Genomic DNA, 68,613 nt, shown 5'->3' on the forward strand with positions numbered 1-68,613 from the left:
ATTTCAATGATATTCAAAAAAAAATATCTCTTAATTTTTCAAAACCTGTATCTGAATCATCATAATTAGGATCTCAAATCAACTGTTGTTTATCTTGAAAACGATAAATGAGAGAAATTAATATACATTTAATCTGTCTGATGACACAGCAGACTTGCTTATCATTTATATGCTGTATAATCATTTAAAGAATATTTTTCAGTAACACTTCAAAGAAAATTCAATTACAAAAGGCGTAGTAATGTTATTCTCACATTTTCATCAGATTTAGCTACATCAAGTGCTAAGAGACCCTGTATCACGCAAACGCTCTATTTCTAGTAAAAACTAATTAAGACCACAAGTATCATTTCAAATCAATGTGATAGCTTAGTATAAAATAACATTCACATTAAACTCAAAGCATTGTCCTAATTGTACCATTTTAACAGAAAATTGGTTCAATAACTATTTCTTGGTAACAACATTTTTATTGGTTAAAGTTGTTATATCTGTTCAATTATAAGTGCTTGTGTCTACAGCACAAATGTATTGCATAATCAGCAATAAACTGCTCCCCCTTTATAAGCTTACGTGTCTACAACACAAATGTATCATGTAAATACGTAAATGTGGAGTGATACTAGTATATGAAATTCAGCAACGTTCTACATCACAAGGAGGTAACATCTAAAATCTGTTCCTATTGTATCCTACAGTTACACCAAAACCATTGCAACAAAAATATTTAACTATAAACAAGCATTACAGGACCTTGATTTACAACAATACCTGAAAAAAATCTGACATGTGACTGTTCTCACTCGCCTTACAATTACAGCCCCACTGGCCATGTTATTACTGGGGATCTAAACATAATTCAACATGAAAATCTCCGAAAGGTGATTTCTCATGGTCCTAAGTTTAGAGAACCCCAACACATCAATTGGAACCATAACTTCAAAATAATTATGGATTCCATTGAGGACTACGCCAGAGCATGGGCTAAACGACAAGAAGTTCAACTGGACACTTTGTTAGAATGGGTCAAAACAATCAGGTCTCTGATAAAACGTCGCATTCATAAGTTGAAAAACTGTGTAAATGATCGACCAAAGTCCGTTTTCAGAGACAAAGAGGCTGTAGAATGTCTATCATCTCTTCAAGATAAGTATGTTGTTGTCCCTGCGGACAAGGATTCAAATAATATTGTCTTTATATGTAAATCGTATTACTACGAGTGTCTTGTAAAAGAATTAGGAATAAATGAGCACTCAGGTAATACCACATACAAAAACATCATTTGAAAAGGATAAGATTTTGGCGAATCATAAGTCCTTCATGGCTTCAATGAACATTGCATTGAACAACAAATCGGAGGACTTACCTAGTTTGTATTGGATACCTAAACTTCACAAAATTCCGTACAAACAACGGTACATTGCAGGCTCATCTGCATGTTCCACTAAAGAATTGTCCATCAGATTGACTAAAATTCTGTCCGCAGTGAAAGAGGGTCTTCAGAAATACTGTGAAACTGTTTATTCGCGTAGTGGTATTAACCATATGTGGATTCTTAAAAACTCTAAAGAACTCCTGGATAATTTTAAATCTCGGTCTTTTTCTGAAATTAGCTCTATCAAAACTTTTGATTTTTCAACCTTGTATACCACCATTCCCCATGTGAAATTGAAAAACCGTCTAAAAGAAATGGTCCACAATGATTTTCATCATAAAAATGGTAGAATACGCTATAAATTTATTACGCTGGGATACCACAAGGCATATTTTGTTAATAGTGAACAAAAGGGTAAAACATGCTACACAGAGGAACAAGTGATCAGTATGCTGGAGTTTCTTATTGACAACATATTTGTTGAATTTGGAGGCAGACTTTTTCAACAAATTGTCGGCATTCCTATGTGAACGAACTGCGCGCCTCTCCTTGCTGATCTCTTCTTATTTTTATATGAATCGGAGTTCCTTCAGACACTTGTCAAAAACAAGAAGATCAAAGAAGCCAGGTTATTTAATTTCACTTTCAGATCGATATATTGATGATGTTCTTTCCATTAACATTAATGGTACCAATTTTTCTGCACCAGATGCGCATTTCGACAACACATGTCTCTTCAGTGATGCTCGTGGCCAAAATATGTAAAATCCAAAGCTTATATATAAAAGATGAAGAGCTATAAGTTCCAAAAAGTATAGACAAATCCGTGAAAGGAATCAGAGCTTTGCATGAGGGAGATACATTCCTTAATTTTTAATAATTTTTAATATTTTGTAACAGCAAATTTAATAACACAAACAAATCCGTATTTTCATACCAGTACCGGAGTACTAGCTCCTGGGCTGGTGATACCCTCGGGACTTACAGTCCACCAGCAGAGGCATCAACCCAGTGGTAGTAATAACATTAACGGTACCAATTTTTCTGCACCACATGTGCATTTCGACAATACATGTCATATATGACAAACGAGACGATTTTAATTTTGAAATTAACAATTTCCCCCACCTTAGTAGCAATATACCAACTTCACCTGCATATGGAATATACATTTCCCAACTTATTCGGTATTCAAGAGCTTGCAGCTCCTACTCAGACTTTGTAAAACGTCACCAGTGTCTAAGCAGAAAGTTTGATGAACCAGGGGTATGTCAAAGAACGTCTCGTCCTTTTTCTAAAAAAAGTTCATCGGAAGGTACCAAGAACTTGTTGATTTTATTTATTATTATTGCTTTTACTGTTAAGTCTGTTTTTGTTATATCTATTTTACATGACTGTATTTATGTATCCCTTCATACTTTGAACTACAAAATTATTTTATGTCTACCTGTGCGAATTTCAAACGCGCAATTTTACACCAGTACTTAAAACCTTCCATCCTTTATGGGTGCATTTTACGTAGATAAATAAAATCGTATAATATAAGCATAATGAGGATGTTAATTTTGATGTATGCCTTATTGTGCTTTTTCGTTACATTTTTTTTTATAGTGATTAAGATGATAACACAATGTTGACTGCTGTACCTCTATTTTTGACATTTTAACCTATGGTGTCTGTTTGTTTTGTTCACGCATCGGTGACAACATAAGGGAATTTGATGCGGATGTCATACAAGTGAGAGGTTTGGCTAGCTATAAAACCAGGTTGAATTCACCATTTTCTACATAAGAAAATGACTGTACCAAGTCAAGAATATGACAGTTATTATCCATTCGTTTGATGTGTTTGAGCTTTTGATTTTGCCATTTGATTATGACTTATATCTAGAAATTGACTATGAGGGTCGGTTGAAAACAAAACTTTACGACAAAACAGATGATTTCAGCTTCCAAATTGTGTGAATTTTCATTTTTAAACCAAGAGTTCCAAATGGTGAAGTTGAAATCATCACTTTGTAAATTTTACGGACGCCATCACGAGACGTTTGACCGGTATGGAATATCCGTTTCATAGATGATATCGGATATGTTCCTTAAGTCATATAACTACAATCCCGTTCCCTTTTCACGAATGTGACCTACTGAATTAGACTATTTACCCCTATTTGTGACATTTTTACCTATTGTTTTTGTTGTTCTGTTCACACATCGTTGTCAATATAATGGAATTTGATGCGACCGTCATAGAAGTGAGAAGTTTAGCTAGCTTTAAAACCAGGTTCAATCCACCATTTTCTACATAAGAAAATGCCTGTACTAAGTCAGGAATATGTCTATTCGTTTGATGTGTTTGAACTTTTGATTTTGCCATTTGATTGGGGACTTTCCTTTTTGGAATTTTCCTTGGAGTTCAGTATTTTTGGGATTTTACTTTTTTATATATAATTTATGCATTCGGTTTACTGTTACTCAATATTTAAACTTAGAGTACTGTTTTCTTTTTGACTGTTGATCGTCCCTTCGTCGTTATTTTGTTTTGCTATGCTGATCAATGATTTTTTTATTTATGGTTTTCAATTGCATCCATGGTATTTTCTCTCGGCTGTCAATACAGATTTCAAAAGAGACATATAATCCCGAACATTCTTTTTCTTCTTAAACGGACGCATCGTAACATTCCTAATCTTTTCTTTCTTAATGATCTAATGCGCTTAGTACCTAAGATTAAATCTTTCTTAACCAAAATCTCAGGATTAAGGTTTAAGTGCAATAATGTCTTAAACCGATTTCACACCTCAGTCTGATTCGTCGAAAACAATACGAAACCGCAATGCAGATATGTATATTGTTTCCCTATATTGCATACAGTAAATTACATTTCACGTCTTGGATCAAGTTTAAACACCCCCAAAAAGTACCTATATAACAAGGAAGATGCTCTTTCCATAGAATTCTGTAAGGAAACTTTAGTTGATATATCCTTGTCTTATTCATATATGAACAAAGAGAATTATCAATATGTAGTAGTTTGAAAGATCTTTTGAATTATAAAATCAGACAGAATAATAATGCATTAGTTTACAAACCAGTAATTTGTATGGCCATGTTACTAGTAAATGTTTTGATGGTTTTATTTCAAATGTTACAGAATTGAAGTAGAGTAATTATTTCAATAAAAATTCAACGGCAGTAAAATTAATGCATTATGCAGCTTTTCTACTCGTATGTACTATAATGCATGATATCTTCTAAAATAAAACTACATTTTAAAGCCATCTGTTCTCGTGCTCCGGTTTTTAAATACATAGTCTTTGCCTTTATCTTAGACATTGTTGCAATATTTCTCTGATAGTTGTATATTCATTAAAATATAAATTGTCACGAAATATTTATAGAGAATAAATTATTGACGTAGTGGTCTTAACAGTTTTCAGACATTTCAGAACTCCATCCCGATTTAATATAAAACAAATCAAAATCAAAAAAATCAAATGAAACAGTTATAAAGTGTCCATGTCAAATTAAAGAAAATATCTCAGTTGAATTTAAAAAAAGCAAGTTTATGATTCTAGCTCTACCTCTAAAAGCTAGTTTTCTTCATGAAAACATTTTAATACACTAGAATGTCCCTGTATTTTGGATGAATAAAATGTTTACAAGACAATTTCAACTTTAAAAATGTATGTGTGAAACCATTCCAATGGCAACAGCAGTTCCATATCAAACTCTTATTATGTATGCATAGACATCTGAGTGCATGTCCTGATATGGCCTCTTATAACAATACGTCAAAAAGTTATATACGGAATTTGATACCGAATATTTGGCAAGATTTTCAATCTATATATGAATTCAAATTCAAAATATTTACTGTAACGAAACGATCAACCCAAAAAATGTTTAGAATATACAATACAAATTGTTTTGATATTGTATATCAATAGTTTTAATAACTGTTATGACAAAATAAATTTCAATTGTATTGTTGATATAAGTACACATATACTGAGTGCTTATAGAAACGCACCCTACATTCAATTATGTGCTATCTATAAAAAAAAATATCGAACCGACTTCTGTGAAAAATGAACAATCCGATTATCGTTCTAAGGCCTTTTAAATATGCATACAGAACATTTCAGTAATTTTCAGAATATCAATATATTAATATAGACTTATTTTGAGAGAGGGACAAATACGTCATTCATCATAAATACCTTGTCCTTTCCGATTTTAACGTTGTTTATTCATTTACATTTTCCTATATCACACTTTGGATAACAATTAGTGGTTTTATGTTACAGCAGATTCCAACGAGTATGAAGCTACATGTAGATTCTTTTGTTAGCTTCCTTTCTAGCTCAACCATGAAGTCATTATTAGGTAAGGTACACAAGCCTTTGGATGGAGTCAATAGTTAAACAGAGAACCAATGACAACTAGTGACAGAATATAAACATGTAAAACTAGTTTTACAAGTTAGTTTAAAAAAAGTTTTCAATCTAAATTTTGAATTTATTGATAATTATAAGCTAATTCACAGGCATGTTGTACATGTAAGTGTGTTTGATTTGCCAATTTTATTTCAATCAATTACTCAGTTCATTTATAAATCCTGTGTATGTACTTTTCAATGGTACAATCACGACGTAAATATTTTAGGTTTATGACCTCTTCTGTAGCCTTTGAGATACGAACTGTTCAAACTGCAATAGTATAAAAAGAGCAAAGATAATGAATAATAGAGATGGGCTATTTTGTACATATACAATGGGGAAACTTCGAGCAAGCATTATTATTTATAGTTTAATTGCATTTAAAAATTAAACGGGATTTTGTGGCAAATAAACCAAGATTTTTGTAGAAAATCCACAGATATTTTTGTTATAAAATTTTAGGCATAGATTACTCACTTGATTACAAGGGTAAATGCTACATGGATTTTCTATAAAAGTCTCATTTGTAATAGCATTGAATCAACACAAGGGTACATCCTCCTTGAACAAAACATAAACCGTAACTCCGCTTCTAATTTATTGTAAAACAAAGATTTTTTAATTCAATCAGACTATAGGAAATGAAATTTAATTTGAAAAGTTGTTTCGGTAAACCTGTTTGTATGATCTTGTATGAAACATACATATTATAAACAGGCCATTGATATGAGTGTTTTCATTGGATGATGAATTTGTGCTATACTCCTACCAATTTTAAGGTAATATTGAGTTCATGGTTGAGCTAGCAAGGAAGCTAACCAAAAAAATTACTCGTTGGAATCTGCTGTAACCCCATAAAACTTCTCGTTATAAGTTTCTGAATTTAAAAAAGTCGAATAAACCGTTACAGTCAGGACATTACTTCGTCAGAATTATCTCCCCATTACGCCAGTTCATTTTCACAATCGTAGAAATGGAAGCCTTTGTAGGGATGACGCGCTACCAATTTTGCTCATTGAAACCGATTAATTTATCCACATTGCACCATTACGATCCTTATATTTCAGTTGTATTTTAAAAGACAAATGTATCGACTATCTAATGAGCATATTCAGTTAATGATCTTGTCTGCATTGATTCAACTTAAAACTATTGTCTGATCGGTTGTCGGGTGGTTTTTTTTTCGAAAATTGATAAACATTTAAAAAAATTCTAATTAAAAATTTCGTTGAAGGGCAGACTAGATTTTTTTAGTGTATAAAGACTATAACCCTAGTTTTCACACACACAAAAATATATTTTTTCAAAGATATGCATTTTCATCATCCAACTAGAAAGACTTTCGTCAAGTACTTTCAGTAAAAAAATAGCTATTCGAACACACCTTCTCTGTTTTTGTGACTCATTAGATAGGTATTTCACTTGACCCATATATTTCATCTTTTAGTACTGTTATTTTTTTGTGTTATAAAGTCAATCTGAAGCTTTGATATATAAAAATAATAGAATTTGAAGCGAGACGATGTATGAAATAATCTTACTTTGTACGATATCAAGACAAAATATTCAACTCAAACACGCCCTAACATAAAAAGGTGCACTCGAATTTCTCTTTTCGATATAATTGTTATCCATTTTTTGGAATTTTTTCTTGGGTCACATAATGGAAGGGCAGACACGAAAATTTTTAAACTAATAGATTGATATGTTTTCCTTCCGTGGTAATTTTTTCAAAAAAATCGGAGGTTATGCATTTTCTTCATCCAACTTGAAAGATACCCATGTCGTCGACTTGAAATCTAATGGTTCTGCTTAACTATGTACTAGATAAATTGAAAACTTATGCAAATGGTGTTTTTAAAATAAAACACCTCGTAATTGAGAAGAAAATTGTAATTTTGTTTGTTTCTATTAACTTTCAAAAATTTTGTCACTATAGTAAACAATACAGTACATATTTATCGCCTTCTCTAACAAAGAGCTTCGATTTTTTTGTTCTATTTCAACCGGGTCTCCGACTGGTTAAGATAACCTGAAGCCAAAGATAACTGAATTGTAAGAACTTTAAGCAATTGTATTAAAAAAGACCAAAATAAGTGGAAAATAAGTGTTGTGTTTCTATAAACACTCAGTATATTTGATTATACATATTCAAATATCATTCTATAATATATCCAACCTATCTAATTATTCATTACATACACTTATTTCTTCAATATTGTTAAGTCGTAGTCAATACAAATTTGTAATTCTTAGTAGACCTACGTGTGTGTTGTAACCATACAATGAAGAAGTCATGATCAAATGAAAAGTTCAAGTCCGGAATATTACAGTCGTTTTCCATTTGTTTGGTGTGTTTGAGCTTTTGATTTTGATATTTGTTAAAGTACTTTTCTTTCGCTTTGAATTTTCTTAGAAGACGTTTTGATAGTTGTTCGGCAGTATATGGATGATTTTTTTTATTGCGTGCAATTGATTGAAAAATTGACATTGATAACTCTAACGTGACGTCATTGCCTTTTACTTTTCACTACTATTTATTTAAAAATTGAATGCTTCTTTTTGTAAATTTTTTGGCGTGTAAAAGCGTTGACCGAAGCTCACAGTCAAAGGCTTTTACAACCCTTTATATTATTAGAGAGAGAGAAAACGTACGACGAAGTCATATACCCAAACGAATAACCCATGTTCCAGATTGTCTGACGTGGCACAGGTTAACGTGCAGAGACCCTCTCTCTTTTTTCCTCAATATTTGTGTTTCTCTTAATTGATCATTCTGTTGTGTTGTTCTCCTTCTACGAAAAAGAGGCGAGGTCGTTTCAATAACTTCTGTCAGTCAGCGTCGCGTAACAGAGACGACATAACAACTATATCGGAGTTTTGTTCTGTTTTACAAACAGCGACGAATTTTATTACCCCTTAGTGAAGTTACCTATAAAAAAAACAACTTCAATACAAAATGGGGCTTCAACAAAAGACTTTGACGAAAAAAGAATCATCAAGGTTTCCCACAAGGCAGTGTTTTGTGAAATCTTTTGAACGGAGCACTAGTTCAAATGCCATTAAAATGTCTAACGAGAAAACTCCCTAAGGCGTCATTCTTATATGAACATTTTTACTATAAAGTATACTTAGGCTATTTAACATTTTTATTAAATTGTATATCTTAAATGCCTTATCTACATAATGAATAACATAAGAATACATATGATTTATATATTATATTTAAAAAAAATAGGACATATACGTTAATATTCAAATAGCTATGATATGATGATATAAAAGATGCGTGTTGAATTTCCTTACTCTATATGCTTGCTGAAATAAACTAAATTCAGATAATTCGTTCTTTGGCTATTCAAGTTGATAAATAATAGTTGCTAACAGCTACGTCATTTAGTCTCTAGTGGAGAGTTGTCTCATTGGCAATCACACAAAATATACTTATTTTTAAATCAACCAACTTCTTAAAAAATTATAAATATTTCGTTAAGTGTATCGATTTACTAAAATGTCCGTCTATTCAAAACAAACTATGATTTGATAATGGATAAACTTTAATAATGATATTTTTGGAACCGAATTACTGGAGCGACTAATCAGTTCTTAATGACGTATCGTAACAATCCTCCTAAGTTTTGAAATTTAATATGTGGGTTTATATTTGTATTGACAATTGCATAGGAACATGCAGTTATTCTATTTTAAAGGAGAACAATGGCTTAGGTTCCTTAATAAGGCAAAGTCTAATTAAGATTTTAGTTTGGATTATTGGTATCATTAAATCTCTTTTAAATCAACATAATGTTTATGTGTTACATATTTGTTTTTCGTTAATTTTTTTACATAAATAAGGCCGTTAGTTTTCTCGTTTGAATTGTTTTACATTGTCTTATCGGGGCCTTTTATAGCTGACTATGCGGTATGTGCTTTGTTCATTGTTGAAGGCCGTACGGTGACCTATAGTTGTTAATGTCTGTGTCATTTTGGTCTTTTATGGATAGTTATCTCATTGGCAATCATATCACATCTTATTTTTATATAAACTATTAAGTACAAAAAGTCCATTTGAAACTTAAATCAAACATAGATATATAACAATGCGACTTATATTCTATGCTTTTTGAAAATGCAGTGCAGTTGCTCAGCACTTATGCCTTAGTTTAACCTTATGTGGATTTGTTCATATATATATATATAAGGTTCCTTATCCAAAACCATCTAAATTTTATTTTGCCTCGGAAGGATTTCAATGTTAAAATGAATTTTATATTTGTGAGGTCTTATAATGTTTTTGTATCAATGCTCAGTATTAGACTGTATCATGAAGTTGTAAAAAATTGACAGAAGTATGCGGAGCATAAGACTGTGTGCTTGCATCATCTATTTTTGTTCAGCAGGTCACAAAACACTGATAACTTGTACAAAAATTATGTACAAATTATAATTTGTACAACATTACAACTTGTACACAACATATATATATATTATATTTAGGTGGTTTTTGCTAAGGTATTTTTTGTTATGTAGCTCTTTAACTTTAAACATTACTAGAACACACCCGCGAAATCGCGGGGAAGTAGAGCGTACGTAAACTGAAAAAAAAATATACTGACTGGAGAATTTCAGGAGAGATATCAAAAGTCAAAGGTACTTAGGGACTGGGCACATTTTTTGCCCTCCCCCTATTTTCCAAATACCGATTTTTATACCTTCTGTTTTTCTGTAATGTATGAACATGCATATATACTTTAATTACTATACAGAGAATTTCAGGAGAGGTATCAAAAGTCAAAGATACTTAGGGACTGGGCACATTTTTTTGCCCTCCCCCTATTTTCCAAATACCGATTTTTATACCTTCTGTTTATCTGTACTCTATGAACATGCATTTATACTTTAATTACTATACAGAGAGAGGTATCAAAAGTCAAAGGTACTTACATATAACTCGTCTAAACATCAACCCAACAATGTTAGATCTGCAAATTTGCTTTCGCTTTCGCAAATTTTTGGTGAACGCCATGAATAATAGTAAAGAGTCACCCCCCCCCCCCCCCCCACAAGATAACCATTGGAATTTATTAGTAAATTATAACAAATACAGTTATTCATAGTAAATGTATGTATACAGAAATATATCCGCAGTGACCGCCGTTGATAGTAAACCATACATAGGCGGATCCCAAGGGAGGGGGGGGGGGGGGCGTTGAAAATTTTTTGTTGATTGAATGGGGAATCACTGAAGCATGAGAGGAACGCCCAACCCCTTTTAGGTCAGTCAGTGCCCCCCTCCCTTATGAAAAGTTCTGAATCGGCCACTGTAAACTAATTGATAGTAAATAGCAAATTTTATTCATTTTCGTTTTCCTCCCAAAATAACCCAAACTGAAACACGTTAAGCAAATATGATAAATGCTAGAACTCAAAATGATAGCAGAAAGCAAATTTATATACTTTATTCATAGTCTTTGTATGTTCAAGGTACAGAAAAGGAATTTATAGTAAATTATAACAAATACAGTTATTCATAGTAAATGTATGTAAGTATGTACAGAAATATATCCGCAGTGACCGCCGTTGATTATAAACCATAGGTGGATCCCATTGGGGGCCTGGAGGTCCTGCCCCCGTTTTCGTTTGAAAAACATTGTTGATTATATGGGGAATCACTGAAGCATGAGAGGAACGCCCCCCCCCCCCCCTTTTAGGTCAGTCAGTGCCCCCCTCCCTTATGAAAAGTTCTGGATCCGCCACTGTAAACTAATTGATAGTAAATAGCAAATATTATTCATTTTCGTTTTCCTCCCACAATAACCCAAACTGAAACACGTTAAGCAAGGATGATACATGCTAGAACTCAAAATGACAGCAGAAAGCAAATTTATATACTTTATTCATAGTCTTTGTATGTTCAAAGTACAGAAAAATACAAACCGGAAGTCTAATCTGACTTAAAGTTTTGTCCAATGACGGGAAAATACCCGGACGCATTCTTTTTCGTTTTTATCCCAAAATAACCCCAACTGAATGATCATAAGAATGGATGACAAATGCGACTATACATGTTATCTATAGGACACAGAGGCATGATGATTAATTTATTGTGGAAGGAGGAGAAGCGACACCCAAAATGAGGTCTTCTCGTTTAATAGTATAGATACACACCATGGGGTGATGCATAGTCTTTCAAAAACGAATTACATCCGCAAAAATACAAAAGAAGTGACTGTTTTGGTCTTTTCTACATAGAAAGTGTGCACCGATTTTCACGATGCGTTGAATGCTACCTTGTCTTCCTGTAGTTTTTGGAATGTTGCTGTATGATACTCTCCGTTGATTTTATGTTGTACATTAAAATGATTTCATGACATCAATGATAAAATACAATACTATAGTGAGTATTATTAATACGCAAAGAAAATATGGTTTGTGGCGCAAATGGAAGATTTTTTTGGGGATGCAAATGAAAGATCTATTGGTATCAAAGAAATGCCACTTGACGTTATTACTGCATGTAATATTTCTTTCAGACGATGTTGATTTGCTTGCACATTGTATTTACAGTTCCGTTTTTTTGGTTTTTGATCATACCGATAATATAGGTTTCAGTGGGTTTTATTTTCTGTACACATTTTCAATTTTCAATGAACGTTTTCTAGTTAGAGGATGGGTGACTGCGATCCTAAAAGAGTAGTGTAATTACGCCAAATGATCATTTTCTTGTACTAAATCAGGAACCTCGTCAATGGCTGATATAGGTTTAATTTTTACCTTTTTTGTTTTAAAACTTAACTTCTGTTTTTATTTAAAAAGTAGCAATGGGACTATTGAATTGGTGTGGCATAGTTATAAAGGGAGTTAATCAACTAAAACACCACTGGTTGGCGGGTATATGTAGAAATATGATCAGATATGGTCTTCTGCCACTCGCAAGTAATCCCACAACATGCATAAAATTGAGAAAGGAAATGGGGAATGTGTCAAAACGACAACAACCCGACCATAGAGCAGACAATAATATCTATTTGGAATGGAAACGTTAAATCTAATGCCTTGTTTAGGAAGACTGTCACTATGTGCTCGGTTAATTAATCCTTGCAACAACTCTTTGGGAGTTCTTAATTGGTTTGTTGTAAGATCTAAAGTGTGGACCTGGCCATCCTCAAACTACTGTAGGAGTGGAAATGTAACTATCCCAACCAATTTTAAAAAATCTATCGTTAATCATTTTATTATTTTTTGTCTCTAACATGCAGACCCAAAAGTGTGACTGGGGAATAGAAATATGGTTACTTGATATTCTTCCGACCGCTAGTAAACACGCTTGCCAAAGTGGGGCGTCCGTTTGGCTGTGCGGGATGTACCAAGTTTGCAGCCACGTCCGGTCAGGATGGGGACGTTTAATTCGATGCCTCGTTTTAAGAGAGTGTCACGCTCTTTGCACGTTCAGAACCCTTGCAACAACTCTTTGAAGGGTCCATATGTGATCTGTTGCAGGGCAAAATGTTTGTCCCTATTCAATATACCCTCATTTTCCTGTGGCAGTCCAAATTTCCCCGACCATCATCTCTATTACAAGACCTACGTATTGTATTTATTGTTAACTTATTCTTGTCCTGAACATGCATGCAATATTTGCCACTGGACGTTTAGCAACATTGGCGGATCCAAGGGGAGGGGGGGGGGTTCCGGGGGTTGGAACCCCCCTTTTTTGGGGGACGATCAATGCATTTGAACGGGAGCATATAGTTGGACCCCCCCCCTTTTACTCTGGGTTGGGAACCCCCCTTTTTTAAAATGGCTGGCCCCGCCCCTGAGCAACCAACAATCAGTCAATCAATCGAACATACAGGAAATATTTGCCCGGACGTTAAACAAACAATATTCAATAAATCAAAGGATTGATACCTTAACAGCTAAGTCTCGATATCTCTGTCAATGATTTTCAAAATAATTTACGACTAGCGGGCGACAAATGATACCAGCTAGCCTAATGACGCAAGCTGCTGTTAGATGTGTATCGAACAGATTTGATGTTTTAAGAAACGATAGTGAAATTTTGTATGTGAATGTCATGCTGCTCATTTAGAACTCTAAATTGGAAAAACAAACCATTCGTCTTCATAATTCTACATATTTATAATGTGTTCTGGCATTGAAATCAGAAATGTTCCAAGCTTTATAAACCGGTGCAATCCAGTTCCCCAGTCATGCAGGCTTACAAAAATCGTCTGCGCATTCAATCAATAGTCTTCTTCCGTAACAGACATTGATTTTTGTGTGTGTATTGTTGTTTGAATTCGTCGAAATATAGTGTATTTTTTATGAAAATTTTACATTCATAGTGTTAAAAAAATAATATATTGAATCAGTGGACCGTGTAAAAAAGCGTGTCCATGTTTTTCTACCTGCTAAATAATAGCCAATAGCGTTAACTGTCTCATTATCATTTATTAAATGTACATGAGAACACGGATTGCTTGTTAAGGAGCGTTTTTTTCATTCATATTTAATGTGTCTCGATAAATAAAACATTTAAACGTCAGAGCCGGCTTTTATTTATTCAGCAGTACTAGTTCTATAGCAACAGACGACTAATTACAAACATACTGGGAGCGGTAAGTGTATTTTTAAGTTTATATAATTATGTTAATATCAGCGTGATTAGTAGTTTTGATCATTTCTTTAGCAGTTTCTGTTCTTTTTTCTTATTTAGATTAAAATATGTCGCCGTGTCTTTATCAATAAATCAGGTTAAAATTTAACAAAATTGTATGAAGTCAGTTTCTTCCTTGTAAGCTAGTTGAATAGGAAACCCCACTTCCCCATGTGTTTTGTGTTATTTAGCGTTGAAGGTTAAAATGAAGATACCGGCGAAATCAATCGATGTAAAAATGGGTTTTACAATGTGTATCAGGGCCAGATTGCGGAAGCTCCATGCTTAATTAAAAAAAAGCATTATATGATTTTCACAATTTTTTTTCATTTTTTTTTTTCATTTAAAAAAAAAAAATATAACTTTATTTTCTGTTCATATTTTGATCATAAAACAATAAAGTTTTCCACCACCTTCCCTATTCAGAAACAAGATTATATGGGCTTTTTCCTTGTGAATAATAACTTTTACCTTCTCTTTGTTCACCGCCACGTGTGTTTGTTTGTGTTTCTCTTCGGTGAATTTGTGATTGTTTATCGGGGTTTCTTTAAAGTTAAAATGTGTATTTAATTTGATTACCACTGTATCACATCTCATTTTCTTCGTGGTATTGACAGGGCTTGTATATTTGCACTATGGGCTGATATGGCTCGATCGGGCTATACAAATTATCTCCCTTTGACAAATTTTATTAAATTTCAAATGTTCGATAGTTATCCGGAAATGCAATCTAAAACTTTACAGTCATTTTAAAAAGAAATTTGTAAATTGAAAAACTTTTGGCACGGTAAAATTTTTAAAAAGTATGGCAAAATTGTTTTCAGCTGTTCTTCTTAAGGTAGCACAATACAAAGATTTTTTTACTTCCAATCCCCAACCTTTAAAATGCTGTAACTTTCTTAAAACTGCATATAAATTAATAAAAGAGGTATATATACATAGATAAAAGAATAATCTTTTAAATGAATGCAACATTATTGTTATGCAATCATTATTTAATCAATCATTATGCAATTAATGGCAAAATCTTGGTCAGTTCACTTGAATGAATTTAGCTCTTTCATCTCTATAGCTACACATGAAATTTTAACGTTATCTTAAGCAACACAGCAGGAGCTTCAAAAGGGTGTCTCAAATTATCGCTATCGTATTCCATTCTCTCATAAATTTGTAATTAGTGTAAACATCCTTACCACATAAAAGTAGATAATGTATGATTAGGTGTAAAATTTGATCTATACGTTCTATCCAAAATCTGAGACACCCTTTTGTAGATAATGACTCAAGGAACAACATATAATAAAATCAACCTTCTCGGGGGATCCATGAAGAAGCTAATTTCAATTGAAAGTGGAAATTTGTTGTAAAATTTTGTAGACACAATTATCATTATGATTGATTACATAATTGTTGTATAATACTAACATTGCATTAATTTGAAAGAGTAATCTGTTAGCTATCCATAGATACCACTATTATAATTTTTCAAGCATTATAACGAAAGTTACAGCATTTTAAAACTGGGGAACTGGAGGTTTAAAATCTTTGTATTGTGCTACCTTAAAGCATGAAGTACTAGTGTGTATTGCACAGTGCACTTTCAAATAAAAAGTGAGAATTATCAATAAAAAAAGAATCGTCAAGATGAAAAAAAAACATTTAAAAGTGAGAAACAAAAACATCCTGAAAAATTTGATTGAGCTTATTAAGACAGATCGAGATATACAAGTTCAAACTGAAGATACAGAGAACTTGATTGATGGAACCACGAAGCATGCTGCAGTGAACATGTAGTCAATATATCATAATATGATACCTTTTTCTACCGGTTCACAATTGTTAAATGTTTAAAACTTTTGAAAATTATTGCCTGAAGTTTTAACCGCGATTACATTTGTAAGTCGATTTCTTCAAGAATATTTGTTCGAGTACTGGAAATGTATTGATTGAGTGATTGTTGTTTAAACGTCCAATGTAAAAGAAATGTATTGAGTAGTTATACTAGACTTTGACTCGATAATCGCTTCAGATGGCCTCACAAAGTAATGGTTCTATGAGGGGGTTGGTCAAGGTTTGGTCAGCAACTGGACTGATATCAACAAAGTAGAAAAGTACCTATAATAATTCAATGTCGGAATGAAATTAACAAGTTATGATTAGGCAAAAAAGAAAAAAAAAACAGCATAAATTGCTGTTATCTCCTGGTATGCAAATGATGAAAGTAGTTAGGCAAAATGATTTATATTTTCTAATTCTATAGAAAAATATTCTAATCTTTATCGGTACTTTACCGAAAATGTTTTGACACTTAACTGCGCTTCACAATCCATACAATGTGTTCGGGTAGGCACGAACTTTTTTTTATATAAAATAAGATTAGGTGGGTGTCAAAAAAAACACAATATAGTTTATAGAGGAATACTTAGAAGCAATAATGTGATAAAGTATCAGAAATAACTTAAGTTCTTTTTAAAAATTGATTTGGTAAAGGTAAATTACAGGTGAAAATGGACTAAATATTATTCTATTTTATTTTGTGGTATAACCTACTTCTCTTATTTCGTAATGCACTAGGGGGATTTCATTAATCTCGTCTTTGGAATTATAGTTTGGCAACCCTTTTGTGTACTATCAATCGGGAGATTTATTGTATTGTTCAGATTATATCGCGCCAGATTTATATTCGAACTGTTTTTGTTGATTCGCGTTGACCGACATAGCTTCACCGTAAATAGTAATTTAATCATTAATTTGGGTTTTAAAGTCGTTAATATTTCTAAAATACGAATAGATACTATTTCTACCTGGACACCGAGTAATATATATTGTATATGTGCATGGAGTGTTAACATTGTGAAATCATGGATCAAGGTTTTTAATTCAACGAATGCTTTATACATACACTGACAAATTGCCGACCGTGTCATTTTCTTCCCATAAATGCACACAAAGAGTTAAATTATATATTATCAAAATGCAACACAAGGAAATAAAAGAGTCCAAGGCAATTGTTTAAATAGAAAAATATAATCAAAATAAACGAGTATTCGGGAAGTTATTGAATCAAATCAATATAGTTTATTTAAAGAGGTACTACAGACGACTGTTATCGTACTTGTGTACCGGCTTACAGCAGTTCCCCTAGAAACTTGTTGTTAACAATGCCAACGTATCTGTTCCAATTGGAACACACATTCTAATTTCGGGGCCTTTTACAGCTGACTATGCGGTATGGGCTTTGCTCATTGTTGAAGGCCACACGGTGACCTATAGTTGTTTATTTGTGTTTCATTTTGGTCTCTTGTGCAGTGTTGTCTTATTGGCAATCATACTGCATCTTTTTTTTTTTAATTTTATATATATACAACTTATTCCGTTGTGAACAAATACGGTTATATTTGTTCCATTGGAAATTATATTTCAGAGTATGTATCCCATTAATTTGTAACTTAAATAATTAAAGAACTTCTATTTCACGACTTGATAATTATTTAAAGATATCATCATGGTTGTGCATTAGCAATTAAACACAAGACTACGCTTATCTGCTCGTGTCACATATACGAACTTTTTAAAAATTATTTATGAAAAATTGAAATGTTCATTATTTTTTTATTTTATATCAGCATGATCATGCGTTAGCCATTATAGTCATAGTCTATCTTTGAATAACATTAGACAAACATGTGAATATTTATTTATAAAAGTTGATTTAACATACGTCAATACACATGTTTCTCATTGAAACATCTGCGTTTTATTGATTGAAACTATCATGATTCAGTTGCCCTTTCACACCTAGCTTGAAGTGACCTATTTCATTTAATATTTTGGCACGACCTCTGGCTCTGTGTTAGAAATGCTTGACACGTAGTTGACAGCATACGTTCACTAAAGTGCAATTTAGGGAATTGAAAAAAAAACGGAAATTAAAATTATTTAAAGCGGCGAGAGGTTGTAAAAAGAGTACAATTAGTTAAGACAGTGGACGAATCACGTCATCAATAACCATGGGAATGCCTAGAATCTTGGGCTTCCTCCGCAGAAACCTTGATCGTTGTAAGTCGTGTGTCTTGGCCCACGCCTTTTGCACACTGCTCCATCAGTAGATCGATCGAGTACGCCTCTTGACTCAAGATTCAAGATTTTATTCATAACCTCAGACACATACAGGTGTACAAGAGTACTTAAACTTGAACAGGTACAGTGCTTAGCGGTTTGTGTGTGCTTAATTATGCAGTACATGTCACTGGATTATTTAAGCAGCGAGTTCTCGACTAACTACTTCGCTCTGTTCATAGATTGATTGTAGCATCATCATATACAAGCGGATTCTAGATTATGGATTATAGAAAGAAACTGATCACCTTACAAAAATGACGTATTAACAGCGACTTTCTTTTCGTTTCAAAATCCAAAACCATCTCGGGGAGATCTTATGAACTAGAATGTAGAGGCAAGCAGTGGATCCAAGGCCGTACACTCTGGCTGATGAAATCAAATTCATCTTCCCATACTTTTTCAGATATACTGGGACCATCTCGTGACCGATAAGAAATTAAGATTGGAATGAAAATGGGTATGGTAGAAACTAAAGGAACATCACAAAATATTTAGCAAGGATTTGTTTTGCGTGTAGAAGTATTTGCATTCTGAACAAATGACATCGGATTTAATGTCAAAATATCGACTTGCTAAGTTTTATTTTGATTGATTGATTGTTGGTTGCTTAAGGTCCATTGGCAGTTTTATTTTGAACTGAAATGACATCTGCATTTTTCAAAGGGTTAAATGTTTTGTGTACCAATATGTTAACCTAACAACACGGAGATACGCCTGACGAGCGCAGCTACTCTTTATGGAGATACACTCGCCTTATTTATTTAGATTCTAGTCTTCTTTACGACACTTAAGATTACGTTTGAATACGCTAGAGCCACTCTTGTATATCTATCAAAATTGATTGCCGATGCTTCAATTCAAGGTATACTGCAATTATCTATTATACCCGTTGTATATAATAATCATTGGTCAATGGACTTAACATCATAGCATGACTAGTCGTGTCGTTATAAGATTCTAAAGGGACATAAAGAAACATAAGATATAAAAATGTACGTTGTTTTTTTAATCTCGAGTAATAAATAGAATTCGAAATTAAGTTGCATAGAATTGTAAATGAACTGAAAATTAGCTTATATCCGTTTTAATGCAAAACAAAATATAAATCAATGTTATTGCTGTATTTTTGTCACATAATTTAAATGAGATAAAATATGCCGTTTCTTTGACATTTTAATATTTAATACCGCTTTTACTGTTCGGTTGGATTATTTATTGAATTGTATAATACCAGCATTCTAAGTTCTAGTTAATTGATTAATTTTCTTGCTGGCTTCACTTCTTTAAATCAAGGTATACAATTACATTTCAAAGTGTTCGTAAATAAATTATTAGCGACGCCATGACAACAACAAACAAATGGAAGTTTTTAACGACCTTGACTAGCTATACAGCCCTTGCACGGACGCCATGACACATTCCATATTCAGCTGCCTAGCAACCTCTCATGGCGTCATGCTTCATCTGTTTTAAGTCAGAAAGTGTAAAATTAATAGCGATGCCATGACATCATCCAATATTCAGCTTCCTAGCAACCTCTCAAGGCGTCATGCTTCACCTGTTTTTAAGTCAGAAAGTGTAAAATTATTAGCGATGCCATGACATCATCCCATATTCAGCTTCCTAGCAATCTCTCATGGCGTCATGCTTCACCTGTTTTTAAGTCAGAAAGTGTTAACCATGCTAACTCAACAGCATTAAACAGTTGAACTTAAAAGAAAATTAAAAAAATTCAAGAGTCGAAGGCTCAATGTCTTCCATTGCAGTATAACTATAAACTATAAATGATATTAACGAGACTACGGGTGACAACATGCACATGCATGTAACATAGATAAGCAGTCATCTGTAACAGTCACTTACTCGTATTTAATAATTCGGCTTATGGTTTATGTTGGTATCGGTCTAGTCGTTTTATCATTCAATATACAGTGTTTTTCTTTAATTCGATTACCGGTGTCATAAGTTACTAAGACTGAAATTTTCGAAGTTTCATGGGCTGCAGACAATTATTTCGTTCATCAATATACAAATCAGAAAAAAACAACCAAACTAGAACATCCTCTTGTCTTTTATATAAAGCTGTCTGTTTTTATCGCTGTTGTTGTTGGTTAGCTGTATCGTTGACGTATTATATAATCCATACATTCCGTTAGTTCAAGGTAAACTTACAACTCAAATATTTCAGTTTTGATCTATTTACTACATGTAATGATGTCTGTGTTTGTGTTATTTTACCGGAGACAATAATTTATTTAGTAGAAAACAAATAGTGATTTGTAACAGTGTTTGCGTACCATAGTTCATTAAACAATGACGACAAATGAAAGTAGTATGTGTTGAACAATCAATATTAGTATTGTACGAGATCCACAGCTGTAGAGGATTGTCCATGTTTACCTTTGAAGTATATACAATACAATGTAGAAAACGCTGGTGGTTATCACAACCATGTGTAACAGTACCCCACCACTTTGTTATGTGTCTGTCCGAAGCCAGGAACCTATAATACAGCGTTTCTCGTTGGTCGCTTTCTGTCACACTTATTTTTCCTTTATTGTTTTATAAATTAGGTCGTTGGTACTTCTCTTTTGATTAGTTTCGCACTTTCCTATCGCCCACCCTTTATAGCTTGCTCTGTGGTATGAGATTAGCATGTTGTTGAAGGCCATACATTCATACAGTTCCCTTTGCGTGTTTCCTCATTGGCAATCAGGTTTTCTTTACCACATCACATTAGTTATATATACATTGAAGGTCTGCAACGAGGAATTTGAATCGTTATTTTATTTTAGTTACATGTTTATAGCAAGTGAGAGAAATCTATGAAAACATAAACCGGTTAAATCGGTATATACTTATACTAAAACTATAGGTAAATTTCCAGTTGTAGTGTTTATAAAAAGATGTGAAATGATTGCCAATATGACAAGTTTACATCAGAGACCAAATGATGTAAAAATAGCAACTATGGTATAATGGGTCACTATGTGGCTTTCAAATCATGAGAACAAACTATAGAAATAAGCTGAAAGGGACTCGACCAATGAGATCGCCACAAAACAGACAGAAAAAAAACCTACTTGACCCTACTTGTACAAAAAAAATTGCTACAACAAGGTACAAATCTGAAAGTTAACACAGTAACTGAAACTAGCCCATATCATGGATTTCACGCCTCTATTTCTATCTAGGTTTAACCGACAGAATATGAAAAGCTAAGCAGCAAAAACAAAATAAAAAAATCGATAGATATTTAATGTAATTCTCAAGGACAATAACAATCTCCTATGCAGAGTTATCGGTCTTTGCTCTCTCTGCATGGTAGATTGCATCAATATAGCACATTGTTAGAATTATCGGTGTCTATGTCTGATTTGTAGACGTAGTCATAGCAAAAAATCTTTTGTTCTTCGTAATATTTATTTTAGGTTACGTAATAATATAAAGTTAATTTATTCAGGTATATTAAGGATAATAGATATTTCTTTCCCAGTCTATTACTTTATTTAACTGCACTATATAACCGTTTAAAGTTATGCAAAGTTACACTATACTAGAGGTGTTTACTAGAACGACTTTTGGCTATCCACGAGAGTCTTGCATGGTCGGTACAATGCACACAAACTAACGTATAACATACCCGTCATTCACAGAAAATATTTTACAGTCATTATGGAAAATCCCACATCATGTATGGAAAAATACTCAAGTTCCTACTGTAGGTAAACTTTCAACCGATCATTAATATGTATGAATTTATTATAAGATTTATTTTCTCACTGAACGGCGAGGGTTACTAGTTTAATCTGATCAGACACAGAATATGTTTATAGTTATTTATGTATTATTGTCATTTTGTTTATTTTCTTTGGTTACATCTTCTGACATCAGACTCGGATTTCTCTTGAACTGAATTTTAATGTGCGTATTGTTATGCGTTTACTTTACTACATTGGTTAGAGGTATAGGGGGAGGGTTGAGATCTCACAAACATGTTTAACCCCGCCGCATTTTTGCGCCTGTCCCAAGTCAGGAGCCTCTTGCCTTTGTTTGTCTTGTATTATTTTAATTTTAGTTTCTTGTGTACAATTTGGAAATTAGTATGGCGTTCATTATCACTGGACTAGTATATATTTGTTTAGGGGCAAGCTGAAGGACGCCTCCGGGTGCGGGAATTTCTCGCTACATTGAAGACCTGTTGGTGACCCTCTGCTGTTGTTTTTTATTTGGTCGGGTTGTTGTCTCTTTGACACATTCCCCATTTCCATTCTCAATTTTATATGCATGTTTAATTGACCCGTTTAATCATGTTGTTATGAAGGGATGAAAACATGCAGATAAAGCGTATTTGAAGTATGTCCCGTGTTTTTCACATGCAAGTATATCATAAATTATCTCTGTTTATGAATTAGAATATATGTTCGTATCAAAGTGACTTGTCTCAATGGTATCCATACCACATCTCAATACGTCTTATGACTGATCAAGCTGAGATATGAAGACGCCATTCCGTGCTCCCCGTCACTGTAATTACATCCACATATAAAAAACGTGCAGAATGTTTGTAATATATTAAGTTCGACAAGTCTCCATCTTATTTGAAATATGACAACCGCAAAGATTTGAAAAATGACAACCGCAAAGATTTATTTTGAGCCACACATACAAATCTTACTTTTACCAGCAAACATCAAATAAGAAAATAAAAGTTCTTTCCATTGAAAGAAACAAAGGCAGAATGTTTAAACAGTATCCCAGGCAACGAAAAGATATAAATAATTTAGTATAACACCAAGGTTTTAGTACACACAACGTGTGTTTATGGAATAATTTTCGTCAGCTTATCTCGAGACTACAGGGTTGCTTTGGAAGCCTAACAAAAAAACCTTTAAGTGATAACGCATTAAATTGAATCCAAGAGTGACTAACTAAAGTTCAATGCATGTATTTAATTTGAAAACAGACAATTTTATGATTTAGATAGACCATTTATGTAATGCCAGTATCGAAGCAATAGCGTCTTGACAAATGGTTTCAAAGGGGGAGTGACGTGGATGGACTTACAATCCATCAGCTATGGTAACGACCAAGTCTTAGTAAACTTAAGAATGGTTCTCCGCGTAAAATATTCTGTATGCCTTTGGAATATACAAACTTGTCAAAAATCGACCGGGTACCAGTCCAAGTAAACGTATGACACACAAAACGTACGACACACATTTTTCCCCCCTTTTTCTGAATAAATTCAAAAAGAACAAAGTGGAGAGGTTTGGCGTATGTTGTTGCGTATAGGTTATTTATGTGGTCAAGGTATTTATTAATCAAATGGTAATATAAAGACACAAACAAAACAAGTTAAGTTATTTAGTGTTAATATCCACCAGGTCGTACATATTATTATAAACATGAAAACATGAACTTAAAATCAACTTGTGTAAGGATTTAACATTGAATAATGTTTAAATGTTTAACCGCATTTGTATGGCTGACTTAAAAATATAAAAAAAACAAGGTTAGAGACCGAATCTATAAAAAAGGCCTACTGTATGATATACATAATTAATGTTTTCTTACATATCTATGCCCTACTTTAAAATATTGAAATAAAAATTAGGCAGGAGTTACGAACAGATCTACATTATGATATGCTGATGTCTGCATTATGATATAAATCTTTGATTGGTATACCCTACTTAAAAATGTATAAAATCGGAGTTTAAAAATGATATATTCAAAATGTTTAGATAATGATTATGAAAACTATATCATGTCTTTATTCAGCTCCGCCTGTAATTTTGTACGCTTTTTGTAAAGTGTAGTTTCTTTGACCTACTGTTACTGTTGGTTGAAAGCACATTAGAGCTTATGTTATGTCCTTGTTGGTATACGTTGCCAACTCTAAATAATGCTTACTTATTATTTATTTATTAATACTTGATCGATGACTGTAGGATATCAACAGTTCTGTATTCAGTGCTCCGATACTGACATTATTAATAATCTGTACTTATTTTAAAACCCACGTATATAAAAATCAGTTATTTTTAAGAAACTCGGGTTGGTTCAAACTCATTTAGGCAATGTTGACCTTTCATGAAATTGGCTATTCTGTAATGTTCCTCTTTGGTCACAAAGATTTTTACGTTGCCGCGTATTTACGCATCAGAGGACATATTTGGTTCGAGCGTTCCTGATAACGGTAAATGCAAAAAACGCGTTTGAAGCACGAAATTTATAAAATGTGTTTTTCATTGAAATGTTCCATCTTCATTCAAATATATATGTATATCATGTATATTGAATAAACTTAAACATTTCAAAGCTTGAATAGGTAATGTGAATACATCACCGAGACAGCACTGAACTTGATAAAAAAAATTATCCCAAGGTAAACAACAGACAATTGTCTATGAATGCCATAATTATAAAGTTGTCTCGCGTTTCAACAAAGAGTAAATGTATTAAAGGAGTCATTAAAAACACTATACTATTTTACTGTGTTTAGTGAACTGTAAAGTTGGGGCCAATATTGCATATAATTTTTAAAGTTCAAACATATTGAACATGTGTTCTAAGTTTCAAGTTGATGTGAGCACAACTTCATGGTAAACTGTCTTTAATTTGAGAATGTCTAATTTCACTCTATGAATTCGGGTCGTCAGTAGAGAGACGAAAGATACAAAAAGCACATCCCAAACTCGTAATTTCTACAAATTACCTTTACCAATAACTTAAACCCGAGACGGACGGGCGGACAGACGGACGCATAGACCAGAACACATTATGCCCCTCTGCTTTCGTAGGCGAGACATACAATTAGGTAATTTCCAGATATTAAATTATTTAAGTTATTTAAATAATAAGGAAACTAGAACAATCCCATGGAAAGGTCCAAAATCCAATCAAACTGTTAGACAATTCCATTTCAAAATGTCAAGAAAGAAAATACAATGCATATTCAAACGACAAAGCCCTCACAAAAAACTGCGCAACTCGGGTGCTCCGAAAGGATAAGCATAATCTGCTCCTTATGAATAAGTCTAGATGCACGTCACTTGTATTTAACAATCGTAGAAAGATACACATTCGCCAATGGCTTTTAATAAGTACATTTTACATCTAGAAAGTCATGTGTGTCAATACAAATAATGATAAACCATGACGATGATGCATTAATAATGACATGCGCAGTCGTCGACGCACAACATACCACACTTATATATAAAGACTTCAACGTTACAATTAACAAACAACGAACAAAACTAAAAACATTTTGTTTACAATATTGAAAACAATTCAAATAGAATGGACGAAAAACATAAAATGAAAGGTATGTTATATGCTAGTCTTATTTATATATATAATGTGTGACTAGGAGCTTGTGGCTTCAAATAATATTGTGTCGACTTGGAATGAATGGAAAAATTATCACATTTGAATTTGATAAAGGTTTAGTCTTTCAAATCAAATCAAACTTTACTTCAACCATTCTTCTTTTAAGAGTTCTAAAGATAATTCAAATCAATATTTGCACAAAATAGACATACTTTCTGTATAGACAAGATAATTTTGATTACGCAATGTATAATAATCCATACAGTGTTATTACTCAAATATCCATCTGCAAGTGGCTGTGTAATCATAATGTTTGTTTGATTTTGAAAAAAAATGTCTAGTTGTCATGATGAAAACCTTTTATTGCTCTATTGAATTTGATAGATCGATATAAATGCCTTGCTGTTGGTCTCAGGGGAAATGGTCAATTTAAATTGAATAAATACCAACTCTGTTTGAAAATGAAATTGTTTACCTTTCCATTGCAGATCTTATTGATCGATTATAGAATTAATATAACTCCGTAGACAAATTCTTTCTCAGTCTGAGGTTTTTGTGCCTTGAAAATTGTGATACTCTCTGCTTTGTGACGTTATTGTCTTTCCTGAAGATAAATGGTTCATATTTTTTCTTCTTCTTCTTCTTCAATAAAATTAACAACAACCCTTTGTTTGAGTTGCGACAGAAGAGGGAATTCACAGATGGCATTCGTGTTGTCAGGCATGCCAATGATGTAATTTTGGGGTAAAAAACCTAAATACTCTGTAAATAATTCCAAAACGACATTGATGGACCATCCGATGATATGACAGTCAATGGGATCACCTTGTAATATTTTTATCTTCAAGATTAATTTATACCCTTCAGTAGCACCTGAGATCACCCTCTGTTTTTGGTGGGGTTCGTATTGCCTAAAGTCTCTTAGTTTTCTATATTGTGTCTTGTGTACTATTATTTGTCTGTTTGTCTTTTTCTTTTTCAGACATGGCGTTGTGAGTTTATTTTCGATCTTTGAATTTGACTGTCCCTTTGGTATCTTTTGCCCCACAAATATAGCTTGATTAAAGTTTTTTTAAAGTGAACGCAGCGAATAGTGTTGTAATCTTTAATGTCCTTGTTTACTAGATTCGTCATGATAATTGAAGCTTGTATGAAAAAGATCTCGCGGTGAAATGTACTATAATTGAATGCACATTACCAACATTGAGTCATTGGAACGAAATTTCTAGTCGCAAAGACTTCAAAATAAATGATGATATATACACTAGTCTTTTTGTTCAGTAAAACAAAGAAAAGTTTAACAAAGTATTTACATACTTAACCTCAATGCAATTGTATATAGGATGCATAGATTTATGTTGACGTTAGGCCAAATATATGTTATTGGGTTGCCTTACCTGCCATTTTTATACACAAAAAAACGCCTACTCTTAAATAAGCAGAAATTTTTTGATTAGCAATAATGGTAGCATATCTTGAAAACATTGCTGATGGTCCTCATAAATTCATAGTTATATACCCAACTACCCTTTTTCTAAAGAAAGACTTAAAGAAAGGAAACCTAAACGCACACACACTTTTGTTTCGCTTGAATGGTGAGTGTATATATAAATATTTACTATGTCTTTTTTATGAAACATGCTTATGCATGCCTTAACACATTATATATGTTGTATGTAAACAAGTAAGAATCCTATAATTATCTCCATTGTACGTGCCAATACAATATGTCGAGTGCTCAGAGGTCGAGTGTCATTGACTCTTTGTTGTTGTTGTTGCCTTTATGTTTGTTTACGATTGCGCAATTAGTTCATTATTTTTCTTTAACTCGTGCAGACTTTCAGTTTGCTTTTCTAAACGCCTTTCATCATTGTTTTTCCGTGTTTTTTTTACGATTGCGCAATTTGCATTCTTTAATTATTTTCGTTTTGAACCACCTTTCATCATCGTTTTCCGTTGTTTGTTTAGGATTGCACAATGAATTGATTGTTATTGTGCAACTCATGCAGTTAGTTTTCGTTTCATCATTGTTTTCCGTGTACACCAAAATAGCATCTTTTAAACCATAGCATATGTATACATGGTAGAAAGGGTCACAGAGCAGACGTGAATTATAATACATTTTAATTGAAAAATCATGAAGCTGTATTTGGCAAAACCTTTCGTAATTTTTACTCCTAAATGCTCTTCAATTTCGTACTATATTTGGTATTTACCGGCATCATAGTATTTGGCAAAATCATTTTGAATTTGGGTCCTCTGTGCTTTTCAACTTAATACTTATTTTTTTTCTTATTTTTTTTTTTTAACCTTTCAAGCCTTTTAGAATCGAGCGTCACTAATTAGTCTTTTGTAGACGAAACGCCCGTCTGTCTTAGACAATATTAAGGCTGGTATATGAGTTTATTTATTATTAAAGTATGCATACATGTACTTGTTTATTATGTTTACTTGTTCAGTATATACTTCACCTAGTTTAAGTAGACATTTCCGATTTGAATATTAATTTTTTCATACATGATTATTATTACGTGAGATGACAAAACCGGTAATCCGGTTCACCCAAGTTAATTTTATGGAGGACTTAATTTCTTTGGCAAAAGTTTTGTGCTATAGAATGGTTTTGATATAAGCAATGTATATGAAATTGCCCAAGTCTAGACAGTTGATCTAAATCAATAATTATGATGTTATATATATAATTCTATATAAGGCAATACTCCATCCATTAATTGTCGGTTTTTATTTGAATATCGACCATTTTATCTTTTGCATTGCCATTACTTTATTTAGGCAATTTCAATATGATTCACGTATGATCCATACCAACATTATCTGATGGCGCTTCTGACTGTAATGAATGTGCTTGTTCTCTTCACTATCCTACCGTGCTCAGAGCATTTATTTTACACCGAACTTCAGAAGTAATTGATAATCGTTTGTTGTTCTGAAGTCATCGTTTATATCTTTTTATTCCCTAAAACTGCATATACATTATTAAAATGAAACATTGCATAACCTATTAAAAATGATTACTTTGGGGAAATCTCATCAAAGATACCAGGCTTATAAATTAGCTTGAAAATCAAAGTTCCAATCATAGCAAGGTTAACCAGAGGTGAAATTTGTTTACATCTTTGAGTCGAGGTAAAAAGTAACGCGCGCCAAGAATCTAGACAGCATTGCCAATAATCAATGGGTTTTCTTGACATTGATGAGTTATCTTGTGTTTATTATGCATAAGTACACAAGAACGGATATACACTAACATAATTTAAAATATATATTAATCATCTATCATCTGCTGGTAAATCACAATAATATTATTGATGTACATTTCACAACTATTGAACCTTCCGGAGTTCCGGAGTTTCGTTTTACATATCCATTAGTTTTCATTGCTTGCAAGAGTTGTCGTTTTTTTGTCCGTTTACTTACAAATTAGCTTGTGAATAGCTGTCTCACTGGCAATCATGACGTCTCTCCCATTTTAATATTAGTATTAACATTTAACTGTTACAATAACAATGTTTAAAACATTGTATGAAATAGCAACAGATACTTTAAATGCAGTCTTAATTTGTATGTCTGTTTGTTTTTTTAGAAATGGACGAACCAAAAGAAGATACGACCTGGATTTCTGAAAAGCTTCCATCAAAAGTTGATAATCCGGAAGTGACGTCAACTGATACTACAGTTACATCATCGTCTGGAAGTGATCGATTGAAGCCAAAATTAAAGAAACGAGAAGTTTGGGGGAAGAAGATTGATTTCCTTTTAGCATGTGTTGGTTTTTCTGTCGGCCTTGGAAATGTGTGGAGATTCCCTTTTCTGTGTTATCGTAACGGAGGAGGTAGGAATGATTTATCGATTTTCTCCGAAAAAATTGACGTCGCAAAGCAATTATCTTTGAGGGGGAGGACAGGGGTAAGGGAGACAGGGAGAAAGGGGGTAGGAGAAAGGAGAAAGGGCGTGGGAGAAAGCAGAAAGGGGGTAGGAGAAAGGAGAGGAAGGCTGGGAGAAAGGAGAAAAAGTTGGAGAAAGGAGAAAAAATAAAATATCTCTCCTTTTAAAATTTTTTTTCTATTTTCAAGAAAAAATATCTCAAAAGGAGATGTTTTATTCTAATGGGAGAAAGGAGAACGGGGGTAGGAGAAAGGAGAAGAGGGGTGGGAGAAGGGAGAAGGGTACCCCCCTGTCCTCCCCCTCATCTTTTATTTGAAGCACATTTGTTATCAAACTTGTATAGCATATTCTGCAATTCGACAAAATATTTTGGGGATGTTTTGTTTCATGGCACATTAAGATTCCTAATATAGGATATTTTGATGTACGGATTGACAAGTTTTAAGATTTTTTTAGATTTGATATTTCGTGTTGTTTTTTAAAAATAAAATACCAAATATAGAGTGGTGACAGGTGTGTGATGAATTGTTTTCGCTTTACTTTGAAATTCAGTCGAGCTTTGGAGACATCTTACCAGACAATAATACACATATGTTAAATTTAAAAGACATTTGAATTTTCTTTTTATTTGACCTTTTACATGAAATTCTCCTGTAGATAGCCATAATAAAAAAATCGTTCAGCAAAAATATTCGTAACAACTGTAGCAAACTAGAATTGTCACATCAATTTTGGAATCCACGACTAAGTCAAGAATCTTACATATTTCTTGCTGAGTTTAATCAATAGAATCGTCTTTTCGCGACCTGTTTGTTTGTACTCCAAAGATTGGAATCCAAATTTCATATATAAATATTTCCACATTCTTCCATTATTTTGTTCCAGTTTTGGTTTTGAATAACGTTTTTCTGAAGCATTAAACATTTATTTCATGTTTATTTTTTTAGGAGCATTTTTGATTCCCTACTTCATAGCAGTTGTGGTATGTGGTATACCCTGTTTCTTCTTGGAAGTGTGTTTAGGACAGTTCATGGCTCAGGGAGGTGTTAGCGCATGGAAAATTACTCCATTATTTCAGGGTAAATGTTCTGTATATATTAAACGGAGAATAGCAAAAATACCGAACTACAAGGAAAATTCAAAACTGAAAGTTCCTTATCAAATGACAAAATAAAAAGCTCAAACATATAAAACGAATGAAAAGCAACTTTCATATTTCTGAATTGTTACAGGCATTTCCATATGTATAAAATGTTGGATGAAACCTGGTTTAATAGGTAGATAAACTTCTCACTAGAGTTACTCATTTGCCTAAAGCTTTCATGAAAAGAATGTAATTAGTAAACGATCAAAATGTTTCCCTTGACACAGTTCTGTTTTTTTTTTTTTGATAGGCGAATATTACGAGATTGCTAACCGATGTAACTTTAAAAAAAGTACTTTAATTATGGGGACCTATGGTGTTTTGAAATTGTTAAAACACATTAGTTCATATAAAAGTTAGATGCGAGATACTTTTTACTTGACTGAAATGATAATATTTTTGTAAATTGTTAACATACTAATCCCCAAAAACATTCTTATCTCTGTTCTAATAATATTGTCAGAAAAAAAACCTCTTCAAATATATAAAAGGCTTTTAATTTTGTATACTAGATCCGCGTTTTCAGCAAAATGAGTTAAAAGAAAATAAATGCTGAACTTCAAGTGAAATTCCAAACGTGAACGTCTTTTATAAAATGGCAAAATCAAAAGCTCAAACACATCTAACGATTCGAAAACAGCTGTCATATTCCTGACAAAACCACCAGTTCAATTCCAATATCAAATACTATTGCACATTGTACTACAATTATCGTTTGTGACATATAATCCAAAAGGTCTTGGATCAATGTTGAAACAGACAAACATGCATGATATTTTCCATAATGATGAACTGCAAATGACGACGAATGTAATTGGCCGTTTCAGAATCTAAAGCATCATGGGTAATTTCATTGTTCGTACCCCAAAGTGAAAATAACGTTACGTCATTGGTTTAATTTCCATTGTTTATAACGTTTTAAACCAATCAAAACGCTTTGGTGTACGCTTTTGAAAATATTACCCAGGATGCATTAGATTTTGAAACGGCGAATTACGCAACAGTAATTTGTTGATGTTCAAATCTCATACATCGATTAGAAGATACAAACCAAAGTAACAAAATCTATTGAAATCGTGTGAATTATAAACGAGGCTAGACTGGCGCGTTTAAAAAGGTAGGCGTCTCCTACCATACTTATCCACACTGTGTCAAAATGTCACGATCCGAAATAGGACTCAATTGGTAAAATTACAGATTAAGAAAACTATGCTGGTTTCATGAGATCAACAACCGCGAAAAAATAAAATTAAGAATGAAAATGGGGAATGTGTCAAAGAGACACCAACCCGACCATAGAGCAGACAACAACCTAAGGCCACCAATTGGTCTTCAATGCAGCGAAAAACTCCGGCACCCGGAGGAGGCCTTCAGCTGACCCATAAACAAATATTTATACTAGTTCAGTGATAATGGACGTCATACTAAACTCCGAATTATACACGTTTTAAACCAGAAAGCAATATCTTAAATATTTTGTTTTACTGTTTGAGGTAAAACCTAACAGCAAACAAACGAACAAACATGAGAAATATTGTACTATAAAGAGTAGAGTTGGTTAAGGGTATAAAGATATTAAAAAAAACAATATGTAGATGATTTATAAAAAAAAGTAGAAGAAAAATGTCTTACATTTTGTCATTCTGAAAAACACTTTTAAAATTAGTCGTATCTTTCACTGACGATAAGAAAGAATACAAAATGATGTTGATTATCATGTTGGTTCCTTTTGAATTTCAGGCATAGGATTTGCATCTGCAATCATTGTATTCTTACTCAACTGTGAATACAACATAATATTGTCCTGGTCACTTTATTACCTGTTTTCTTCCTTTACTGCTGTATTGCCATGGTCTCATGGAAACAATGAATGGAACTCTGAGAACTGTACTAATCTTTACAAGACAAAGTCAGTGAATTCCACAATTTCACTGCTTGCCAACGTCACTGCAGACGTTGAGGATGTCATATCTAATCTTTCAAAGAAGTTATGCGATCCTGTCACAGAATTTTGGGAGTAAGTAATTTTAATTTGAATTTTTTTGAAATGGAAAATGTATTATACTGAAAAATGTCTTTATAACAATTATTTTTACAGCTATAATATTCATGAATATATTTTTCAGGTAAGCCTGTATATATATTTAAGACTTTAGTTTTAATAATCCTACATTCAATATATTGTTCTCTTTTATAAATATATATAGATTATATATAGATATATATTTATAAAGAAATGAATTTGAAATCTTCAGCAAGGTTATATGTATTCTTAGCTTTTTCTTTCTTCGAAAGGCATTGCATCATAGGGTTTAACCATAAAAGTTTCACAGGAAAACAGGTTTTAGAATTAGTAGATATGTGTATGTGTGTCAAAACATACGAATAAAAAGTATCAATTGTTGATATTTTTATTTCTTTAATACCTATATTTTTAAATCGTAAATATGGCAAAGTAATGAATACAATAAATAGTTATCACACTATTTTAATCTATAATGACTGTTGAGCTGAATTTTATACATGTAAATCGACTTGTTACTATGCTGAGTGTAATTTCATTGTCTATGTAATCTGCATACCTATTGTTAGTTTGAAATGGTAAATGGACATGTACTTTAAAAAATGTCATAGTCAGAAAGCGTTATAATCTATTGTTCAATATAAATACTTTATATTTTTACATATTTAAAGGTAATAATATATAGAGTTTGTTCAAAATGCACAGTTATTACTTTCAAAATTTACTGAATATTTAAGAGTTTTGTTCTGTTTTGCTTGGCTATGTATTTCTTTATGATTCATTGGTTTTACGATTTAGTCATGGTGAATATAAAATAAATCCTAACATAACGGTTTAAAATGAATTATCAAGAATTTGCTGATCCAATCTTTTAGTTTGAGGTTTGATTATACCAGAGACTAATTGTATTATATCTCTGAATAAATAAACGAAATATACAAACAATAAAATCATAAATCGTTTAAGTGCCTTATTCAGCCAATAATTTGGCTTAAACTAAATCTACATTAAAGTTTAGACACACTTACGAAAGTAGCAAGTTCAAGAAGTAAATGTTTTTAATGTTAAAATGAACATTCGGTCTACATATTTCATTTAAGAACCGTTTTATCCAGTGTAATGTACTAACCTTATCTTTCGTATTGTATATGTAATTGTACATAAAAACATCAAGACCATTCATGAATATGTTTTTACAATGAGAAAGACCGATGTAATATTTATCGTTTTAGAAATTATCATTTCGTTGGTCCGTGAGTTAAATGTTTTAAAAGATAGATATGTTCAAAAAGAAGTAGTCAACAGATGCAACTTTTGGTGTTTATTTATTTTTAATAAATCGTTATTCCCATGAAATAGTAAAACAACTGGTGATCAAATAACAACTATGTATATCATACAAACAGCGAATTAATCAAGTATTTGGTTTTGTTCAGTCTTAAAATAGAATCTAAATTGTGAAATGTCAGGAATATAAATATCAAGTTATATTTTAACTTTTAAATGTAGTTAAATCATCATAGTTATGTCACACAAATAAATAAGCTGAAAATTGAATGTTCCTTGGAACACTAACATACTCCAGACAGCAGAAGGACCTCATCAACTTTGACTGATAAGGATCAATGTCCAGGCAAGAAATAGGCATTGCAGCACATTGTCCTTGTGGTAAAATATATTGTGGTGGTACATATTTTGATATTTTGAATCAAAAGGCATATTATTTATATATATATGTACTATAGGGACATGTACTGTTAATTTTGAAACATAAGCATTCATAAATAAATGCTAGGATGCATACTTAAACTTGAGGTAGATAATAGGTGAATGAACATGAAGTTCCAAAGTAGTGACCGGATGTGACGATCCGGAATCAACCATATTATTCTTAGCAATACATTTCTTCAGGAGAAAAGTGCTGAATCTGTCCAGCGGTGTGGACCACCCTGGAGCCATCAAGTGGGACCTAGCCCTCTGCCTTTTACTAGCCTGGATCATCGTGTATTTCTGCATTTGGAAGGGCATTAAATCTTCCGGCAAGGTGATTTATGTGGCGATTCCTCTGAAATGGGGATTCTACCCACACATTAGAATTTACAGAATCTGTTTATATTTTTTTTGCAATATTTTTTTGGGGAGCATGAATATGGGTTAGATTAAATATGTTTTATCATGTATAAGGCATATGTTACACGTGAATTTGCAGTCGGTAAAGGAACTCAGGGAATAGTTCTGCTATACTGTGAAGTTAGCAATTTGTATATCTTACGTTTTTAATCCAGCATTCATGGTAAAAATCGGTATTACCTACATAGGGAAAGGGTATACGAGACAACTCATCAGTTGAAAAATCGTCAACAGAAATTAAGCCATTGAAAGCTGTATTGTATTACTAGTTAAAGGGATAAAAGCGTGACATGTTTGTAAATATACAGTCGGATGTTACCCATGTGCTTCTACTGTTAGTGTATTCAAGAAAATAAATTACACAGCACTTATTTCAAAACATGTGAAAAACAACTTCATGAAAAAAACGAAGAAATACGAGATGCAGAGCTTTTCCTTGATTCTGAGAACGTTACCCCAAATTCACGTAAAACATTGCCTATCATATTTGTTTAATGTTAACTGCCTTTTTTATTTGTTAATACAGGATAAGGCCAACGTTGGATGTCATCACCACCTTTATTTAAGTACAATAAAAATAAAGATTGCTTTGTCTAAAAGCGAAAATTAAAGTTAAAAGATGATGATTATTTGATTATGTTTAATTTTTTTTTAACTTTTACTTGATAAATGTGTAATTTTTCATTTGTAAAAATTAATCTTCAAACAATAAACATTTCTGATTTTAGTTTCTTATAATTTAATAAAAATGGATTTTTTTGAAAAGCATGAAAATGTGACCTATGTCTAGGTATTTATCAGTTAACTTTATCCAGTTTTTTATATTGATTGTAGGTTATGTATTTCACCGCTACTAGTCCTTACATATTCATGTTGATATTGTTAATCAGAGGGGTCACACTAGATGGTGCAGAATTGGGATTGAAATATTATTTACTTCCTGATTGGTCAAAATTACGCGATCCACAGGTATGAATTAATGTACTTAATATACGTCAATGCACGAATTCAGTAAAAATAGTAGTAAAAAAACCCATTAAAACCGTAACTTTGATATATAGCATGAGAAATTACACCACATTTGCTCCTGTTCTGTTCAGTGAAAACAAAAGCAACATTCAAAAAGACAACAGTTAATTTTCAATTTGATAAGACACGATAAATTGTTTTCACAGAAACAGTCTAACACAAGACTAGTAATAACATGCTTTTTACTTATCTTTATACACTTTCTTGAATTTCAGGTGTGGGTGGATGCAGGAACACAGATTGTATTCACATATTCATTGGCTCTTGGGACTCTTACAGCCTTAGGGAGTTACAACAAATTCCACCACAATGCTTTCAGGTTTGTGCAGTTTTAAATCCTGTGATAACTGTTAAAACAAATGAAGAACCAAAGTTATTCTCTAATGTTTTTTTATAAATTTATTTATTAAAAGACCAAAAGTTCTTATATTTTAAATTTTAAGCACTGCTAGTCAATCTTGTTTTGTGCCCCGACTTATTTTTCATATACTGTATTGTGTCTTGAATGCAATTAACGTGATTTATTTTCAATTGTGCTGTAAACATTGTAAGTTTATGAACATTTGTTAAGTTTCTTAGTCGTGTGTATATTTGTCAGACGGACTTGCAATATCTGATGATGATTTGTAGTAAAGATTAAGGAAGGAAGTTATAATTGCTTAGTATTTTCAAATTCATACCTTATCACTTGCTTTTGTGTGATCATGTGAAATACTTTACAATCTGTTTAAAAATTAAACCCTCTAATTTTTCTTCATGAATGATATCTCTTGTACTTAAGTAAATATGTACAGTCTTTTGTTTCTGCTCGTGGGGTCTTTATCCAGCTTATTGTTGCATTTCATTTGCGATTTATAGAGATAGAATTATGTTTTGTTATACAACTGAAGTAGGTATATATGGAGCTTTATTCTTGGTATTCAATAGTTTATTATGTTCACTTAAAAGGAATGTGTAGTTTGTCAATTATCTTACAATAGGAGCTTACAAAAACTGCGTACTGCTTTGGCAATTTTATAATGGAACATTATCGATATTTTTTCCCCAAGCAAGAAAAAATCAATTCTAAAACTATTTATCATATTAAATGGGAAAACTAAGTATTGATAAAGAGTTACTCTGCCTGATAATGTGTAAATTGTAGTACTTTCTGACCCTGCTTTAATCACCACTCAAAGTAAAACACTAAGGACGATCAACTTCACTACAACTTGTAATAGCTTGTTTTTATGATATCATTATTTGTATATTCATTCTGCATTTAGTCTTTTTTCCTACACACGGATATCTTCATCAATAATTTAAAGCTCATTATAATATTCACCTAAAAAACACGAACTTTTGGTTTTCTTCCATAAGTATTATTTATCACATTTTCAGAAGCAATCAATACTTCAGGTAATCCTATGATGTTGTTCAGCATAAACAAAAATGTGGAATACTTTCGATTTCCAAACCAAAATTTAGCATTGCATTCTGATTTGCATTCATTTGTTTTACTTTCAGGGATTCGATTATATTTTCCGTAATCAACAGTTTTACTTCCTTGTTGGCTGGTCTAGTCATATTTTCTGTACTCGGATTCATGGCTAAACGACAAGGAGTTTCAATTGCTGATGTCGCTGAATCTGGTACGCATATGTGTTGATAATAAGCTTTAAAATGTTATTCATTATCAGTAGGTTATACATTTATACAATTACAGGGCAACGTAGTAAATCATATGATCATTTATCGGTCGTTATAAATGCTGTCCAATGTGTAAACAGTTTGTAGTTTTAATTTCTGCTAGCTATAATGAACAATAAATAGAATGTAGCAAACAAACAAAAAGTTCATGGTTATAAAAAGTGAATGGCAACTCATTCCTGTTTTGTTTGTTATGTTTTCTATAATCGATACAGAACCGTACCACCACGATTGTACGCTGAAGAAAATAAATAAAAAAATGTATAATATTGATAAGAAAGTAGAAATGAACAAATTTCAGAAAGAAATTATGATATGTGCTTATTTTGTTTATTAAATTATTTTCCATAGATTATTGGTGTAAAACATACATCATCGTAAATACCAAGGACATAGATAAGTACGACAGACACGTTTAGACTTCAAATGAATCATCAGTGGGGCTGGAATCAACAACAGTTTCAAACGGTCCCAATGAACGCACAAACGGGTGCGTTCAAATGATTTGTGTATAAAGATTCTCTGTGAATTATCCCACTTTTTCAACAGCTGTCAATTGTAAAAATTGTCTTTTTGTATGTGTAACATGAGGCCAAGGCCCAATGTTTCCAATTTTTTTTGTCACGAAAGTACAGAATTGGAAACTGAAATATAAATGACTGATGACTTCTTGTATAGATTGTAATAGTTATACATTATTTTATTAAAGGTCCTGGATTGGCATTCATTGCATATCCAGAAGCTGTTGCACAGATGCCTGCCGCTCCATTCTGGTCAGTCTTGTTCTTCGTGATGATTTTACTTCTTGGACTTGATAGTCAGGTAATTAACTTTATATCAACAATGAGTGTTCCAATTCATACCTAGTTCTGAAACAAAATACAAGAAAGGAAAATAGATATTGCTTTGCCTTCTTGTTAAAAGTCTTGATTAAGTTGGTAATTTAAAACAATGTTTACCAAAATTAATTAAGAGTGTAGTGTTGCAAAGTAGTTGATGAACTGTACGTTTTTTGATGATCGAATTGCATTTTTAATTTTTTTTTTTCTTAAGATAGTTAATGTTATTAAATTTGCTATAATTGCACAAGATTTATTCTCTCAATGAATGAAACTGAATCGTATTAAATAGGGTGCTAATATACGAAATATTTTCTTCAGTTTGTAGGGGTAGAAGGTTTTGTAACAGCAATTGTCGACTACTTCCCTAATCAGCTGAGGAGAGGAAAAAGGAGGGAAATTTTCATTGGATGCGTTTGCATCTTCTGCTTTTTTATTGGGTTATCCATGGTTACAGAGGTAAATATAACGTCAATTGACAGTATATTCATTGCAATAGTTCCTCCCTCCTGCAGACAGGATTCATAAATCATTAATCTAAATGGAAGGTTTACATATCTGCAGCAAATGGGCGACTTTCATGTTACATCCATAAATACAGGTTAAAATGCCATGTAATATAAAATCCCACATAATTAAACGAATGGAAGTATGACTGTATGAAATCATCATTTGAATGGATATTTATTACACATTTTTGATCGATATTACTGATCTATATAAGATGTTGCATACAATTAAGTCATGCTGATTATGCATGCAGACGACACACCTGCTTAGAATTCGTCACTTTTATCATGAATAGATGATGGAAAAGACCAATTTAAAAAATCAATGATTTAACAGGATGATCAAAGAAAACTTAAGTCATTCAAAGGACAAATCCTTCAATGCTATATTCTAATATTGTTCTCTTTTATTGCATGTTTAAATATCATTACTATATGCTGATGTTATATATTTGTAACAGTATGCAGTAGTTATTTAAAGGGAGGAAAGGCACATTTTAATACCCCGTTTCTTTCCTTGATTCCTAAAATAAAACTTTACGCTATTTAGAAATAAAATTAAGTATCAAATATAATCCTTTCTTGAAGTACTATGTAACTTCAATAAAGTGACATTATAAATCGCTATTAATATTATTTAATTTGATCTGATTTAATGGTAAATACAATCCCATATATTTGATTTCAGAACACTTTTTTTTAACTCCTTCAAATTTTTATTATTTGAAAACATCCCCTTTCTCTTAACAAAGCATGTAATGTTGCCTTTTCTTGAATAAGATAATGCTTTTCTTTGACTAAAGGATTATTCCGTCCTATTAGGGCGGAATGTATGTATTTCAGTTATTCGACTACTATGCGGCCAGCAGAATTGTTCTTGTAATGACATTCTTCGAGTGTGTGGTGGTAGCTTACATCTACGGTATGTTTCCTGAGAAAGGGATCCTTCTTACATTCCAAAATTCCCCATACCCAGATAATTTGAATTTTTTTTTCAATGATTTTTTCTTCTAAACATTCACAACATTTGGCATCCAACTTGAAGGATCTCTTTAAAAGGCGGCAACATTTATTTTCCTCCTTCTTCAAATATACCCATTTCGCCCGCCGCCCCCTTTCCCAAGGTAATTAACCAGTTTTACAGTAAGTATTGAATAATGTGTGATTTATTTGCCCTCTACATCCCTTTGGTTCAGTAAAAAGATATAATTTTTGAAGAACATATTATGCATCCGAGTCTACATTATCATTTGTGTATTATCATAAAAATCAATCCCCTCTTTGTAGACGACTAGACTCCATTTGCAGGAATTTAATATTCCAAAGAGCTTTTCACCATTTGAAGATGGGACTCAAAAATTATATCTAGCTAAGGCATTCCTCTTTCGGCCACATTTCAAAAGTTACCCATTTCGCCAGTTTATTTTATGTTTAACCTGAACCAAAGGGATACAATGATTTGAATATATAATATGTGTGAATATTACTATATATGAGCGAAAGAAGATTGAACGAGTAACAGTTAGGTGCAATTTCTTTTTTTTGTGCTTATACTAACATCGAGGTTCTGTTTGGCTTTTTTTTTTCAGATATATTCACAAGACTTTAATAAGTTACATGTTTATATTTGAACACCTACGAATATGTCCACCCATTATATTAAGTGTTTCCTTTCAGTATGATCATCACCCAGTATAATGAATTTGTTTTTAGAAGTGTTTACTGCATCCAATATTTAGATTTTGAAAATTATTATATGATTGGTCTGGTCACAACATCCGTCCTAAATGATTGCGCTTTACGTGTAGGTTCTACTTTTATTCACAGTATGAAATGGTAAAAGTTTTAAAAAAGATTACTGCATGTTTATTGAAGGGTATTTGTTTCTCCATGTTACAACTATTTAACAACCCAAGATCGATGCATAAACAGGAATGTCCTTTTAAAAATGCATTGTCTTGAGTTGAGTTGTTATGTCAGCCACATTGTCGTAAGTTTCCTTTGAAGTTTCCTTATGTAAAACAACAACCAATAAATTTTGCCCAGTATGTCATTGGTATGATGTTGCCTTGTGTAATGTTTCAATTGTTTCCATTTGTGTGTTCAGGTTTGCCTGAAATAAGACAAAAATCTTACTTCTTTGATGAATAAATTGGTTGAAACTTATATCTTACTTCATTTTGACCACCTAAAAATAACTGAATATAGTTTTGAATTTAAATCTGGACATAATTATTGATATTCACATTTTGTCACCATCACTTTTTATATTATTGCACGACACATATCCAGATAAGAAAATTATATACTTTGAGGATCGTTATTTTTAATTACAAACAAAGTAACCGAAGAGGACCTCAACTTTTTTCACAACTAATTCTGAGGTGAGGGTCTTTTGTTACACACTTCACTGGATGCATATTACGTTGCTGTTAAGTATAGTATTTTGGATAATTGTTTATTTTATTTTATTTTATGTTTTGTTTTTAGTTAGATTTTTATCCTTTTTAATACAGTCATTGTTTTTATCTTTAAATAGATTTTTCTTGTTTGTACTATAACATGAATAGTATGAAAATACTTTGGGACAGTCAAAATTTGTCATTGCAGGATGTATTTTTTTTATTTTGAAAACGCCTTAAAACTGTTACAACCAAGGTCAAATATTTTGAATATACTTTTCTTTAAGTTTCAGATTTGTCAAAAATCAAGAGTTGCTTGCAATATTTAAATTACTCTTATGCAGTTTTCATGCTGTCAAAAGTCCGATTTCATTTTTTTTTCAAAATATTTTATTCAAAGGGTAATTTAAAAAGTTTATTTGTTTAAAGTACAACGCAAATATATATCTATAATCACAATTGTGTTTCTTCTTTAGTGTATTATATACACATTTTTTTAGCAATATTCATATTTTTAGAGAGAATGAGAGACTACGAGAGAGCACAAATTTTAAATAGAATAAGAATTAACATTGTAACTAGTAAATTATTAGATTGGTAAATAATGAGTCTTGAATGTTGCATGCATGCACATTATTTTTTTCCAAATATAATGTGTATATCCCTTGCCTATGTAATCTTTGTATTTTGCAATGCGCCAAATTTAATATCCGAGATCTCCATTGAAATATTTGCTTACTGGATTACCAAGATGAACATTAAATCAGAATTTATTTTATACTGAAATAGTCAAGAATAAAAGAGTATGTTACAAATATACTAGAATTCAAACCTTTGAAATTAACATCATACAAAAATTTACGGCAATAAACACCTTTTATTTCGGTATTGTATAAATGTTTGTGTAGAATAATTTCAACTGGTCAAACCTTTAAATTCATTCATAAACATATTCATTAAATAATATAAGACGTGGTCATACATAAAGAGTTTTTCCCAGGGAGATGTGATTTCCCATATTTTCAGATGAAAATAAATTTGTCATAAAAAAAATGATATTTCCTGATGGACTGGGTCCTCTGTTGTTTTACCGAATGACACCAAAGATATTTCTAAAATTAACTTGACCTTTCTGTTTAATATTGTCTTTAAATCATATATTCCTTTGGTTTGTATAAAAGCATGCTCAATACGTCACGTTAGTAGGTTGCAATTTAAGTGTAAATTGTAATTAATATTGTTCCGAAAAATGAGAGAAAATTCCCATTTGATAATCGTTCACTTTAAGTTATCTTATACATATATGTTTGTCATTTTTGAGAAGATAAACTTCAAATTTTTATTTTTTCAACCTGACATTTTATGAAGATTGATATATGCTGATCTGTGCCAATGATTCATCAGTAACCTTTTTCCAAAAATATATTTATACATGAAAGTAATTTTTATAATCATGTCATTATTAGAAAACAAAATGTTGCCAATATTTTCTGAATGATAAAACATGCTGACGTGACGTAACGATTTCATTTGATCTTTGTAATTGAATTTTATGTTTTATCTGCGTCTGTTTATTGGGTTCATTTTCTTGTTCTTATAGGTGTTAATCGTTTCTATGACAACCTTCAAATGATGTTTGGATACAAATTGTCTCCCTTCATGAGTCGACTAATGAAAGTTATGAAGTACATGTGGGCGATCTTCACTCCCCTTTTCAGTATGGTAAATATGCAATTAATTATTCTGTAGATGTTAAGAGGGTTGGATATATTGTAGATGATATTTTCTATTGTTTTAACAGAAATGTTTGTAGGTATTTGGTGAATGCACATTATTGTTTTATTGTAAAATAAAAGAAGATGTGGTATGATTGCCAATGAGACAACTATCCACAAAAGACCAAATTGACACAGACATTAACAACTATTGGTCACCGTACGGCCTTCAACAATGAGCAAAGCCCATACCGCATAGTCAGCTATAATAGGCCCCGATAAGACAATGTAAATTATAAGCCTGAAAAATAGTAGTCATAACATTTGTTTATATGAATAAAAGATATTAGGGGTAAAGATCTATCCCACAGCAAAACACAATATAATCAAAACCTTTCTAGGCCAATACTAACACCAGAAATTATATAATGCTCATTCTTACCCAGGCAAGAAACAATAAAAAAAAAAAACCAAAACTAATTATTTTCCGTCAACATAAAATCTAACTTTCTTGTCTTATTACGAACCAAATGAATCTTTCCAAAGAAATAAAAAACCAGCACAAAATAAATACAATAACACAAAGATACTAACAAAACCAGCAGACAGTTTATAACAACTGAATTTTGCATTAAGAAGCATGCAAACATGATTTAACAATAAAAAATCTTCATTTTATTTCAGATTATATTTATAGTTGGAGCTATAAGTTATTCTGAATTGGACTACAAGAGAAAGAGCTTCACTTATCAGTATCCTTCATGGGCTATTGGAGTTGGTTGGATATTGGCCTTAAGTTCAGTGATATGGGTGCCAATAGTTTTCATCGTTAGACTTCTCCAGACACCAGGAACATTGAGAGAAGTATGCTTGTTTTTCTTCTTAGCTTATTTTATAAAAGTATATGATCTATCATTATTTTGTTCTTTTATAATTTCTTCTACATTATGTAAAACATTCTATTAATTTGGAAGATTCATAAGCGAATGAAACCTTTTCTTTATTCTTTTATGAAAAAAAATATCAAGTTGTCAATAATTTATGAGATCATAGTCACTTACAAAAGTATGAAATCAAGAAAAATGAAGTAAAGTCAGAATCTCTTTTGGATGATTACCCATTTAGAATACTTCGACTTCCAAGTTAGTTTGTATTGAAAAACAATATTGCTTATATTGTTTAACTATTTTTCAGCGTTTTGTCATTACCACAATGCCACGCTTGCAAAGACATCAGATAAGAGAAGGAGAAGATATGAGTAAAATATGTCTTATAGATGACGAAGGAGAAGTAGAAAGTCATATTGCCACATCTTCAAATACACAGCCAACACTTCTTTCCAACAGCATGGAGTATGAAAAATTCTTACAAAAAGACTCAAATGTTTGATAACGGCTTTGATAACATTGCAGTTTTTATATTGTGTTGGAACTTCTTTTCAGTTTTATGATAGAAGTGTAAATGAAAGAAATAATTGTGATGTATTAGGTTTTACTTGGGATTTTAATCTTTAGGTTTTACTTGGGATTCGAATCTCTGTGTTTTACTTAGGATTTAAATCTTTGGGTTTTATTTGGAATAGTAATCCTTATTCTGACTTAGTCATCAGACTGCCATCAAGGCATGTATGAATAACAAAATAAGCTGTTCAAGATAGATCAGTAGCGTTTCAAAGGATGATAGAGTTTTGGAATAGTTTTATTTCTGAAATCATAAACAAATATTTTCAGAATTAACTTTTAATTGATCAAGTGATAATGACCAATTAAACATGAAAATATACCAGTAAGGATTATCAGGATTTTGCTCATAGTGTTCAGGAAAGTGTAAACAAAAACATCAATGATATTTTATCGTGTCAAAAATGTATTTACAAATATGTAGACAGGTTCCTCCAAATTGTCTTACATATATCTTAGGGATTATGCAGCACTTTTCATTTTACTTTGTCATGCTTATACGATTTGTAACCTATCTTGAAGGACTTCTGATTTGTCCTGGAGAAATTAAAGGTTATCATCAATACATTGTTATTTTATATGTTTTAAGAATATTAACTTGATCTTTTTTATATTCCCAACATCAATGTAACCTTGTATGGTATAAATGTGTCTTTCTAAGGTTATTGTGATAATTATCTAATATTATATACTTTTAACATTGCAAAAATATTATAAAGTAATTTGGGATAACGAAATGTCAAGGTCAGTAAAGTATTTAAATATCTCCATTTATTTTCATTGTCATTTATTAACTTATTTAAGGGCATCCTGTAAATAGTGATGTTTGACATCTCATACTTTATTACATTGTACCTTTTCTATTTTAGTTGTCCCACTATAAATGATAATGACTCTATTTTAATTTGCCTTACTACAAATGATAGTGTCTCTATTTTAGTTGTCCTACAATACATCATTATGACAGAGAGTAATTATGGAAGAAGATCTGATGTAGTTGTATGAGATTTATAAATGTTCACCAATTTTCATTAGATAATCATTTATACATTCCAATACCATACAGGAGATTTTTATGTTTTTAATACTTTTATTATTTTTTTTTTATCATTTTGTAATTCAACATTAACATATTACCCTCTGTGTTGAACAAAAATAAGTAATTGCTATACCTGATGCTTTTTTTTAATAAAACATATTCTTTTTTTCAAGGATGTGCAAATATAAAACAAAAAAGGTTAAAATGATCTTTTTTTTTTCTTTTTGGAAGAAAGATTGAAAGTTGCAGTAAAAAGTCATCATAATTTTATCTTTGTTTTGATATCGGACGTTAATGACTTTTCTAATTTACCAAAACGACTATCAAGCAGCACACTTAACTTATAATAAGCTAAACATTTTCATCCATTCTTATTTAAGTTTTTTTTAAATTAAGCTCACACCAGGTGGACTGACCGGATTTGTTAAAGGGGATATCCAAGCATATGATCAGTATAGCATATTAAAATATTCACTTGTTCGAATAAAATCAATGCAATTGAGCTTTTCATTCGTATAACAGTCAGGAGATGTGGATGATTGCCACTTTTCATTAAGGTCTTTTTGTGTATTGAACTGTTCAAAACAGTTTAACCAACTCTGTCAAAGGTGTTTTTGTATTTCATCAAGTCATTAAAATACAGGAAAGTTGTTTGACATGTAAATTGTAGTAAATATGATGAATCACGTTTCATTGAAAATTATTTATAAATATGAACAATCTGTAATACTCTGCATGCCCGAAGAATGTGTTTTATCATATGCGAATAAAATATTTTTTAAAAAGTTTACATATCAAACTTTCATAATGATACAAGTTATGTGTATAAGAAATTCCTTATTTGAACAGATCCAGAATAATTTGTCAAATTTTTGAAACTCGTTTAATATAATGCAATAAGTTTAGGCCAAAATAAAAATAATAGTCATTTGAAGTAAGAAATAAAATAGTTTTGATTATTTTTACAAAACTGTTCAGTTTTAACAATGCATCCATCAAAAACCAATGTCTGAAGACTTATTTCATATTTGAAATGGTTTTTTTGTACATTAACAAGGAATTAACAGCAATATTAAAACTGTTCTTTTAGTTATTGTTTACAAAACAAACAAAGTACTATTGTTATAAGCGTAATTTAAATGTTATCTCTTTTGTATATCAGTCATTCAGTTTTATTAGTTTTATGCTCAAAGTCATGCTTTTACATATTTTCAAAACTCTCTTGTAAAATGTTTTAGAAGCGACATCGAAGAAGTTGTTTGAAATAAAATATGAGTTGGTATGTTTGTTTTATTGTCAATTACTGTAGTACTGAATTCTTACTTTACACTTACCAATGACCGCGGTCAGTTGCAGAATGCGAGGAATTCAGGAGTATGGCATTGATTCGTTTGCAACTTTATACTTTTAACGCCCTATTCGTTCATATTTTGATTAAAAACTTCCAACTTGAGCAATATATTTTCATTAATATTAGTGATCTGACATTATTTATTAAGAAAACATACAGAATTTTTTTGAACTTTCTAATGAACTATACCTTTGGCTTGTGAAAAGATGAAAACAAATCTATATTTCTTTCGTAAATCAGCAACGGTACATGTATAAAGCAACCAAAACAATGACAATTATCTCTGAAAGCTCGCTCATTTAAAGACACTTGCCTCGAAACAGTATGAGCATGTATTCATGTCTTACAAGTTATAAACCAACATCTCTTCTTCACATCAATAAATTTGGTAAGATGCTTAAACAGAAAAAAACGATGGAATATATTGATAGAACTACATTTTTACATAACATTTATAAAGATAAGAAAACAAACGCAACCAATATCAATGTATATGCTTTTTATAAAGCAGCTGCAAGCAGGAAACAGTATGTTCCTGCTGCAAGCTAGATCAAGGTACTACATCTGCATACAATAAAAAAAAACGTTTTTTGACGCTTTCATATAGTCCATAGTGAATCAGAATATGTTATATATAACTTGATATAATCAGTAGATTTTCTAACAAAGCATGATTTATATTTCTCCATTTTGACTTTTGGTTTTCAATGCATTTAATCGTGCATATGCATGCCGGGCATGGATATGCAAGATTAAAAGCATGCCGGAAAACCAAAAGTTAAAATACAACCCTAGGGCAAATCTAAGTAAGGATGTAGAAAAAACTGTGTTTCGAATAAATTTTAATATTGGAGGAACAGCAAATTTACAGATGAAAAGCCGAATCTATAAGGTTGTCGCAAAGTTGTTTTACTACTTGGCTGATAATACCTTTGGAACAAAATGAGACGAAATATCCACCAGCATATTTATAATATATATAATATTTGTCTAAGATCGGCAAACGTGCTCACTTATGTTAGAAAACCTTGATGTTATATTCAGTATGACCGAAATACAAAACAAAATGATTACGACGCTCTCTTATGAGTCTTAGATAAAACGTCTTTAAGATGAACAAATCAAAGTCAACAAAAATATTACAATAAAGCGGACCAGGAAATAAAACATTGATAAACTTATTATGCTTGTTCATGTACAGTATTATCAATTTAGCAAAAGCTTAATAGAGGTTTTTCAATATCTTACGAACGGTCGAAACCGTTAGGTAGCTGTAATTTTATGCAGTAAAAGTTTCTAGCGATATTGCAGCGTGTGTTCTAAAGACAACTGTAATCAATCCAATATTCATTTTGTAACCTTGTACTGTATTGTTGTGGTTAAACATGAGCATTCCAATTGGCTTTGTGTTGTAGAATGTTGCGTAACCTTACGTTGAGTTTCGTTTATTTACATGTCGAATATGCGTTCGATTTATCTCCCTTATCCATTTATTAAAAAGACACATGTTTTATTTTCTTAAGTCGTTGTTAAAAAAAATTCTGCGTATTTGGTTTGCATTTGACTGAGTGATGTTGGATTTTTTTTTAATGAAACATTCATGGGCGAGTATTCTATGCATTTCACCACGATATTAACATTTGATTATTTGGATTGAGGGATTGAGAGGACACAACTTTAATATTTAAATCTCCAACTCTGGACTAAACATATCTAGGCAGCGCTGGACTAGATCTACAGCACAAGACTTTACACCTCAGGGCTAGACTTTAGATCTACAGCGCGAGACTTTACACCCCAGCGCTGGACTTTAAAAACCACGACTCTACATATATCTGTGAGAGATCAACAGATCACTGTATTATGACACAAACGGAAGTTTTGAACGACCTTGACTGGCTATACAGCCCTTGCACTGTATTATGGAGATGTTTTGCGTCGATTTATATGCCACACAGACTAATATGTCAGCAGTGCATATGACCTTAGCTAGTTCTTGTAGTTCAAACAAAGCAGACTGACCTTTTCCTTTACTTATTTGTACACAAATAATAAAGATTGAATTTTGAAAGTCACAGAGAAATGAAATTTGGTCACTTCATAAACAACTCAAAGGTGACAAGAAAGGTCTAACACAAAAACTCGTTAACCATAACCAATGTTTCATATATTCTGATTTTAATAATGTTAATACATGTATAAATGTAAAGCAACTTCGATAAATTGATATATATTTTTTAATAAAAATGGATAAAGAGCTAAGATGTCGTTTAAGACAGTTTAATTTCTTCGTTTTCCCAACATTTATTCGACAGTATTCAATAAAAAATATTAGGAACCACTCCTAACAACAAGAAAACGCGATATTTTGTATACATTTTTTATATATGTATATATGTCGTTAAAACTGCTATTTATTTAAATGTTTTTAAAATGTTTGTTTTGGGGGGGGGGGGGGGGAGTCAGTTATATTCAGTAATAGAGTCTTGTGTATTCTAATGGGAGGTATGGGTGATTCAGCACCAACAAAACTGATTTTAATATAGTTATTAAAATATACATTAAAAAATAATCATACTAATATACTAATAAGTGTACGATAATGAAAACATAAACAAAAAGGATAGGAAAGGCCTTGAAAAACAAAAATGAGCAATACATTACAGAATATCTTTTCAAGTGAACTTTTTTTTCTCAAATGTCTTTTTTAGTATATCCCTTTATTCATTCTTGCCAATCAAGGTAGAAAATGGTTTAATAATAATCATGTGAGGAACTGCCCTGTTGGATTTTATAACTTTGAGGCAATAAAGTTATCTCGGACCCAAAGATTATTGTTTTATACTGAGGAATAACGTATAAAATAAAGCGCATGACCAAGATCTTAAATAAAAAATAATTCGTTATAATAGCATTTTCATTTTATTACGTCCATCCCCCCCCCCCCCCCCCCAAAACAAATATTGCCTTATCCCATTTGTATATTTTAACCAAAAAAATCTCAACGAAAATAGCTTTTTTTTTTTAAATATAATGTTTCATCCCAGCACCCTTTTCCTATTGTAAAATGCATAGATTCCCTTAGGGGGGGAACAAATGTCCTCATGTAAAATCTAAGGGACACGATTTACACTAGACCAGTTCTTCCTGTGGAATCATTCAAATGTTATCTCTACAAATTCACACGAAAAATGTACTATGATTTGAAAATTTTCGTTTAATGAGATGACCAGTCGTGCCTTAGAACCATGTTGTTGGAAATAATTAGATTTTGGGAGAATGTAAACATTACGCACGAGTTAAACAAACTAAAATTACCTTTTTGTTTAGCATTATACAAAAAAGAAGAATATTTCTAAACGTTATTGTTAAAGGCTTCTAATTTAATTGTGTTCACAAATATTGACAACAATGCAAATTGAATATTTATTTGTGTTGCTTGTAATTTTCAAATACTACAGATTAACAGAGCGATTTAGAAATTTCGATTGTTAATTTGAAATACCTTTCAGCGACGTAATCAAACCAGGGCCGTAACTACCTATGAGGCAGGGGACTGCCTCCCCTGAATTTTCTACACCAAATGTTTTTTTGAAGTAACAAAATGAAATATTGACAATATATACACGAAGAACTTGAATTTATATTTTAAACAACACTAGTTTACAGTTTTAACATTGTTATCATGATACGTGATATGTCTGTCATTTCCGGATTTTTGATCGAAAGTGAACCGTTTCAGTATTTTTTTTTTTTTTTTTTTCGTGTGGCCGTTCTTCTGGTTATTCAGTATTCATACGAGAACACATATGAAACAGTTGAAACCATTGATTTTGTCACCTTTTCCGGAAGAAGATATACTTTTCTAGTGTTCTCGCTTCGACATTTTACGATCTGCAATTGGTAATTTGAACAACGTAAATATTTTTGCTTACAAATTAGGAAGCCAAGACTTATGTTGTGGAAAACGTAGTCTAAGGATTAAAATAAATTCACAGTTTTAGCAAGCGTGATATAAAAGACGACAGAGATTATTTACGCATTAAAAAAAAAACAAGACTACTATCAATTTCACATACTATATAAATATAAAAGTACTGTTTTTTAAAATAATGTTATAGGTTAATAATTTATGTTAAAATCTTTATTTATGAATACCAGTTTTACATTTCAATGCTTGCATACATGGATAATCTAGTTAAATATGTAAGACATATAACTATGGAACAATTATAGTTCATAGATAAAGTGATCACAGATTACAACTTCAAAATTATGAAAAGCAGAAAATATAATAAAATCGGGAATGTATACATGTGTCCACCAATTAACATACCTTTTGAAGAAGAAAAACATACTGATTGGAATGATTTATTAAACAGTTAGCAGTTAGTTAGTTTGAGTTTGTCAGCTGTATAACGAGAGATAACTCGAATTGTTCAAATGCATATTAAGTATTAACACTCAGAGATAATATCGTTTTTCTTACACATGTATCTAAATAACATGTTCAAGCTTGTGGTAGTTACATATACATAGATGATTAAGTTTTAAAAAAAATCAATCAAATGTAAATACCTTCCACAATTTTCCACATGTATTACCTGTATTACTTCCAGGTTTAATGCGTTGTATAACTTTTTCGAAAACAAATGCAAAAATGCACAATGCTTATTATCACAAAATAAAGATCAAGTTAGTATTTGGTGGTATCACTCTTACCGTTCTAGAGTTATGCTAGTTACAAATGAAAAATTGCTGAATTTTTCTTTTCCGTTCTTTTTATTAATTCAGCCTCAACCAAATGTTAATACACTTATGCACAATGCTTAGTGTCACTTTTACTGTTCTTCAGTTATGTCCCTTTATAACTTTATATACAAGCGGTAGCAGTATGTATGTCACATAGACACACTCCCTATTAATTTTGCTTCGCATCACGGTGCGGAGCTATTAGTTTCAGTCGAAATACACGCCATCTTGAATAAATTACTTATCACGTATAGATTCTGATTGGTTGCATTATAAGGAGGCTGAGATACAACAACAGCTATTGGCTTAATGAGATAAAGAATTACAGACTGTTCTCGTCCAGAATAAGACATTTGCCGGCAAATTAACTATCTGTATTTCAGTTCAGATCAACTGTCATTAATTCTTGTTCGTTTTATTATGCATACATTTCACAGATATACATTCAATATTGAAATATCAATTATTGATACGTGTTTAATTGCTTTGTTACTCTGCAATTTGCCTTGCTAAACAACGTTCCTATACAATGTTACAAAATTGCATTATCTGTATTTTATAACTTCTGACAATATAGGCACACATCCCAAAAGGCACACCTGAAGAGTCGTGTCTAAATTTATAATTGTTTTCATTTTCAACAAGAAATTCAAATTTTTTAAAAGCATGGGTGTATAACGCACACTCTTAAAGTACATCCATTTTATATCAATCAATATCTAAAAATACCACATTTCCAATACTAATTTAACAACCACATGCACACATTTAACCTTAAATTAGTGTAGAGCGAAGCAGTCCATAGCTTTTTAGAAAGCTAAAACTTGTTTATAAGTCTGTTCACTACAGATTTACGTTAATGTTATTTCAATTTAGTGGGGAAATTAACAATCAACGTACTTCGCAGTCAATTGTGTATGATGCAAAGCTTGAACTGTAATTTCTAATCCTAGTATCTATGACGAGTTTATTTACAATCACTTGGTCGATGCCACGTGCACTGATAGTGGAGTTTTATTCCCAGAGAATATCAACAGCCCTGCCAGGGTCATCCAACATGATATATAACTGACTTAGGTTTTGGGACTAAAGGCAAGTATTAAATAATCAAACAAAAAGCTTTCAAATTACATTCTTTTACTTTGGATTCAAACACAAAAAGAGGCTGATACATAAAATAATCACAACAATTATGGATAAGGCAATACAGTTCCGGAAAATACGGTTTCAACATACACAGCTTTGATTTTTTTGAAATACTAAGGCTTTTCTACCTCAGAAATAATTTTAGGAATTTTAAGAATGTTTGGTACTCAATGCTCTTCAACTGCGCACTTTGCTTGGCCTATTTTGCGTCTCTGATGAGTTTTTTGTAAACGAAACGAGCGTCTGATGCAAATACAAAATTTCCAGACTAGTATCTATGCTGAGTTTATTTTACCGATCACGTTATGTCATCAATCTTAATTTGTGTAAGAAATCAAAACTTGAAGGATGGACAAAAAACTAATATTGCTATAAAACACCTATTCGGTGTGGTATCATAAGATAATCAGATACAATGGCATTGAATGTTTATAGCATTATTCGCCAACAAAAGAGAACTGAAACGAGGTATGCAAATCCAATAGTTATTTACTAATTTCAAAAAAATAAGTTATCTTACAGTCTAATAATGATTTGAACATTTTCTTATCTTCAGATCTATCACGTACTTCAAAAAGCGGATCGCGATCTTTCACGATCCGAAAATTCATTTTTTTTTGTAGATATTTCTTTTTTTGCAAAATTTCTGAATATGCTAACACAAGATAACTGTACAAACCATTTGAATCATCGAAATGCAATGCCATGATTCAAAATAAAATTGTTAGTCAATCGAAATATGGAAAACATCTTGTTTGTGTCATTAAAATATCGAACAGCAATCTGCCTTCTGTAATTTAAAAAAAGGCTATTACGGGCTTCAACACGTATGGCATTGAATTGGCTCACACCGAACAGCAAGTTATAAATGGCCCCAAAATGAGTCTTGTAAAACCAACGGTCTAATTTATATTTTAAAAAACGAGAAACGAAAAACTCTATGAACAAGTAAATTGGCCTGATTTATTATTTTTGTGCTTGCAATATTGACAAAACCGTTTTCAAGTATAAGTTATCTTGTTTTATTTTACGATAACATCCTTTCAAATAGACGAAAATTTTCAAACGGATTTTGTACAGGTACCTGTATTTTGACAGGTAAATTATGACGTAAGAAGATTACTTTTCATATATATTTTTAGCAAGTTGCAATGAGCATGATATAAGGAAAACACATATTTGAGTTATATGCATAGTAATTTCTGGTAAGAATATTTAACCAAATTAACTACTGTAACATATTTTTATTTGTAATAATAGTATTTAGACAAGTTGAGACAGTTTAATACAAATACCGCTCTGTTAAACCGATACAATAAGGGTGGACTTTTTCAAATTGTAAATTTATTAAAAGGTAAATCATACGAAGCATACATTTCTTTTGAAGTGTTTGATACCATATCGAAAATGGTTTTAAAGTGTTAGAAATAAATTGACAGTACATAGATCATATACATATATATATTATATATAAATATAGATAAATAAATTTTTATAATGAATATTATTTTTGTTTACTCTTCTACTTGTCGTTTTGTTTGTTTTCGGAGTGGAAGAAAGACACACTAAAAAGTTACAAAAAGGGGACGGACCATCTTGTGGCCACGAGCCAACAGATATGAGAATATATTCAAAAGTCAAATTACTAAATGTCTAAAAAGATGTCTCCTTTGCGAGGTATCAATTCACAGACAGATTGCATAAATCTTATTTAATAAAAATAACAAAATTTGGAGATTTTTTAAAATTGGTTGTTTGCTCTATGGTCGGGTGGTTGTCGCTTTGACATATTCACCATTTCCTTTCTCAATTCTATAGTATATCAAATATTTGTAAAACAATTGAAAGGCTTTCCTTCTGATATTTGTAATGTACTCTTTACCGACCTTTCATTTAATATGTTACAAGAATACCTTCTTAAACTTCTCACTTTTTTGCCTAAATTTCGAGATCGCAAATTTTATATGATGTTTTAACTACATACTCGTACCATATATGAACAACGCAAACATAATCTTATTTTGCCGACAGTTCGTCATGCTCGATGGACGCCAGATTGTATTATAAATATTCACAAATATTATCATGATCATTGTAACAATGCATATATAATTCAACATCACACAATTCCTATATATACATTATCCTAAATACAACAAACCCAATTTTGACTAAAAGTACCCATTAATAGACCAGGAACAACTAGAGATAAAAAACGATATAATCGATCAAAAAGCCCTAGAAACCTGTGCCAGTGGATGCCAAGTGCACAATCCCGTCTCCAGGGGTCAGGTGCTTTGACCTACACCTTAAACATGTATGTGTGTATTGGCAAATCAAAATGCAATAAAAATATCAACGTATATACATCAAAAATGTAAGTTTAGTGTTCATTCATAGAACGACAGCTAGAAAGTGACCCTATGCTTTATTACCAGAAAGTACACTCATTGGTCACTATGCGTGACCCTACTATATATTCATATGACCCGTACCCGTCAATACAATATTTTCCCGCTATACTTAAACGAAACGCGGGAAAATATAAGTATTAACTACATACTCGTGCCAAATATAAACAACGCAAACATAATCGTAGTTTGTCGACAGCTCGTCATGCTCGATAGGAAAAAAAGAAAACGTTAAAGTCCCAGTGTAAGCTCTTGTCGATGGGGTCCACACTATAACTATCTTTACTTTTCTCTGTTTCCATCTCCTGTGTCTTTTCAAACATGATTTGCGGTTGCAGTTGCCCCACCAGAACGAAGTGAATGTAAACCTTGATTTAAATTACCCGAGACTGATTTAAGTCTAGAAATAATGTTCTCTCTAGCTGACGTGTAACTTAGCTTTTTATTTTTGTAAACTAATTTACAAGCATTCCCTGATCTAAAAAAACAGGCCTGAACAATTACATTTCTGACCCCATAACAAAACCTGCTAACCGAACATATTTCAAATACATATTATAAGGACACGCGACTGAAAAACCTTTGAAAATCAACTCTTCATTTCCTTGCCTATGCTGGCCAAGTCTTCCTTTTGTTTAGATATAAAACTAGAAAATCATCTTTAACTTTAACATCGCTAAAAAGTAAAGAGCTTAATTCAACATATCTCAGAAACCCTGCGAACTCTAATAAAGACATAGTCAAATCCCTTACAATCAACAAGTCTTCTGAAAATTATTCAGATATCAGTAGTAACCGGTTCTTTTTCAGTAACAGTTTTGCGTAAGCAGTACGTTTTTTAACTGCCTGTATGGATGAAACAAATGAGTTTTCTGTAGCATCGACCAAACCATTGATCTCGTGTGCCCATTTAATCCTGTACTTTGATCAAATAAATGATTAAAATAAAGTGCAATGTGAATAGGTTGGACTTACAAAGCTGCAAAACCTAGCTTAGTTGTATACTGTTCCAAACGCCTAAATGCGTAAAAATAAGATTTAATTATATTGTCACTTCTGCTTCCTAACAGTAACTTGTACATATTAGGATATAGCGATATAAAGGACTGTCTGTTGCAACTCGACTCTCCAACACAGCTGCATCTACATGCTCGCCAATCTTTAAACCTATTGTAAATATAAAAATAACAAAACCAAAATTTCATTTTCAAAGCAACAAGTCTAGTTTTAATTGATGGTATACCAAATAAATCATTTTGACCTCTTCCTTTCTTGATCAAGTTATATCCATGTAAATATTTGTAATCGACTACAAAATTTTGAAATTTTGCTTCATGTGTTAACATACACTAGTACGGTGCTGATCTCCACTCTGGTACAAATAACGTACCTTTACAACGTTCTATTGTCAATTTGTTAATAACCTTTGTGATTAGTGAAGGAGGAGGCACAAACTAATTGTTTTCATTTGTCCAGTTCTGTGTAAAGGCATCTATGCCTGATGTACCTTTGCAGTAAAATTAGAATAAAACACTTTGCATTTTGTGTTGTAATCGCATGCAAAATGGTCACATGTGAAAATACGCCAAAAATCATTTAACCATTCAAAAACCCATGACTGAATAACAAAGTCATCACAATCTGACTGTCTACTTCATTTATCAACTAGAAATTCAGTCACATGACATGTCAATTGAATACGTACTACATGTATCGTGTACAGACATAGCTTTTTCTTGTAAATAGGTTTTTTTACCTCCTATTTTAAGGATAATTGATACAATTTCATTATCTGTGTGTATTTGAACTGTTTTTCATCTATCCTACTGACAGAGTTCTTTAAAACCATGTCTAGCGCCTCTAACTCTCTCCAAATTGAACTCTGTTTCGTTTCAGTAACTGACCAACTACCAAACGTTTTTGGTTCATTTGATTCATCTGTCCAATCAAAGGTCAAATGACCACAATAGTCTACATCTGAGGCATCACAAAACATATGCACATTTTCAGATGTAACGTCTGTCAACTGACTCTGTTCAAATCTCTTTTCATTGAGCATGTCTATATTTGTTAACCAAAACTCAAACTCTGCAATTGACTACCTATTCAATACCACCAAAGAATTCGAACTGACTTTTGCTAATATACAATCGTAAGAAAACCAATACAATTACTGCTTGCGCAGATATAATTTGACTTACCCTAGAAGCTAAAAATCGAACTTTCACCAAAACGTTCGTATTGCATCCTATCTGTAAAAACTTACTGTTTAAGCATTCCTTCATTTTTACGCGTTTTATCACTTCATTGTATCAGACCTTCGATCAAATTCCAATCAAAACCGAGCCATGTAAATTTGTGTGCCAGTTCCCAAATACATTTTCGTGTGCTATAACAAAACCAAAACTTTCAAGATCCGACTTGATTTTTTTACTTGCTTTCCAACACTCAGAATAGGTTTTACCTCCACCTAGACAATCATTTTATAAAACCGTCGTTTCTCCAATACCTTACAAGTTCTCTCATGACTTTGGAAAAAATGTATTCACTTGTTGACAAACCAAAAGCTAAGACATTAAACGCGTAGTACTTATTTTCCCACTTTTATAAACATGCAGTACTTTATGAAAAAAAAAAGGCGCAATGCATGTCTATGGAATTAACTTTAAACACTACGCTATTTGTACCTATAATGGTCATATTTCAATATATCATGATATATTTGAAATTCAATCTTTGGTGTATTTGATAGTACAGTGAAATTATAGTATGCTCTTCCCTTTAAAGCGTTAATTTTTTTTATGAAAACCTTGAATTTTGTTGAATTTTCATCGAACTTGATCGTGAAAGTTCAGGCAACGCGTTATTTTGATCGTGAAAGATAATGCGTGACCAGACATAATACTCGTAATCAGAAATCAATATTTCTTTTACCATTTGATATACCTGCAACTGGTTGAAGTCTGTAACTATTTTGATAAGAATGAACATTAAAGCTATTATGATTTTTTTTAATTCAACTATTTACCTCGAAAGTTAAAAAAAAAACCATCAAGGTGACAAATTCAGCTCTGAGAATCGGTCTAGTACAAGTCAGGCAAACAGCCACTATTTAGCCAATTATATGGGTATGCAACGTTTAAACCAAAATACAAAAAACAGCATATTTCATGAACAATTTGAGATTGAATGCTAACCAACATTTTGAGTTACAGTACTTTCTTAAGTTCTATGTATCTTGCAAATATGACGGAATTTGATGAGACTGTTATCAAAGTGAAAGGTTAGGCGCATTAAGACCAGGTTTAATCCACCATTTTCTACATTTGAAAATGCCTGTACCAAGTCAGGAATATGACAGTTCTTGTCCATTCGTTTTTGATGTGTTTTGTAATTTGATTTTGCCATGTGATTATGGACTTTCCAATTAGATTTTCCTTTGAGTTCAGTATTTTTTTTATTCTATTTTTGTATACAACGTAGTAGCTGTAGATTGATTTCGAATGAGATAACTATATACTACAGACTTAAAAAATACCAGAGAGTAAATGTTGAAATGTCTCGTCTGCCTTACTTATGATAGTATATTTGTTGAACGTCTGTAATATTAAGTTTTTTTTCTAGAAGTTTCAAATACGCTTAAGATTGTCAATGCTTCATAAAAAGGGGTCAAGGTCAGATGAACCATGCCATACAGATCTCTACAATCATCCCATACACCAAATATAGGTGTTCCGATCCTTACAGTACATTAGAAACTAACAGATGGAAAAGTTATGTTTGGCCAATTTATTCGGAACTTAAGGCGAAAGTATATCAACCCTGACCGACAGTCAGACATAGACATCTTACTATCATTCAATATATCAAATACAATTGACGTCATAGATGAAACATGCAGACAGACATAGATATAGGAAGATGTGGTGTGAGTGCCAATGAGACAACTCTCCATACCAATAACAATTTAAAAAGTAAACCATTATAGGTTAAAGTACGGCCTTCAACACGGAGCCTTAGCTCACACCGAACAACAAGCTATAAAGGGCCCCAAAATTACTAGTGTAAAACCATTCAAACGGGAAAACCAACGGTCTAATCATGTATACCATACACCAAATACCGTGGCGCTATAGCATACAGGTATATAAGCAAAAGGTCAAACAACATAAAACGAACATTGCCAAATTATGCATGATAATGAGGTCAATGTTATTTCAAACCTTGCAGAAGTTGAAATTGTACACCTTACAATCATAACAACAGTTAACCTAAAGCCTAACGAATCCGCAATACGGACTTGACAACAAACCTAGATCTTCATTCAAGAAATGAGGCAAAGTCGATGTCAGGTGAATCCTGTCTGACGGACATGTAGATTATAAAATCCAATTAACAAAATGTAGTTATCCTATAACTCGTGATAAGTGAGTACTTCACATGACAATAAAAACCTTCATCCTACAATCAGCATACTAGTATACAAATAACATGTTCACAAATGCACAAATAATCATTTGTTTGTTTTATTTTTACTTGTACAAATAAAATCTCCCCGCTTATATATCTTAAGCAAGCGATAATATGGATTGTCTTTATGCGTAGCAGTTCATTTTTGACTCCTCTTCGGGGTCCATGTTCAAACAAAAGTTTCAAGTGCCGGTTGTAAATTGCAATATAATTAACAATATACATCCATTGGTGGATAATAAAATTTAATACTTTGAAAATCAAATTGTCGAGAAGCATTCGCCTTTAGCTGTTTTGTAAAAACTATGTACTTTTAAAACTGGATTTTCTCACATACTGATCATAATATTGAACCATTTTGACAGACAGTTTTATTTTGTCGTAAATTTGTCTGTGTAATTAATTAAATTATATTATTTACTGACTTTTCATATGTCTTCTCAATTAAATATCTTTCACGATCCGTTACCAGAGCTTTCACGATCATCTCTCTCGTTAAACCGAATGAAACCCGTGTAAACGGTATTTTATATTTTAATATCCGTTTTTTATAACATGTAAAATATACTCATTTGCGCCTATTGATAAACATTTTGTACTGTGAGTTCTTAATGGACCTGAAGGCGATGTAATGTTTACATGTTAGATGTCAATTTCATTGTTTTGGTTGTTCATTTCAAAACATAGGGATTATCTCAAAACATGTTTGTTGTATGTATATCGATTATTACTGTCATTAATATCAAACAGACAAACAGTACTTATCTTATCACTTTGTCGACTCTGACTTGCGTTTCTTGTCACCTTTCGAAATTCTCTTCTCCAGTGACCCGTCTTGTTACGGTTGAAGCATTTCCCTGGTCTGTCGATATGGGATGTTCTTGTTGGAGAAGTGTACAGAGCTAGCTGGTTTCCTTTTTGACTTTTCTTTCTTTATTTTCGCCTCCGCTCTTGTTTGGGCTTTATACATTCTTTTCTCGTCCTCTGAATTTTCGGCCAACGGATTAGCGGTTTATTCTGCTTCAACTCAGGCTTTCCAACTTGCTTCTGGTGAGTCAGCTAGTTTCATTATTTTTTGTCTGTCTCTAATTAAACTCATCCCTTTTGTAATCTTGTCCTTGGCCGACTCGATATTGTCTTTTGTGAGATGTTCCTGATTCAGCTCACCGTTAGTATCTTTGAACTTCACCCAAACGTTACTGTTATGTTTGTGTTGTTCCTCGTCCTCCGTCTCTTGAACTTATAATTATCGGACAATGTCGCGTCTAGTTTTGCCATTTGGGATTCCGCTAACGCCTCTTGAGTAGACTAGAAATTCTTGTTGAAACATTGGTGGTTATCTAGATGGGTGGTCATGATATCCAATATTGTTGTCTGAGAGTTTTGCAATGCAGCTTGAACTTCATTCTGTATTTCGGATCGATTTCTGTGTCCATCTTAACTTGAGTGATTACTCGTTGCACGACAGCTAGAAAGTGACCCTAAGCTTTATTACCAGAAAGAACACCCGTTGGTCACTATGCCTTCCCCTTATATATATGCATACGATCCGTACCCGTCAATACAACATTTTCCAGCTATACTTAAACGAAACGTGGGAAAATACAATTGTAATGGAGACGTAAAGACTTTTCATTTGATATGCGACAACGTCATCTTCTATGAATTTTTTTTTGGCACAGAATAAACCAATTTCAATCATTTTTGGGGAAACAAATTTGACATTTGAACTGTACATGCTGTGGTTGATTCAGACATATTCCCTCACAAATTTCTAACTTCAATATCTCTTAATCGACAACAGATATCTCTGATCTGCTAAGTGTTAGAACAGCAGATGAAGTAAAACTTTGTAAAGAAATAATCCGCTGAAATATAAAATTGTCTTGGTATCAAAATCCAAACATTCGGATTGCTTCTAAAAATAGACAAAAATAAACAATAAACAATACGAATGTGTAACATTTACAAAAAATAATAAAAATGTTAGACTCCCCTTTGAACAGCAGAAAATTATTATATTTAGAAAAAATACTACATAACTATATTTTATTTATTCATAGTTCAGATTTTAGTGAAGACAAAAGGTATACATGTAAAATTGACACTTCATTCACAATTGTCAACATTGTTTCTGTAATTATACATCTCACTTTAATACACCATAAACAATAATTGTCAACATTTTTTTTTAAAGATAATAAAAAAATCTAAAATACAGACTTAGATTTTCAAATAATCAAATAATCATGCAATATTTGAACTGGTAATTAAATTATAATCACCATAAAAACTGCCAAGTTATCACTTAATCACAAACCCCGAGATTCATGTCATACTCTTTACACGAAAAAAATGCAAGTAGTACATATATGAATAATATAAATTATTTTAGATGGATGTGTCCTTTTTTTAAATCACTTGTAAATATTTTTGATTTGTAAATAATGATGTATCAGCTTTATTCAGAGGTTAAATTTTGCATTTGTATCCGATGCAAATTGCAAAAAGCTTCTATGAACTGCGTCATTAAACAATATTTAAGTTGCATATGGGACTTGATAAAACATTTTTTTTAGTTTCAAAATGTACTTTCTGTTTGAGATTTAGATACTTATCTATTTCACACAAAAAATAGGCACACAAGTTGTCACAATAAAAAAAAATACATTCCAAGATACTTTGTTTTTTTAAGTAAAATACCAATAGGAGATTTTTTTTTAAATAAATAAACTCATCATAGATACCAGGATTGAAATTTTTTTTACGCCAGACGCGCGTTTCGTTTACAAAAGACTCATCGATGACGCTCGAATCAGAAAATGTTAAAAAGGTTAAATAATGTACGAAGTTGAAGAACATTGTGGACCAAAAATTCCTAAATGTTTTGCCAAATACAGCTAATGTAACCTATTCCTGAGGTAGAAAAGCCTTAGTATTTCAGAAATTCAAAGTTTTGTTAACAGTTAATTTATAATTATGAACATATCAATGATAACTCAAGTCAACACACAAGTCCTGACTACTGGGCTGGTGATAACTATCTTCTGTTTCAAATTAGTTAGGGAATTCGTTCAAATGCCCATCTTTGTACCAGTTTATTCTAAGCTTACAAGCTGCTAACTTCACATACTAGAATTTCGAACAGCGGTATACTACTGTTGTCTTTATTTATAACAAGAGATGTCGGTCTCATGATTAGTCTCATAATAACTCAATTACTTAATCAACTGAAACGTTCTATAGGTTGCATTTCTGTAAATATTAACAATGCATTTTCCCTTAGGAACTCCCTTTACGGCTTAAATTGTACCACTTTTACTTTGAAGTTTTGAAAAAGATGATATCATATAATGAAAAGTTCAAATGCACTACTATTTTTTTCAAAGGTCAAAATATAGGGCTTTGCGGCATATTTTCAACGTTTATATGCCCCACACTTCTAAGAGTTTAAACTAACACTAAATTTCTTAACTACCCCTACCTCGACTGTAAGGTTACCACATATTTCAATATATACAATATTAACATGTATATTTACTGGTAACATTCCCAAGTTATGTCTCTATGAGATGCAACCTACAGACAGAATTGTGAACCAGTATGTTAACAAAACTAATTATCTATGAATATTCTAAATCTCCGAAAAGAGGCGGGGTTTGAGAAACAGTTGTATTTACAATGCGCAACCTTCAACGAAATTATAAAGATGAGTAGATTCAAAAATGGTATAGTTAAATTGACAATTCTTCCATAGGTGAAATTTACGGTCTGTTTTATAAAATGTTAGGATTAGAAAAATATCTTGTACAATTATCACCAATCGAACGTAACTATATTTCAAAATTAATATAATGTAAAGTGACAACTCTAGTAGAGCTGAGAGTGTGGTACTTTTCCGAAGTGTATGAACGCAATTGGTAAGGCAGCAACCATTTGATTTTCGGGGGGGGGGCTATGTTTGTTTCCAGTTTTTGGAGAAATAAATAATTTGTTTTTGATTCTGAAAGAAAAATATGAGAAAGCGCAGGTGGGATTTTTTTTTATTTTCATTTATGTTCTAAAAGAAATGCACTTCGAAATAATTGTGGTCTCGGACCTAAGAGGTGAAATCTGTAAATATAGAATCTGTACTTTGGCAACTTCCCTAAATGATTTGATGGTGTCAATTTGTCAAATAGCATGAAACTAAAGGATTTAAACTTTTATTTTATAGAATTTCTGCAAAAATGACCAATTTTTGCATTTTATGGTCAAAATAGGCATTTTATAACTTTTTCAATATTGATGCATAAAAGGCATCCTGACTTTCTATCTGACAGGTTTTCATGTGTCAATATTTGTGTTTCTATGCCTTTATCTACTTCTTTTACTTATTTATGAACTCTGAATCTACAGAAAAGAAGATTATTTCAGACAAAATGTGCAAAATGTGTTGTATAAATGACCCTTGTCAAACGCCTTGTTTGGATGAAGTCAATAATGGGGAGCTTGGTACATAAAATTTGATGTCCATAATAAAGACCTCACTAAATTTGTATCAAATGCACTTTACAATGTCTATTGTACCTGTTCCATTTCACATAATATCTTTCTTTTCTTCTGTAGGATAGCAAGAGGTTTAAATATAAGCCTGTTGAGAATAAATTGCATGCAAGTTTTTCCCTAAAAAGGCAAAAATCTTTGTATCAGACCATACTATTTGTAAGAAAAGTTAATTGCAAGAGTCTTATTGTGCTCAGACTTGTTGTATCATGTCACATGAGTATAGAAATGATAAAAAAGACACACATTTTTATTTCTTATAGCCTCAATATGCATTTTTTAATGTAAATATGTGGCACGGCCTAAATTGACCCTAAATATGTTCCAGTCTCACTTGTCCTTAGACCCTTTTAAACTAATATGATATGTTATTTGTAACTTTTCTTTCCATTTAAAGTACTTTCAATACATATCTAAGGATTTTTTTTAACCAAAAAGCTTCACAAATTTAAAATTGCAGGAAAATATTACATCTTCATCTTCATTGTAAAACCTCAATTTTTAGGCGCAGGCTCATATGAATTTGACTTTTAAATAATAATGCCAAGTCTGATAAATCAAATGAGTACTCTATTGCTTTAAGTACATGATAAGTTATATATTAAGGCATTTAAAAAGTATTTTTTTGCAATATTTTAATTTTTAAAGCCCCAAATGTTGATAGTTGAAATTTTTCAATTTTAACGTCAAAATTTTACACGTAAAGATGAGTATAGAACTTAACTTAATGTCTATAATATACATCCTATTGTCATGAAACTTTGTAAGCAGTATTATAATTCATTAAGCTTTGGTCATACCAAGTTTTTTTAAGATTTGTCAACTCTTTCTACCCTATAAGAGGTGAAATCTGTAAATATAGAATCTGTACTTTGGCAACTTCCCTAAATGATTTGATGGTGTCAATTTGTCAAATAGCATGAAACTAAAGGATTTAAACTTTTATTTTATAAAATTTCTGCAAAAATGACCAATTTTTGCATTTTATGGTCAAAATAGGCATTTTATAACTTTTTCAATATTGATGCATAAATGGCATCCTGACTTTCTATCTGACAGGTTTTCATGTGTCAATATTTGTGTTTCTGTAAAATTGAGAATGGAAATGGGGAATGTGTCAAAGAGACAACAGCCCGCCCAAATGAAAAACAACAGCAGAGGGTCACCAACAGGTCTTCAATGTAGCGAGAAATTCCCGCACCCGGAGGCGTCCTTCAGCTGGCCCCTAAACAAATATATACTAGTCCAGTGATAATGAACGCCATACTAATTTCCAAATTGTACACAAGAAACTAAAATTAAAATAATACAAGACTAACAAAGGCCAGAGGCTCCTGACTTGGGACAGGCGCAAAAATGCGGCGGGGTTAAACATGTTTGTGAGATCTCAACCCTCCCCCTATACCTCTAACCAATGTAGTAAAGTAAACGCATAACAATACGCATATTAAAATTCAGTTCAAGAGAAATCCGAGTCTGATGTCAGAAGATGTAACCAAAGAAAACAAACAAAATGACAATAATACATAAATAACAACAGACTACTAGCAGTTAACTGACATGCCAGCTCCAGACTTCAACTAAACTGACTGAAAGATTATGATTTCATCATATGAACATCAGGCACAATCCTTCCCGTTAGGGGTTTAGTATCATACCATCATAACATATATGAGAAGAACATAACCCGTGTCATGCCAACAACTGTTTTTAGAATAAATGTGTTTAGTTCCGATGCAAAGACCTTATCAATGACTCAATATTAACGCCAAAATATGCAATCTTTAATGACTTGACAACAGTATCGTAATTATATCCCTTCTTAATAAGTCTATTCAAAGGTTTTGTAAGTTTCTGAGGTGAATACTGACACCTTTGTGCTTTATAAAGAATATTACCATAAAAAATTGGATGTGAAATACCTGAACGTATTAAAAGTCTGCATGTTGAGCTATATTTACGAATAATGTCTTTATACCGATGATAAAATTTAGTAAATGTTTTGACTAGTTTGTGATATCGAAAACCCTGGTGTAATAATTTTTCAGTAATACATAAATTTCTCTCGTTAAAATCTAAAACATTGTTACATACACGAGCGAATCGTACAAGTTGAGATATATAAACACCGTAAGATGGTGACAAGGGAACGTCACCATCTAAAAACGGATAATTAACGATAGGAAATGAAAAATCATCCCTTTTATCATAAATTTTAGTATTCAGCTTTCCATTAGTGATATAGATATCAAGATCGAGAAAAGGGCAGTGGTCATTGTTAGTATTAGCTTTATTTAAAGTAAGTTCAACAGGATAAATTTTATTAATATACATCCTGAAGTCGTCATTATTGAGAGCCAAAATATCATCCAAATATCTAAAAGTATTATTAAATTTGTTTATCAGATGTTGTTTCGATGGGTCTTTGCTTATTTTTGTCATACATTGTAACTCATAACAATACAAAAACAGGTCCGCAATAAGTGGTGCACAGTTAGTCCCCATTGGAATTCCGATAATCTGACGATATACGGAATCCCCAAAGCGAACAAAAATGTTATCTAGTAAAAATTCAAGGGCATATATAGTATCAAAGCATGTCCAAGTAACATAGTTTTTTTGTTTATTGCTACTAAAAAATGACCTAAAAGAGTTTGAACATATATATTCACATTCTGATTTTTTGAATGCCCATTTAATTAGGTGTGTGAATTTTTTCTTAATGAGAATGTGAGGCAATGTGGTATACAGGGTAGAAAAATCAAAACTTTGAACAGATTCAAAATCACCAATATAAGCATGCAATTTATCAAGTACTTCCAACGAGTTCTTGACACTCCAAAAGTAATTTATTCCACTATTTTCGAAGGCCTTATATGAACAATTTATTATCAGGTTTTTAATTGTACCAAGTGTGCTGGTAAGAAGAATAGACAATTTAGTAGTTAAACAATGGCTTGAAGACGAAATAAATCTATATTTGTAAGGGGTTTTGTGTAGCTTCGGAAGCCAATACATAGTTGGGACTTTCATTGTATTTGGCTCTGCTTGTAAAGCGGTGCCTAAAAGTTTATGTTTGTTACAGATTTCGTTTTCTGAAAATGGAGTCAGTTGGAATGTTGGTGAATTGGTGATTTCCTTTTTCAGAACCTCAATGTAAAATCTACGTCAAACAATAATAATATTATTAGCAGCTTTATCTGCCGGGACAAAAACAAATTCCTTGGCTAGTTCTTTTAGTTTATGTTTGATACGAGAAATAGGTTTATTGTTGTAAGGGTTTATAGTAAAATGTTCTTTAAAATGTGGAATACGTGCCTTTATCTACTTCTTTTACTTATTTATGAACTCTGAATCTACAGAAAAGAAGATTATCTGAGACAAAATGTGCAAAATGTGTTGTATAAATGACCCTTGTCAAACGCCTTGTTTGGATGAAGTCAATAATGGGGAGCTTGGTACATAAAATTTGATGTCCATAATATAGACCTCACTAAATTTGTATCAAATGCACTTTACGATGTCTATTGTACCTGTTCCGTTTCGCCTAATATCTTTCTTTTCTTCTGTAGGATAGCAAGAGGTTTAAATATAAGCCTGTTGAGAATAAATTGCATGCAAGTTTTTCCCTAAAAAGGCAAAAATCTTTGTATCAGACCATACTGTTTGTAAGAAAAGTTAATTGCAAGAGTCTTTTTGTGCTCAGACTTGTTGTATCATGTCACATGAGTATAAAAATGATAAAAAAAGACACACATTTTTATTTCTTATAGCCTCAATATGCATTTTTTAATGTAAATATGTGGCACGGCCTAAATTGACCCTAAATTTTTTCCAGTCTTACTTGGCCTAAGACCCTTTTAAACTAATATGATATGTTATTTGTAACTTTTCTTTCCATTAAAGTACTTTCAATACATATGTAAGGATTATTTATAACCAAAAAGCTTCACAAATTTAAATTTGCAGGAAAATATTACATCTTCATGTAAGGTCCCCCCTTCATTGTAAAACCTCAATTTTTAGGCGCAGGCTCATATAAATATGACTTTTGAATAATTATGCCAAGTCTGATAAATCAAATGAGTTCTCTATTGCTTTTAGTACATGATAAGTTATAT

General features: G+C 31.9%; 1 protein-coding gene across 2 annotated transcripts; it reads left to right on the forward strand.

Moving 5' to 3' along the window:
* The first annotated feature begins 13,838 nt into the window (after positions 1–13,838).
* On the forward strand, positions 13,839–47,099 carry LOC139486798 (sodium- and chloride-dependent taurine transporter-like). Of its 2 annotated transcripts, none has more exons than XM_071271770.1 (14): positions 13,839–14,434; positions 29,537–29,785; positions 30,786–30,917; positions 32,723–32,999; positions 34,917–35,049; positions 35,970–36,104; positions 36,380–36,483; positions 37,671–37,795; positions 38,563–38,675; positions 39,014–39,151; positions 40,024–40,123; positions 43,204–43,325; positions 44,003–44,182; positions 44,513–47,099. In XM_071271770.1, exons 2-14 carry the CDS (start codon positions 29,539–29,541, stop codon positions 44,705–44,707), a joined length of 2,001 nt encoding a protein of 666 aa, XP_071127871.1. In that variant the 5' UTR covers positions 13,839–14,434; positions 29,537–29,538; the 3' UTR covers positions 44,708–47,099. The 2 variants fall into 2 exon arrangements, with proteins under 2 accessions (XP_071127871.1, XP_071127870.1); XM_071271769.1 differs by lacking the exon at positions 13,839–14,434 and adding an exon at positions 25,783–25,927.
* The last annotated feature ends 21,514 nt before the right edge of the window (positions 47,100–68,613 follow it).

Source organism: Mytilus edulis, chromosome 8, assembly GCF_963676685.1.
Source record: "Mytilus edulis chromosome 8, xbMytEdul2.2, whole genome shotgun sequence".
In the NCBI taxonomy this organism is placed as follows: domain Eukaryota; kingdom Metazoa; phylum Mollusca; class Bivalvia; order Mytilida; family Mytilidae; genus Mytilus; species Mytilus edulis.

Coding starts and splice junctions, on each gene's coding strand:
- LOC139486798 (XM_071271769.1), top strand. CDS start 25,903: ATGGACGAAAAACATAAAATGAAAG. Junction 30,918..32,722: donor AATTACTCCATTATTTCAGG/GTAAATGTTCTG, acceptor TTTGAATTTCAG/GCATAGGATTTGCATCTGCA. Junction 44,183..44,512: donor CACCAGGAACATTGAGAGAA/GTATGCTTGTTT, acceptor ACTATTTTTCAG/CGTTTTGTCATTACCACAAT.